The 72,089-nt window shown below is 41.7% G+C and overlaps 1 protein-coding gene and 1 long non-coding RNA gene across 2 annotated transcripts; one reads left to right on the forward strand and one right to left on the reverse strand.

Moving 5' to 3' along the window:
- Positions 1–12,455: 12,455 nt before the first annotated feature.
- On the reverse strand, positions 12,456–41,682 carry 1700110I07Rik (RIKEN cDNA 1700110I07 gene). The gene is made up of 4 exons (NR_131068.1): positions 41,378–41,682; positions 39,801–39,838; positions 35,664–35,872; positions 12,456–12,629 (listed from the first exon to the last, which is right to left on the reverse strand). It is a non-coding gene; the product is annotated as an RIKEN cDNA 1700110I07 gene (long non-coding RNA).
- A 1-nt stretch (position 41,683) lies between these two features.
- Gm9239 (predicted gene 9239) lies at positions 41,684–51,475 on the forward strand. The gene is made up of 3 exons (XM_030243161.1): positions 41,684–41,938; positions 47,514–48,269; positions 49,500–51,475. The coding sequence occupies exons 1-3, from the start codon at positions 41,932–41,934 to the stop codon at positions 50,450–50,452; spliced, it is 1,716 nt and encodes a 571-aa protein (XP_030099021.1). The 5' UTR covers positions 41,684–41,931; the 3' UTR covers positions 50,453–51,475.
- The last annotated feature ends 20,614 nt before the right edge of the window (positions 51,476–72,089 follow it).

Raw genomic sequence — 72,089 nt, forward strand, 5'->3', positions numbered from 1 at the left:
AGAGGTCAACTCTCTGAAGTTAGTTCTTCTGTGTCACAGTTAAATTTGGTGATGGAATACAAGAGGTAAGATTTGGGTGGCAAACAGCTTTACCTGCTGAGACATCTTGCCAGTCCTCTTTCAAGTTTTCTGTAACAAGTTGCCAATGGCAGGTGGAGTCACCACTGTGTCACTGAACTTTAAATTCTGAAACAACTTTCATAGATTCACTCATGGAAAAATGCATTTCCAAGTTGTGAAGTTTACTGTAGATTGCTATAACAAGGAAAAAATTAAGATGTCATTTTCATCAAATAATTTTTGAAGTAAGCCAAAAGATGTTTCCCCATCCATTTGTAAAAACTTTCAATATATTTGCATGTTTTCTGTATATACTTGGTTTTTTTTTTTTACTAATACTTCTATAACCATCTTAAAAACCAAGATTATCTAATCTATAAGTGGACCCCACTTATGTAAGAACACCTCACCTGAAAACATCTCTTAAGAATACAGGTTCTGACAACATTTTCTGCAGGAGTTTTCCTCTTCTGTGGTTATCCAGGCCCACCTTCCTTATTATGGAATAAAGCAGCTTCGGATACATGGTAATTATCTGCACAAGGAGGGGATTCCAGCATGAGATAATCAGCGATATATTCTGTTTTCAAGCAGACCATGTTATTGGCAGTAGCCTCAACAAGGAATTGACTTTAGTGTGCTCACCTAAAATGCATAGATTTCAAGCCCCAGCAGTGCACTGGAAAATTTTCAGCTACAACCTGAACATTGCTGCGATGCATTTGTGTAGCAGTTTAAAGGCATACATCTGAACTTTTCTTCAGATTCTAATGATCCTGTAAACTGGATGTCTTTAAGCTGAATTTGAATCACTGGATATTAACTCTTCCTAATAAAAACTTAACTAGTTTGTCAATCCACAGAGTACATAAGGACTTTTCTTGCAAGGATATGAGGCTGTAGTAGCTTTAACAAGGAGATTTGCTTCAAAAAATGTTGTTCATAAAAGCAAAAGTTATATATTAAGGTTATTTCATTTTTCCCTGATTTTTATATATGTATTCCTGTATTAAACCTCTTTTTAACAGAGAGTTTAACAATGAAGCTTGAGCTCTAAACATAAAAGATGTATATATGTGAATGTTTGTATGTATAAACTTCTATCATTTGCCAAATTTGGACATGAAAACTTTAAGAGAGATAAAGAATGAAAAATAAAAACAAACAAAAAAAATACAGGTTCTGGGGTTTAGGGAGAGGTTTCAGGGATCAGAGCACTGGTTGCTTTTTCAGAGTTTCCAGCTCCCACACTGGGTGGCTCCAAACCTGTAACTTCAGATCCAATGGAGTTCTCTTCTGCCCTCTATGGATACTTACACACACACACACACACACACATGCACGCACGCACGCACGCACGCACGCACGCACACACGCACGCACGCACGCGCACACACACACACACACACACACACACACACACAAACACTTTTAAAATCTTTTTATTTATTTTTTATTTATTTTATTTTATTTTTTTAATTAGGTATTTTCCTTGTTTACATTTTCAATGCTATCCCAAAGGTCCCCCATACCCACCCCCCAATCCCCTACCCACCCACTCCCCCTTTTTGGCCCTGGCGTTCCCCTGTACTGGGGCATATAAAGTTTGCAAGTCCAATGGGCCTCTCTTTGCAGTGATGGCCGACTAGGCCATCTTTTGATACATATGCAGCTAAAGACAAGAGCTCCCGGGTACTGGTTAGTTCATATTGTTGTTCCACCTATAGGGTTGCAGTTCCCTTTAGCTCCTTGGGTAATTTCTCTAGCTCCTCCATTAGGGGCCGTGTGACCCATCCAATAGCTGACTGTGATCATCCACTTCTGTGTTTGCTAGGCCCAGGCATAGTCTCACAAGAGAGAGCTGTATCTGGGTCCTTTCAGCGAAATCTTGCTAGTGTGTGCAATGGTGTCAGCATTTGGAAGCTGATTATGGGATGGATCCCTGCATATGGCAATCACTAGATGGTCCATCCTTTCGTCATGTAGATTCCTGGAACTGGAGATATGAGTCAGTGGTTAAAGACATCTGGCTCCTTTTTCTGAGAACCAAAGTTAATTTCCCAGCACCTACATGACAATTCACATCTATCTGTAAATCAAGGGCTAGGGCTTGTGACATCTTACACATGCATCACAAATAAAGCCAGAACATCAATGAACATGAAAATAAATTAAAATATGTAGATTCTGGGGAACCTTCTCCAAGATAACTCTCTTACCAGATGCCAAGAATCAAAAAATTTTGAACCTTTTCTTTGTTAGCTTTTTCAGATAGGGTCTTGATGTGTATGCTAAGAGGGCCTCAGACTTTCTATCCTCCTGATTGCTGAGGTTATATTATGCATTCTATTGTCCATGTGATAAACAATTTACCAAATGCAACAACATATACTTCATTTGCTAAGTCCCTCTGTGTCAAATATTGTTCTCAGTACTTTTCTAGCAAACAAGAATCACAATTCATACACTGCTTTCTGAAGCTGACAATGTGAGTGTATCCTCCGTAAAAGCAAAATTTCAGTTATCAGGCAACTGACGTATCACTGTTGCTCTGAGGAACCCACCATCATACTGTAATCTGAGAATCACAGGAAACACTGGCAGATAACCAAGGTCATGCTACATATTTGAAGACAGACAATTAAGAGACTCCTAATAAGTGAAATAGACTTAGCTTCTGACTGGGCTGGGCCTTTCTCTCCCAGACCTTCAGGCACAGGAATCATTTTTGTCTTTTATCACAGTGATAGAACCCAATGTTCCAAATGCCTAGAGTTCTTTCTGGATTGGATGCAATAAGAGAGACTATAAATGCCAGTGCTCCAGAAGCTCAGACAGGAATGTTACACTTTCAAGCTCACCCTAGACTTCATAGCAAGTATCTGGGAGACATAGGGAGACTGTCTTCAGAGAGAAAAAATAAATCAAAAATCAAAAAACAAAAAACAAAACAACAAACAAACAAACAAACAAACAACCAAAGGCTCCAAGACCATCAGAGTCAGCTGTAATGAACACAGTTTAAAAAAATTTACATCTGATAATCAGAACCCAGAAACATCACTGGAGATGACCAGACACATCCTAGAACTCCAAGATGCCCACTGGACAGTTTATAAATGGAGACCAAAATGTGCTCTTCCCTGCAAAGCTGGAAAGATATGCCACCTTGATCTGCACTGCATCTGAAGTGTCTTCCCCCAAGGTTTCAACCCTTCTACTAGAGACTGGACCTGACCTTCAGCTAAGATAAATCACATGAGTTAGGATCCTTCAGGAGGTACAACTAGTACCTTCAACTAAGATAAATCACATGGGTTAGGATGCTTCAGGAAGTACAACTAGTACTCCAGTTAGGAATTTAGGGTAGGAACCTTGTGTAATGACATTCAGCATAATAAAATACAACTTTTAAAAATTACTATACTAATTACACAGACCTACCTCCTTGCTTCAACACCAGCTAAACCTACATATTTTTTTACTCATAAGAAAGAAATCGCTGACACCATTGCATACACTAGCAAGATTTTGCTGAAAGGACCCAGATATAACTGTCTCTTCTGAGACTATGCTGGGGCCTAGCAAACACAGAAGTGGATGATCACAGTCAGCTATTGGATGGGTCACACGGCCCCCAATGGAGGAGCTAGAGAAAGTACCCAAGGAGCTAAAGGGAACTGCAACCCTATATGCGGAACAACAATATGAACTAACCAATACCCTGGAGCTCTTGTCTCTAGCTGCATATGTATCAAAAGATGGCCTAGTCGGCCATCACTGCAAAGAGAGGCCCATTGGACTTGCAAACTTTATATGCCCCAGTACAGGGGAACGCCAGGGCCAAAAAGGGGGAGTGGGTGGGTAGGGGACTGGGGGGTGGGTATGGGGGACTTTTGGGATAGCATTGGAAATGTAAACAAGGAAATACCTAATTAAAATAAATAAATAAAATAAAATACCCTAAACAGAAAAAAAAAATAAAGAAAGCCTTAAATGAGGTTTTAAAGTACTTAGTAGCAGACATAGAAGTAAATCCTGGTCCATCATAAAGGATTTGACTAATAATCTCGGGAATGAATTCTAGGCCACTAGGCCACCCAGAGCTACCCAGTGAGCCACTTATGGAAAATAAAAAACACAACAAACAAAAATATACAAACTCAGAATGCAAAAGGAATCCTACAGCCATTACTGCCAATATCACGGGCCCACTTGTGCCCTCCCTAGTCCCCAATCTCCCTCTTGTCCTCTCTATGCCAGCTTGCCTCCTCCCTATACTTCATTAATCCTGACCTGCAAAGTAAAGGGGCCTCAGAAAACAGTTGCCACTCAACAGAGTGCGGGCCTGCATAACCTGCCCTCCTTCAGGTCTGAAGCTAACCCTAAGGTGCATGTGCTGTCAGAAACACACACATCGACAGTGTCTGGATAGCATGACTCCCAGGTACCATATTTGAAATCTGGTTGTGTTCCATTGAGGCTCGCTAGAGTAAGTCTATGTACTGTGTTTATGTTGTTTCTTGAGCATAAGAGATTTTCCCCCAGTGGAAATTCAAATAAGAAAAAGTTCTTGTGGGTGAAAGCTGCCAAACAAGGCTAAGAAAGGAAAAAGAATGAGTGAGTCCTGGAGGAGACATCGTCAGAGCTCTCAAGAAGCTGGCCAGCAATGAAGGGTAACTGGGATGAGAGATGCCAGAATTAAGCCAAAATGAAAGTACAGAGGAAACGGGCCTGGAAGCTGGTTTGTGAAATGAATCAGGGATCCCAAGACAACTTTCAGAAAACTGACTCAGTACACAAAAGAAATCAAGGCCCAGAGTCTGAATTGGCCAACTCAGTGTCTTAGCTAGAAAGAGATGCCAGGATCAAATCTCTGTGTCTTCCTCAGGGACCTCTCACAGAGGCACTAGAAGAGGTGGGACCATATCCTTGATTGGAATTATCTACTACCTGCCCTGATAACTGCTGTTAATTAAGGACCTATTTCCCTCTGCTACCTGGATTTTCACCTTCTCCCCATGTAAAAAGCTGCTGAGATGCAGAATAACAAATCTAAAGCATTAGTATTTGAGAAGAAAAGACCTGTGCCTGGAAGGACAATCAAGAACTAGAGCAGTATTAGAGGTGAGAGGAAATACAGTAAAGATTAAGCCTTTGATCTGGTGGTCCACACCCCTGCCATGCCCTTTTATCAGAGAACAAGTGCCTTTGCATATCTTAGCTTCAACTCTATTAAATACATAACTAGGAATAACTACTGTTTAAAATAGCTTAAAAAGATTAATCACACACACACACACACACAAACACACACACACACACACACACACATATACATACACATATGAATGCGTGTATGTGTTATTTTAAATCAACTGCTTGGCAAGTAATGAGTAGCCACTGCATGTGTATTGTTGCAGAAAGATCTTCAACTTTGATGCTAATCATGTGGGGCTGTTTTCTAAATAAATAAAATACAGATTCAATCTGCAGTTCAAGGAAGAAATAGATTGTGCATATAAAAATGGTAACTACCTTGGTTTGTTTCTTGGTCAAACATGTACTCAGGGAAGCACAAGAAAACAGGGATTTGTTTTTTTGTTTGTTTGTTTGTTTGTTTTGTTCTTGTTGCTGTTAGGATAAGGTCAGCTATGTACTCCAGACTGGCCTTGAAATCACAATGTATACCAGTCTGGCTTCTGCCTCTCAACTGATGGGATCAACAAATCTTCCCTATGAGTACATGTAACTTGGCATTGCTTTGACCTGCAGTTGAGATTGAGTAGTGTCCAAGATACTCTTCATACTTTTTGCCTACAAGTCAGGCTTTGACAGACCTTTTTAAGAACAGCCAAACAGATGATATGATAATATACATAAGTGACCCCAATAATTCTACCAGAGAATTTCTATAGCTGACAAACAACGTCATCAAAGTGACTGGATATAAAATTAATTCAAACAAATCAGTAGCCTTCTTTTATACAAATGAAAAATGGGTGAAGAAAGAAAATAGGGAAACAACACTCTTCACAATAGTCACAAATAACATATAAAACATCTTGGGGTAACTCTAACAATACAAGTGAAAGATTTTTATGACAAGAACGTCAAGTCTCTCAAGAAAGAAATTGAAGAGTCCTTGGAAGATGGAGAGATCTCCCATGCTCATGGGTTGGTAGAATTAACATAGTAAAAATGAACTTACTACCAAAAGCAATCTACAGATTCTACACAATCCCTATCAAAATCCCAACACGACTCTTCAAAGGCATGGAAAGACCAATTCTCAATTTCATATGGAAAAAATAAAAAAAAAATCATGATTGTGAGAACAATAAAAGAACTTCTAAGGTAAATCACCCTTCCTGACCTCAAGATGTGCTACAGAGAAATAGTGATAAAAATTGCATGGTATTGGTACAGAGACAGGCAGGTTGATCAAGAAAATAGAATTGAAAGACTCAGAAATAAAATTACACACATATGGACACTTGATCTTTGACAAAGAAGCCAAAAAATACAATGGTAGAAAGAAAACATCTTCAATAAATGGTGCTCGTATAACTGGCAGTTGGTATGTAGAAAAATAAAAATAGATCCATATTTGTCACCTTGTACAAAGCTGAAGTCCAAGGATCAAGGACCTCAACATAAAACCAGATACACTGAATCTCATAGAAGAGGAAGTGGGAAAGAAGCTTAAAGTCATTGGCACAGGGGGAAATTTCATAAACAGAACTCCAATGGCTCGTGCTCTAAGATCAAGAATTGATACATGGGAAATCATGATACTGAAAAGCTTCTGTGAGGCAAAGGACATAGTTAATAGGACAAATTGGCAACTTATACATTGGGGGGAAAATCTTCACTACTCTCATATCTGATAGAGGGTTAATATTCAAAATATATAAAGAATTCAAGAATCTAATCCCTCCAAAAAAACCAAACAACCCAATCAAAAAAAATGGGGTATAGAACTAAACAGGGAATTCACAAGAGGAATCTCAAATGGCTGAGAGATACTTAAAGAAATGTTTAAAGCCCTTAGCAATCAGAGAAATGCAAATCAAAACAACCCTGAGATTCCACCTCACACCAGTCAAAATGGCTAAGATAAAAAACTCAAGTGACAGCAGATGCTGGTGAGGATGTGGAGAAAGAAAACTCCTGTATTGCTGGTGGGATTGCAAGCTGGTACAACCACTCTGGAAATCAGTCTGGTGGTTCCTCATAAAACTGGACCTGAGGACCCAACTATACCACTCCTAGGCATACACCCAGAAGATGCTGCAATGTGTAATAAGGACACATGCTCCACTATGTTCATAGCAGCCTTATTTATAATAGCCAGAAGCTGGAAAGAACCCAGATGCCTCTCAACAGAGGAATGGATACAGAAAATATGGTACATTTACACAATGGAGTTCTACTCAGCTATTAAAAACAACCAATTGATGAAGTTCTCAGGCAAGTGAATGGAACTAGAAAACATCATCCTAAGTGAGGTAACTCAATCACAAAAGAACACAAATAGTGTGCACTCACTGATAAGTGGATATTAGCCCAGAACCTCGGAATACCCAAGATGCAATTTACAGACAACATGAAGCTCAAGAAGAAGAAAGACCAAAATGTGGGTACTTCAGTCCTTCTTAGAAGAGGTGAACAAAATATCCATGGGAAGAGATAAAGAGACAAAGTGTAGAGCAGAAACTGAAGGAAAGACCATCCATGGACTGCCCCACCTGGGGATCCATCCCATAAACAGTCACCAAACTCAGACAGTATTGTGGATGCCAACAAGTGCTTGCAGAAAGGAGCCTAATATAGCTGTCTCCTGAGAGGCTCTGCCAGTACCTGACAAATATAGAGGTGGATGCACTCAGCCAACCATTGGACTGAGCACAGGGTCCCCAATGGAGGAGCTAGAGAAAGGACCCAAGGACCTGAAGGCTTTTGCAGCCCCATAGGAGGAACAACAATATGAACCAACCAGTACCCACAGAGCTCCCAGGGACTAAACCACCAACCAAAGAGTACACACAGAGGGACTCATGGCTCCAGTCACAAATTTAGCAGAGGATGGCCTTTTTGGTCATCAATGAGAAGAGAAGCCCTTGGTCCTGTTAAGGCTCGATGCCCCAGTATAGGGGAATGCCAGGACAGGGAAGCAGGAGTGGGTGGGTTAGTGATCAGGGGAAGTAGGGATGGAATAGGGGGCTTTTGGAAGGGGAAACCATGAAAGGGCCAACATTTGAAATGTAAATAAAGAAAATATCTAATAAAAATAGACTACACAATTAAAAAGAAAGAAAATCCTCAGTGACGAAACCCAGACACCCACCCCCCGCAAAAAAAAAAAAAAAAAAAAAGAAAAGAAAAATCAAAACAATAAAAAAACATGTATGGTATGTACTTACTGTTAAGTGGACATTATTCATATATTACAGGACAACCATGCTCCAATGCACAGAACTGAAGAAACTAAGTAATACCGTCCAAAGAAAAATTCCCATGAATCTCACTCAGAAGGGGAACAAAATAATCATCAAAGATGGATGGATGGGTGACTGGGTAGAAGAGAGGGTGAGGTGGGAATGTGGACAGGAATCAGCTGTGAGTAGAGAGGGTGTGGGGGAGGGCTATGTGTGAGAACTGCAATTGATGGACATCTGTGGTAGCAGCTGGAGACCTGGGATGGAGGAGGTTCAGGGAGTCTATGGAGGTGATCCTAGGTGAGACTCTTACCAACAGGGGATATGGGGACTGAAGTGACCACCTCCTGTAGCCTGGCAGGAAATCCAGTGCAGGTATTGGGACATTAAAACTACCCACAAAAGCTTCATCCCAAAATTTCCCCTGCATACAAATATATAGGAATTAAATTGGAGCAGAAATTAAAGGAATTGATGAGTATTACTGACTCAAATTGAGACCCATCCCATAAAAAAAAAAGCCAATCAGTTACACTATGAATGACACTCTAATATGGTTGCAGGCAAGAGCATATCACAACTGTGTCTTGAGAGGCTTCATCCAGCACTGTAGCAGAATCTGAGAACAAATCCAAATATAAGAAGGTGCTCCAGGAGTCTTTTGGAAGAGTGGAGGATAGAATTGAGTGAACCAGAGTAGTCAAAACCACCACAAGAATACCTACAGAATTAAATAACCTGGACCCATGGTGGCTCAAAGCATCTAAACATTTAAAAAACAAAAAAAGATAATGCAGGAGCTAGACTTAGGCTACATACACATTTGTAGCAGATGTACAGATTGGTCTGTATGTAGATCCCCTAACAATTGGAGCAGAGCCTGTTTGTGACTCTCTTGCCTGCCGATGAATATCCTTCCCCTAGTTAGACTGCCTACTCAGGTCTCAGTGAGAGAGGATGCTCTTTGTCCTATTGGGACTAGATGCCCCAGGATGGGGTGGTACCCAGGAGGAGCATTCCCTTCTCTGAGTCTCAGTTCTGTTCAAGAGTGAGCGTGAGGTAAGCATGCAACTAGCGTGAGGCAAGAGTGAGGTATGTGTGAGGTGAGCTTGAAGTGAGCATGAGGCAAGCATGAGGTGAGCATGAGGCGAGTGTGAAGTGAACGTGCAGTAAGCTTTGCAGTGGCCATCTTTTTTATTTTCTTCATTTTTGAGTGAGCATGTTGTGGCAAGCATGTAGCCAGCATGCAGTGAGTGTGCAGTGGCCATTTTTGTCCTTCTTTGTCTTTGGGTGGCCTTACTGCGGTGCCATCTTTTTTGTCTTCGTTGTCTTTGAATGTTTTTCACTTTTGGTCTGGATTTGTCCTGGTATCTGACATAGGGACTGGTTTTCCATGTTTTAGTACCAGGGATTGGCTCCCAAATGCCTTTTCCTTCCTTGGGTATACCATCCAGGCATAAGGCCTGTGAGCTACACCTGAGGGAGGCCCCTGCTTAGTACACCATGGCTTTCATCACTTCTTCTGTCATATTTGTCACATATGTTCATCATTTGTTTCTTTTGTGCTTGTCATCATGGATTCTCCCCCTCTACCACCAAGGAACCCCAGATTGGGGCTCTGAAAACTCTTCTGGTTACTTGTGGTCTCAAGGTTAAGACTCACAACCTGGACCAATTTTTGGGAGGAGGCTGCTATATTGGCCCCTTGGATTTCTCTGCAGAACATGTGGGTCCCTGGCTTCCTGGATTCGGGTTCTCTTCCTTGCCCATAAGCATGGGGTACAGTCTGGGATTATCCCTCCTTCGTTCTTTGTCCCCATCCTTCTTACAGTCATCACCAGTCTTAAGAATTCTTCCCAGAGGAAGCGATGGCTGCCTATAGCAAACACTACCAGTATCAGGATAATATTACCTTTTCATTACTGATCCCATCCCACTTCCTCGAGCAAACAGGTTGATTTTAGCAACAAGGATGACGGCACCTCTGCTCCAGCTCTCCAGCTGTCAGGATTCAAACCATTCCCTAGCGCTACTGTCCAAGGTCCCTCACTCACTAGTCCTTCCACTCTGGTCCCATTAGAAGTACCCCCAGCTTACCCCTGGCGTGATTTATGGGGACTTTCATGGTGATCAAATTATGGTACCATGTTAGGCATGGAACTTCACGTTCCCCTTACTGATTACAAATCCCCAAATGACCACCCCCCCCAAGCATATCACATCCACCCCTGCCTTGTTGTTCAAGAGTCCCTCAAATGCCCACTTTCAGGGGACTCCTATCCCTTGGGAGCACTGCCAGCCTGAACTAGGTATAAAATTTGCTGGGGACTATGCAATATTGTCATCTAACCTCACACTTGGTATGTGGAGGTTTACCTTACATGATGCTTCCAATATTACTCCCTATATTAATAGGGATCCCACTAAATTCTGATATGGTCCCATTATGAGCAATTGGGATTCATGTAGCCCCTTTAATTGTCTTGATTTATGCTTCCTTACTCTCCTAAAAGGTTTCTTTAATAGGACATATTTTCACATAAACTGGTTTGTGAAAATGTGGACTGGGGCATCCCTAGTGAATGTTACCATTGGCAACGAGGTTGGCTGGAAAGACACCCCAGTCTGTGTCTGACCCCCCCTTTACATTCTGGCCATTAATACTTCCATTGTCAGAGACAGCCTTGACTACATTAATGAGAAATATCTCCTGACTGCCTGTTGGATGGGGTATTCAACAATAACTATCCTGATGAGGGAACAAGCCACTATTTGGATGCATGTTGTAAATACCACCCACTTTCATGCCATCACTCTGATGACACAGACTCACTTATAACTGCTATACCAGGGAAAGCAGGATTTTGGTATTAAAGCTGCCATCATTGCAGCCATCATTGCAGGCATTTCTGGGGCAACAACAGCTGCTGTTGTTTTGACCCAGACATTCACTATAGCAGAGACTATCAATGCTGTAGTCTCTAAATCTGCTGAGGCACTGCAGGCATAGGAAGTACTAAATCAACATCTTTATCAAGCCGTCCACATTTTACAACAACATATTGACTTACTGGCAGAAGAGTTGGCCCTTGTAAGAGACATGTCTCTATTGGCATGTGACCCCAGGTTTCACACAATCTGCCTAACCCCTTACCAGGTACATAATAACACTGAAGTCCTAAAACAGTTGGGTCAATATCTTAAAGATACTTGGTCAAATAAATTCCTTAACTATTCTGTGCTATTAAGGGAGAACATAGCCAATTTCAATATGACCAGGGTATCTGTGCTTTCACTTGATGCCGGATTCTTGGGAAAAGTGTGAGACAATAGCTGTTTGACCCCTCATGGATAGCCACTTATGCCATGGTGGGAGGAATGGTGTAATAATAATTATTTTAAGTGTTTCACACAGCATATCTCCAGACAGCATTCAATAAATAAGGTGACCCTCCACCAGGTGGTGATGGCTCCCAAAAATCCTGATTGCACACCCCTCCCCCTCAAGGAAGTGATCAAAGCATGAATGGCAGAGATCCATGGGACCATCATGTAGGCTGTTCCTCATATGCCCCTTGTGTGACATGCCTCTGGAGTGATATCTCTTTGAGGAATGCAAGTCAATACTGGAAAACAGAACAACCTAAGACAAATCCAGTCCAGTATACTTGGGAATCCTCTGAGGTAGGGTCAGTAATGTCAAGACAGTGGCACCCTGGCTCCCAATAAGCTGTCAAAATCTTAAAACAAAAGGGTGATATGTATCAGGAATGGCAAGACTACCTCTATGTAAATGCTGGGGTCCATGTAGCTGCAAAAGCCATCTCCTGCAGGAGGACCTAATTGAGGATGCCTGTGGCACCAGCATTCCTGCAGAAGGACCCAATTGAGGACTACCTGAGAGAGTAAAGACTGATAGTGCAAATCATGCCAGGCAATCAGGTACTGCTCTTTGGAATAGATACTTTATTGGGACCAAAGGGGGCATGTGTGGAGGGTATTAAAGGAGCTTGCAGCAGTGTTCAGATGAGCTTGCTGCAGCATTTCTCATCTTCTGCTGGAGTCTACATTGTTGACTCTGTGCCAATTGCCCCCAAACCCCAAGAGCAGTTAGGCTTGAATGGAGAGCTGTCCAGGGCACAGGCAACAAAGAAAGACATTAAAGGGTTACTAGAATTCAAGGAAGAAAAAAAAATGAAGACATAGCATCCCCAAACTTGTGGTAGACAATTCATACCAGTAAAACCAAAAGAGGAGAATCTCTCTCTCTCTCTCTCTCTCTCTCTCTCTCTCTCTCTCTCACACACACACACACATGCACACACAGAGAGAGAGAGAGAGAGAGAGAGAGAGAGAGAGAGAGAGAGAGGGGGGGAGAGAGAGAGAGAGAGAGAGAGAGAGAGAGAGAGAGAGAGAGAGAGAGACTATGACAACCAGCACCAAAATAACATGAGGAAGCAATCATTGGTTATTAATATCCCAAAACATCAATGGAGATGATTCCCATGTAGAAAGAAACAGGCTAACAGAGTGGATGCATAGACAGGATCCACCATTCTGTTGTCTAAAAGAAACAGGCCTTAGCAACAAAGATGGACATTAACTCAGTGTAAAGGGTTGAAAACAATTTTTCAATCAGACAGACAGAAATGAGCTGGAGAGCCATTCTAGCATTTGATAAAGTAAAATTTCAATCAAAATTAATCAAAAGATACAGGGAAGGATGTTTCATACTCATTGAAAAAAATCCAATTCTGAAAATACATGCCCCAATGTAAGGGCATTTACAGTCAAAAAAGAAACATTGCTAAAGCTTAAATCACACCACCACACATTAATAGTGAGGGACTTCAACACCCCACTCTTAACAATTAACATGTTATTATAAAAACAAAGTCAACAGAAAATAATGAAGCTAACAGGTTATGAATCACATGGACCTAACAGATATTTATAGAACATTTTACCCCAGTACAAAACAATGTACTTTATTCTCAGCACCTCATGGATCCTTCTCCAAAACTGACAACATACTTAGTCATGAAGTAAGTCTTTGTCATATTAGTCATAAAGCAAAACATTGTCAACAGATAAAGAAGATTGAAATAATCCCTTATATCATATAAGATCACCATAGATTAAAGCTGGACTTCAACAAGAAAAGAAACAACAGAAAGCCTACAATGGAAACTGAACAACTTTCTACTCAGTGACCACTGGGACAGAAAGAAGTAAAGAGTTCCTAAAATTCAATGAATATGAAGGCACAACATAACCAAGAGGAAAGCTCATAGCACCAAGTGCTCTCAAAATGAAAGAGACTTGTAGCAGGGAGGACTACCTGTGAAAGGACAATCATACCAACCCACTGACAAAACATCTGTCCCAAAATTTGTCCTGCATACAAAAAGTACAGGGACAAAGATGGAGCAGAGAGTGGAGGAATGGGCAGTCTATGATTGGCGCAACTTGCAATCCATGCTATGAGGAACATCCAGTACCCAATGGAGAGAGAGAGAAGGGACTGAAGGAGTTGAAGACTTTTGCAACCCCATGGGAAGAACAACAATACCAACCAACCAGACCCCTCAGAATTCCCAGGGACTAAGCTATCAACAAAGGAGTACACATGGGTCCAGCTGAATATGTAGCAGAGGATGGCCTTGTCATGCATAAATGGAAAGAGAGGTTCTTTGTCCTATGAAGGCCTGATAGATGCCCCAGTGCAAAGGAATCGAGGGTGAGGAGGTAGGTGGGTGGAGGAACACCCTCAGAGAAGCAGGGGAAGGGACGATGTGATAGGGTGTTTCCAGGAGAAAGGGAAACCAGGAAAGGGGATGACATTTGAAATGTAAATAAAGAAAATTTCCAATAAAAATAAATTTAGCATTTAAAATATAAAATAAAGAAATAAAAATGCAAAAAAAAAAACCTTGTGCTATGCTTGCAGAGAATAACCTAGCATAACTGCCTTCTGAGAGACTCCACTCATCAGATGTTACAGACACAAAACCCAACATCCAAACATTAGAGGGAGCATGGGAAATCTTGTTAAATGAAATGGACAATTTTCTGGGATGATTCTACTTACCAAAGTTAAATTAAGACCAGGTAAACAATCTGAACAGTCTTATAATCCCTACAATAATAGAAGCAGCCAATAAAAGTCTCCTAATCAAAAAAAGTCGAGACCCTGATGGTTTTGGTGCAGAATTACCCCAGACTTTCAAGAAAGACCTAACATTAATACTCATCACCTATTCCAGAAAATAGAAACAGAAGAAACATTGCAAAACCCTTTCTATGGGGCCACAGTCAGCCTGATACTAAATCACACAAGGATTCAACAAAGAAAAATAATTTCAGGTCAATTTCTCTTATGAGCATTAATGCAAATATACTTAATAAAATACGAGCAAACCAAATCCGAGCACACACAAAAACATCATCCAACATGTTCAAGTTGGCTTCATCTCAGGAATACAGGGATTGTTCAATATACATAAGACCATCAATATAACCTACTATATAAACAAACAGAAAGAAATACAAGTGTTTGAGCACCTTAGTGATGCTGACACAACCTTTGATTTATGACTCCTTTCCTGTCATCAGTTAAGCATGTTCAACTTGGAAATATCAGATTTGCTTCATCTCAGTATATTTTAATTCATTGTATTTGGTTCCTGTCTATTGGAAGCTTGTTGTTTTCTACTGAAAGACGGAAAGGAAATAGATACTGATGATTGGATGGCCAAGAAAGAGTAGGACAAGGGAAACTAAACTCAGGATATAGGCTATGAAAAAAGAAGTTATTTTCTTTTTTATAAAACATTAATTTACTTATATACATAAGTACACTGACACTATCTTCAGACACACCAGAAAAAGGCATTGGATCCCATTACAGATAGTTGTGAACCACCTTGTGGTTGCTGGGAATTGAACTCAGGACGTCTGCTTGAACACTGAGCCACTCTCCAGCCCAACAAGCCTTTTTCAACAAAAGGAAAAGTAAATAAACAAATGTGCAAAAATTTAAAACAATGCACAAAAGGTATAAGATGACAAAATAAAATGCAAATCACATCCTAATATCTTTCCCTTTTCCCCTCTCTTTCTGTCTCCTTTTTCCTTTTCCCATACTTCTCTCTATCCTTCTCATCTCAGACTGGTCCATCCAGTCCTGGTGATGGTCTACTCATTTTGGTTGCTGCAATAGGACTGTACTGGCTAGTTTTGTGTCAACTTGACATAGCTGGAGTTATCACAGGGAAAGGAGCTTCAGTTGAGGAAATACCTCCATGAGATCCAACTGTAAGGCATTTTCTCAACTAGTGATCAAGGGTGAAAAGCTCCCTGTGGGTGGAACCATCTCTGGGCTGTTAGTCTTGGTTCTATAAGAGAGCAGGCTGAGCAAGCCAGGGGAAGCAAGCCAGTAAGTAACATGCCTCCATGGCCTCTACATCAGCTCCTGCTTTCTGACCTGCTTGAGTTCCAGTCCTAACTTTCTTGGTGATGAACAGCAGTATGGAAGTATAAGCAGAATAAACCCTTTCCTCCCCAACTTGCTTCTTGGTCATGATGGTTGTGCAGGAATAGAAACCCTGACTAAGACAAGGACAGTGTTAGTTTCTGAAATATAAACAACTGGGAGCCTACATTCAAGCAGGCATGCTCTTGGCAAATGTGGCACATTATCTGACAAATGATGTGTCAGGAAGGAATCTCATTTCTGGTGACATATGATAATGGAAACTTAGTACTGAGATTTCTCCAAAAACTACAAGACATTATACTATCTCCATAGATGGGCATTTCTACTGAGCTGGTCATATAGCTACATGCAACAGCGCTAGCTCAGTGTGAAAGCTCCGGAGAAAAAGTTCTCATGTAATTGCTGTAGGACATCTTAAGTGGCTCTAGTGTCATTTTAATAATCACTAATGGACACTGCCATGTGAGTTAGTGCTTTATGACTTAGTAGGAATATGAAGTATATGTGAACGCATAATAGACCCATTCTGTGAACCATAGTCTAAGAACACACAGGGGAGTCATAGAAATTAGAGATATAACACAAAACAAAATGAGGAAAAATAGAATTCCATACATTTCCTCAAAGTGCTAAACACATTCCTACCTGTGAAAATACACTGAGATAGGGAAAGAGTTTTTCTTTTACTCACAAATATGCTAAAATACCCACATTGCTTTTTTCATATAAGACAGCATCCTGTACCAGCTAATACATTCTTTGTTTTTCCAGCTGTTCCACTCACTCTCTCCTTAGATGGGTCTCAGAAACAAGCATGGCACAGAATGCTCAAAGCCCAAAATACTACATAACCTGTTGCAAGGAGGAGGAAGTTACAATAACTGCCACACTCCTTTCACACGGGGACAAAGACAGAAGGCAGCCAGACTAGGTAGTGTACAATCATGATACTAAAAACAAGGAGCTGGAGACAAAAAGAATCTCTGTGAGTTTGAAGCCCGAGAAGCATTCACAGTAAATTCCAGAACAACTTGAGCTACAGAGGCAAACATATCTCAGGTAAATGAAAGAGGAGAGTAAAATTACAGAGGTAATAGAATATTGACAGGAGAACAGCAAGAAATGCTGAAAGAGGGGATGCATGCAGACCTTCTGTTGTTTACTTATAAGGGCAAAACACACTTTACACACATGTGCTTAATGAAATGAAGACTACTATTTCTGAATGTTCACAGTGATATCACTCACTAGTGTAAGGATGCAGGGTCATGTTGGTTCAAGGATCAAAGACTAGAAAGAGTGGATAAAAATAAGAGAGATGGACAGTCCAATATGGACCAGAACAGTGGAAAAAAAGGACCTCTGGAGAAGAAACAAGAAAAGAAGAGAGAGCATTCATAATTTCTGACAAGGTGCATTTAATGTCCTCAGCCCTATATTTCAACACAGTCACAATGTTGGTCCTTTATCCCTTCCTTTGGGTGTCGTTTGTATTCACAGCAGTAAAACTGTAAGACAGTGAGCACTGATGTGGTGCAATCTGTTGGAATGTGATACATGATACACACATCATAAATAGCCTCATCAATGACCCTTATAAGAGTCACTGCCATGATCTCCTGGGCTAAAGGTCCTGGAAAGGGGGTCAGATATGCCAAGATTACTTTTCTTCATTAACACATACATGGATTTTCATGGCTGCTGTTGGTATTCTGGTATCTTGTCCACCCACTCTTATCAGATTCTTACGTAGCGCATAATCTGACCTTAAAATTGGCTATTGCTTGATTAATTACATTACTCTTCCAACAACCCTATCACCACCTGAGAATCCTGGGGTTTCCATGGTGCTGCCAGAAGACAAATTTGTATCATCATTGGTTACCTGTGACCAGTGACCAGTGAGCATTGTCTGATATTGAACACACGGCATGGTTTGGTCAGCAGATCACACAAAGGAGACCATCTACCTGCTCCATTTTCCTGTGGATTGTTACTCCCACAACCACCAACTGTGCCAGATAGGAACCAAACTTTAAAATATTTGTTTTGATCACATCTTTCCTTAGTTTTAGTATATGTTTAAATCTTGGCTATCTGTGGAACACAGCTTCTTTGTGTTCTCAGAAAATACTTCCCAGAAGATTTTACCTCAATGATGCTGGTCTTTCCTTAATCACTGCTAATTTCATAGCTCCAGCTAACCAGAATCAATTGTCCCAGTACTCTCCTTTCTCCCCAGAGCTGCCAGAAATGACCAAAGCTGCTGATTTCTTCTGCTTCCTGGGGCTGGAGCTTGCCCCCCCCAACAATGTGATATTACATTATCACCAGCTTTCTATTTTCAGACTCTTTCTGTCCAAGAACTTACACTGTAGACTTTCTTTGAAATCAGAGATCTGCATGCCTGTCTCATGGAATTAAAGGTGTGTGCCACCACACCTGGATATAAACTTAGCTGAGCTTACTGCAAAGTCCCACTCTCTTAATCTGCTATCTCCTAGAACACAGGATAAGGCTCAATCTCACTTCCTTGTGCCCTTTAATACTTGAACCATATATTTTTTATTTTTCCTTCCTCGGCTGGCTACACTTGTTTAAAATGCACTTCATAGGACTTAACCAGAGAACAAAGTCTATGATGGGCAGGCATTTCTGAGACTTGCTTTGTCAATGAAATTAATCTGAGTCTTTTCACCTTTGCCTTAGGCACACTTTTCAGACAAGTTACAAAAAGTAGCCACATTCTTTACCAAAATATCACAGAGCAGTCTCTAGACCACATACTGAAATTCTCCACTCTAACCTCTTGGGCCAGATCTAAAAACTTCAAGTCATTCACAGTAACAAAGTCTTCCATATTCCTACTAGGATAGCCCACTAAACCCAATTTAAAACTTTCCACTGCTTTCCAAATCCAGGTCCCAAAATCCATAGTCTTCCAAACAAAAGCATGGTGAAGCCTATAAAAGCAATATACCACTCCTGGTACCAACTTCTGGCTTAGTTAGGGTTCTACTGCTGTGAACAGACACCATGACTAAGGCAACTCTTCTAAAGACAACATTTAATTGCAGCTGGCTTACAAGTTCAGAAGTTCAGTCTATTATTATCAAGGTGGGAGCAGAACAGCATCTAGGCAGGCATGATGAAGGTAGAGCCAAGAGTTCTACATCTTCACCTGAAGGCTCCTAGTGGAATACACACTTCCAAGCAGCTAGGGTGAGGGTATTAAGCCCAAACCCACAGTGACACACCTACACCAACATGGCCATACCTCCTAATAATGCCACTCCCTTGGCCAATCATATATAAACAATCACAAGCGGCTAGAAAACTGAAAAATAAAGTCTTAGACAATCCCAGACAGTACAAACTGGAGATAGCACTACTCCCCACAGGAAGCTAGAAAGCATCAATCTCACCATTTCCTACTGCCCTCTTCCTCCCTATAGAGAATTTCCAAAGCACACCTTTCTTTGGAATAGAAAGTGCCATGCAGTTCCCCATGCCTGTGCTGAGCAACTCCATGGACAAGGCAGGAAAGTGTGAATCTTCACCAGGGTCTCCATCCCAGTCATGAGTTCAGCATGGCTCCTACCATCAGCCACAAGCACTCCTCTCCCACTGCTCACTAACAGTGCCTACCTCATTCTACATGTTGGCACAGCCATTAAACAATGCTGACTGACTATGGACAGAACTGCATCTTAGAACTCTCCTATGCAGGCACTCTCAAGTGGGATCTCACAAGAAGCACAGACATGAGAAAACACACTTCTGGAATTCAATGTGACTATCATTGACCAGTACAATGCACTCTCCTCCCTGTCTGTGACAGCCCAGTGTGATAAAATGTTAGATCACGATACCATATCCCCTTTCTATCAAATGCTGTCAGCCAGCTTCATCCAGGCCACACCATGACAGGTGCAAAGGACACTGACTGGCACCTTCCTATCAGGAAGGAAGCCAGGTTTATTATTATAAGCACAACGTTCTGGGCCCTCTGATAGCTGCAGAACTCAGACAGTGACAGTGCCTGCAGGTCTGTGGCTCTGTCCCCTAGCTTCTGTGTCAGACTTCTGCTCCCCAACCAGAGATGGTGATGGTCCTAAAGGTGTTTAAGCCAAGGAATATCCAAATGCCACTCTCCACATCTGTCTTCTCCTATTCTGCATCTGCTTAAGCTATGTCAGATACCAGTCTTCCCAGTAAGTACGGAACAATGAAAGGAGTAGGATAAGCATTTTAAGGAGACTGAAGTCTTTCAATAGTGGACACAAGGGTAGAATGAGAGTCTTGACAGGTTAGGTCCAGCTCTGGCTCTCCATCACTACCGTCAGACTCTGCCACGAGAAAGGTCAATGAGAGAGGTATCTATCCTGAAATAAATGATATCCATGGAGCACACAACATACAAGCATGTAATTAATTACCCAAGATAATCAGTTCTGTGCAACTAAACACTGGAATCAACTCCTTCCTGATTTTTTGCTCTTGGGTATAATGACTTTTTGTTTTAGTTAACATTGGATTTTCCAAGAGGTTAAAATCTTTCTCCAGAGGAATGCAACTCTGAATCTGTCCTGAAAGAAGTACTTTTCCCAGATTCCCAGTGACTGTTCTAGAATTTTCTTAATATTAAAATTTTACAAGGGGAGTCTGGTGCAGTCCAGGTACCATTGTTAAGTTGGCTAAAGCTGCTCATCTTATTTTATTCTTTCATTTGTTTTGGTACTTCAGAGATAACCAAGGACATAAGATCATATAGACATGGTTTTTACTACTGATTCACACCTGAGTCAAAATATTTTGATTTCTTAAATCAGTTTTCATATCACTTATAAGGAATCTGTGAAACATGGGCTAGAGAAAAACCTCAGTTGTTGAAAAGCCTGCCTTGCAGGAGTACCAAACTGTGGATGCCTAAACTCACATAAAAAGTCAGGCATTCAAACCTTGTGAGTAATGCTTTAACCGAAAGAAGTTGGCAGTGGGAGGTAAGCTCCTGGAAATTATGGACCAGACAACCTGCCTAAGAGTAAACTTTCTAGGAAATGAGAGGTACTGTATCAAAGACAAACAGTAAGGCAATGAAGAGAAGATATTGAGAAAATTCTGTAACCTAACCATGGAGGCCATGCTCCCATGCACCACACAAACCCAAAGAACACAAAAGTATCTGAGAAAACATCACATAGCATGGCCAGCAGAAATAGAGTAGTCACCATCTGTCTGCCAACAGAGGTGCTTCCGTGTTGCTCAAGCCGGGCTCATACGAATGCCCTCTCACTGATGTAGGTGCTGACTTCTGTGGTGCTATAAGAATTGTGGTAGGGCCCTTCCAGGAGGTGCCAGTACCGATGCACCTTGGGCTCGGAGTCTGCGGACACCCCCAAGGTCCCCACAGGACTCTCCACAGGATCTTAGGACCTCTGGTAAGTGGAACACAACTGATGATCCAATCCAATCGCACGGGACCTGAGACAGCATTAATTAGGGAAGAAGGAAACCCAGCCTGACCAGGGTCACAAGGCCTTTCCAGTCAGCACCAGCACCAGCAGTGGGGCACCTTGGATTCAGAGTCTGCGGACACCCCCAAGGTCCCCAGAGGACACTCCACGGGATCTTAGGACCTCTGGTGAGTGGAACACAACTTCTGCCAGGAGGCATGATTGAACACCAGGTATCTGGGCACCTTCCCTGCAAGAGGAGAGCTTGCCTGCAGAGTGTACTCTGAACACTGAAACTCAAGAGAGATCTAGTCTCCCAGGTTTGCTGATAGAGGCTAACAGAATCACCTGAGGAACAAGCTCTCACCAGACACAATTATAACAACTAACTGCAAAGATTACCAGATGGCGAAAGGCAAACATAAGAATCTTACTAACAGAAACCAAGACCACTCACCATCATCAGAACACAGTACTCCCACCCCACACACTCCAGGGCACCCAAACACACCCGAAAAGATAGACCCGGATTTAAAAGCATATCTCATGATGATGGTAGAGGACATCAACAAGGATTTTAATAACTCACTTAAAGAAATACAGGAGAACACTGCTAAAAAGGTAGAAGATCTTAAAGAGGAAGCACAAAAATCCCTTAAAAATTGCAGGAAAACACGACCAAACAGGTGATGGAACTGAATAAAACCATCCAAGACCTAAAAAGGGAAGTAGACACAATAAAGAAAACCCAAAGTGAGGCAACGCTGGAGATAGAAACCCTAGGAATGAAATCTGGTACCATAAATGTGAGCATCAGCAACAGAATACAAGAGATGGAAGAGAGAATCTCAGGTGCAGAAGATTCCATAGAGAACATCGGCAAAACAATCAAAGAAAATACAAAATGCTAAAAGATCCTAACTCAAAAAATGCAGGAAATCCAGGACACAATGAAAAGACCAAACCTACAGATAATAGGAGTAGATGAGAATGAAGATTTTCAACTTAAAGGGCCAGCAAATATCTTCAACAAAATTATAGTAGAAAACTTCCCAAACCTAAAGAAAGAGATGCCCATGAACATACAAGAAGCCTACAGAACTCCAAATAGATTGGAACAGAAAAGAAATTCCTCCTGACACATAATAATCAGAACAACAAATGCACTAAATAAAAATAGAATATTAAAAGCAGTAAGGGAAAAAGGTCAAGTAACATATAGAGGCAGGCCTATCAGAAATACACCAGACTTTTCACCAGAGACTATGAAAGCCTGGACAGATGTGATACAGACACTAAGAGAATACAAATGCCAGCCCAGGTTACTATATCCAGTCAAACTCTCAATTACCATAGATGTAAAAACCAAAGTATATCATGACAAAACCAAATTCACACATTATCTTTCCACGAATCCAGCCCTTCAAAGGATAATAACAGAAAGAAAAAAAAAAAAACAATACAAGGACGGAAACCACGCCCTAGAAAAAGCAAGAAAGTAATCCTTCAACAAACCAAAAAGAAGACAGCCACAAGAACAGAATGCCAACTTTAACAACAAAAATAATAGGAAGAAACAATTACTTTTCCTTAATGTCTCTCAATATTAATGGACTCAATTCCCCAATAAAAAGACATAGACTAACAGACTGGCTACACAAATAGAACCGAATATTTGCTGCTTACAAGAAACCCATCTCAGGGAAAAAGACAGACACTACCTCAGAGTGAAAGGCTGGAAAACAATTTTGCTATGAACATAGTGGCCACATGCTCCACTATGTTCATAGCAGCCTTATTTATAATAGCCAGAAGCTGGAAAGAACCCAGATGTCCCTCATCAGAGGAATGGATACAGAAAATGTGGTACATTTACACAATGGAGTACTACTCAGCTATTAAAAAGAATGAATTTATGAAATTCCTAGGCAAATGGATGGACCTGGAGGGCATCATCCTGAGTGAGGTAACCCAATCACAAAGGAACTCACACAATATGTACTCACTGATAAGTGGATATTAGCCCAGAAACTTAGGATACCCAAGATATAAGATACAATTTGCTAAACTCATGAAACTCAAGAAGAACAAAGACCAAAGTGTGGACACTTTGCCCCTTCTTAGAAATGGGAACAAAACACCCATGGAAGGAGTTACAGAGACAAAATTTGGAGCTGTGACGAAAGGATGGACCATCTAGTGATTGCCATATCCAGGGATCCATCCCATAATCAGCTTCCAAACGCTGACACCATTGCATACACTAGCAAGATTTTATTGAAAGGACCCAGATATAGCTGTCTCTTGTGAGACTATGCCAGGGCCTAGCAAACACAGAAGTGGATGCTCACAGTCAGCTATTGGATGGGTCACACCGCCTCAAATGAAGGAGCTAGAGAAGGTACCCAAGGAGCTAAAGGGAACTGCAACCCTATAGATGGAACAACAATATGAACTAACCAGTACCCCGGAGCTCTTATCTCTAGCTGCATATGTATCAAAAGATGGCCTAGTCGGCCATCACTGGAAAGAGAGGCCCATTGGACTTGCAAACTTTATATGCCCCAGTACAGGGGAACACCAGGGCCAAAAAGTGGGAGTGGGTGGGTAGGGGATTGTGGGGGTTGGTATGGGGGACTTTTGGGATAGAATTGGAAATGTAAATGAGGAAAATACCTAATAATAATAATAATAAAATAAAACCCAGGAAAAATAACAAACAAAACTTGGAATGAATTCCTGAAATCACAAACAAATACCGGAAGGTGACAAATAAAACTGCTCAAGTCCTAACACAGGAAAGAGAACAAATGAAGAACAGGCAACCTGACTGTCTAACTGGCCTCCATCAGGACTGCTGAGCAAGGAACATCTTAGGCTTTAGCTTTCCATCTAGGTGTTGTGTTGGCTCATTTTCTCTGTCAACTTGATACAGGCTGGAGTTTTCACAGTGAAATGAAGCTTTCTTGAGGAAATGCCTCCATGAGATCCAGCTGTAAGGCATTTTCTCAATTATTGATCAAAGGTTGGAGGGCCAACTGTAGGCGGTGCCATCCCTGAGCTGGTAGTCCTGGGTTCTATAAGAAAGCAGGCCGAGCAAGCCAGTAAATAACATCCCTCCATGGCCTCTGCATCAGATTCTTCTTCCTGACTTGCTTGAGTTCCAGTCCTGACTTCCATTGGTGATGATCAGCAGTGTGGAAGTATAAGCTGAATAAACCCTTTCCTCCCCAACTTGATTCTTGGTCATGATGTTTGTGCAGGAATAGAAACCTTAACTAAGGGGCTGGAGATATGGCTCAGTGGTTAAACACACTGACTGTTCTTCTGAAGGTCCTGAGTTCAAATCCCAGCAACCACATGATGGCTCACAACCATCCGTAACGAGATCTAGCACCCTCTTCTGGAGTGTCTGAAGACAGCTACAGTGTACTTAAATATAATAAGTAAATAAATTTAAAAAAATAAAGAAACCTTAACTAAGACAGGCCTTAATATTTTACCTAGGCTTAACACTAGTTAAGACTACCACATCTCTTATCAAAAAGAGACAGCTTTGCCTTGCTAGCAGGCTTCTTGATAAAAGATCCACAAGTTTCAGCGGTAACCTTTTGAAGATGTAACCTTTTTCTACTCTCTTACCAAAAAATCAGTTTTCAATGACTGTTCTCCAATGATCAACCACCTATGTCCCAAGGTAAATGATTAAATAAAAAAGGTAGAAACTTCAGGCAAGGTCTGAGGATATAAGCTCAAGTTGTGAATATATAAAAAAAATTATTTGAGTATCTTGAAAGTTTTGAGATCGGTAATCATAATATATAAAGCTTGGAGGGCATACACATTTGGATGATGATAGAAAATAATTTAAGATAAAAATGCTTCAGACTTCTTCCCCTCAATTTGCAACTTTTATATAAAAACTTGAAGAGTTCAGATTATTAACAGTAATCATTGTAATTTTGATAATTTAGCTTAACTCTAATAAATATACCACTATACAATCCACTTTCCTAATCACAAGTTCAAAATTTGGGTTTCCTTTGGTTGTCTTTTAACTATAGACTTAAGGTATTCTCATGCTAAATCTATATGGTCAACTATCATATTCACAAATTCAAATATGTGAGTTTCCTTTAATTGTCCTTTAAATATAAACATAAAAATGTTTCTCATTATACTATTATTATGTCCATTATATCATTCAGTCTTCTTGATAGATAAGAAAAAGCCCCTCTTGCCCCTTCTGCTCTACAAAAGGGTTTGTGTCTTCCATAAACTCACCTTAAAGACTTCATGCTGTTAAAAAAAATTATCTCTTTTGTAAACTTAAAAAGATTCTTATAAGCTCCAGAAAACCCACTCAAATGTACCTCATGGACCAAATAGATCCCAAGAGAATAACTGTCCCTGCCACCCATTTGCTGCCTATTCCAGAGTGTGGGATTCCTCTCCCATTCCCTGGTTTGGGAACTCTCCTCTCCCTAACCACAAAGATCTAAGGGTTTCAAATGTATACCAGAAAAAGTTTTTCTCCAAAGTCTACTTAACTGCCTATAGTGTGTGTGTGTGTGTGTGTGTGTGTGTGTGTGTGTGTGTGTGTGTGTTTCAGCCTCTTGCCAAGTCCAGGTGTTTACTCAAACCTATATCCAGGACAGCTCCGGTCTACTCTCACAGATGCTTCTACTGGACCAGCACTTTCCTACCAGCAGATGGTTCCACAGACCCAGAACAGCAATGAAAGAGCCAGCTTTCCCAGAACTTGACCAGCATCCCCATCCCAATCTTCTTAGGTTCCACAAAGATAAAACCATCTCCCCAAAGTCAGCAAAAAGGAGCTTAAAGAAGAGAAGACTTCATTCCTGCCTCACCAGCACCTCTTTATAGTCTCTCTCTCTCTCAATCCTTCCCTCTCTTTCTCTCTCCCTCTCCTCTCTCTCTTCCCTCCTGCTCTCTGTCTTTGACTTCGATTTTTTTAAAACATAGTCTTAATAAGAGTTCTCAAACAAGTCAAACCCCCTGTTAACCAACCTTGCAAATGTAGGGGAGAAAAGATGGTAGATAGGATGAGGGATGTGCAACTGTTAGTAGTTCTTCCAAATATGTGTGTGTGTGTGTGTGTGTGTGTGTGTGTACCCACAAACATACATAGCCGGGCATGGAGGTGCACGATTTTAATCCCAGCAATGAGGAGGCAGAGGCAAGCGGATTTCTGAGCCTGGTCTACAAAGTGCATTCCAGGACAGCCAGGCAACACAGAGAAACCCTGCTTCAAAAAACCATTAAAAAAAAAAGTAGTTCTTTGGGGTGATTCCAATCTCTCTTTGTCAGGAAACTGAGAGTCCAGTTCAGCAGTGTCAGGATAACAAAAAACAAATCAGCAGTGGTGCCCTGATCCAGCAGAAACAGCCTCCACTGAGGTGACATGAGTAAGCAGAAGCAGCCAGGACCAGCCTGGACACCAGGACAAGTTCTCTTCCATGCTTCTCTCAATGAGGAGAAGATCAGTGAAGATGAAGACTTGAGACAAAGCATTGCAAAGCTAGCTATGCAAGCATCCATCACTGTCCTTTGAGTTCAGTTATGCTCTGTCCGAACATCACATGACCTCCCATAGGTCAACAAAACAACATGTGAGTTTGCCTTAGCAATACTATGTGAGTCTGTGTCACATGTTATATCTGCCTCTATTCCCTTACCCAGAGCCCCTCCAATGTCCTTACAAATAAACTTTATTTCATAATAGACCTGTCCTACGGCTGATACCTCAGAAAGGATGCCTCTGCATGGGCCTCGTAAGGCATCCCCTCCCCCTGCATCCCTCTGCCATTTTATAAAACATATCCCTTTGTGACTCCAGAAAAGAGTGTGTGCATCTTCAGGGAAGGGAGGGTGAAAAGACAGTGTTTGGAACAGAGAACTCAGCCAAGAGCAGACAGAACTCAGCAGGCCTGCCTCAGCCTGGCAAGTGAAAGAGGCCATTTCAGGGAGGTGGTAAGCCGAAGTGAGCTCCCCACACTGTGTCCCCCCACACACTGCCTTCCTGCAGCTCTTTAAGGACACCCTTGGTGGGCAAAGTCCAGTCCACTGGCACCAGTGCCAAAATGAAAGGAAACAAACAATTTGTCCCTAGTTAGATCCAGCTGAGCTAAGTCAAGCCCCCATGTACTGACCTAGTCAGAGGGGATGCTAACTCATCTACAGTTCAGAGGGAAGAAGTGGGAGCAGCATATGGAGTTAGTATAGTTGTTGACCAGTTTGCATCTTTACCAACTCCCTTATTCCCCTTCACATTCAGACTCTTTCACTGACACAGACTACAGATTTGCCTGGTGATATGGCAGGGTTTATTTATTACCCTCTCCAGATACATTTGCTTTTCAGAATAGAGTCCTGAGGAAAGCCTGGTAATTCTCCTGAGGAAGGAATCTCCTCCGTGCTGTTGGAATCTTGAATCCTGCAATTCCCTGACACCATAGCTTACTTGTCAACACACTGATAAAGACATGGAATCTAGCACTGTATGTTGTTCCCTGGAAGTGCACCACTTAGGAAGCTACCTGAGCTTGGACCAGCTGCTCAGTCATTGTATGAACACAGCCCCCTGCATCAGCACTGAGGGCCCAGACATCCCTCCTGCCTTAATACCCACTTACACGAACTTGTCACCCATATTGAGGACAAGGGAAGAGTGCAATCACAGCCTAGATGGCACCAGGAAATGTCATCACATGGGCATTAAGTGCCAAAATAGATAAATCATCTCAGTTTGGTATCAATGTCCCTAAATGACTGCAGCTCCCTCTGTCTAATCTGTCTGCCTGTTATAGGATAATGACACTTGCTGTTTAAATTCATGAACTCATGGTCATATATAGTACTCAATGGTAAACACACATACTGTTCAATGCAAAGATGCTGCAGATATGAATGTCTCTCCATGGTAACAACAAAGTCACTGTGCAGAAAATTCTATTATAGAAAATGGGGGAAGGTTCCCTTCAAAAATAAGACAAATAATTAAGACTAAGACAGAGTGACAAGCCAAACCCCTTACATTCATAGGAGCAGTCCCGTGTTGGAAATATACCTGCCCTCCTGTCCTCTAGGAGGGGTAAACTCCTGCCTTTCTATCCTCTTGACCAGCCACCACTTCATGAATATCATCTGCAACCATGCCTCTTATCCTTTCTCTCTTCTCTTAACCTCTGTCTCCTTGAAGCTACCTGGCTCTGTTGAGGTGGTAAATCCCAATCCAGCTTCATTGTTTACAGAGAAATAACTGATCCTGACTGCTCCAGGTTCCTACTCACAAGGACCAGCTGGGATCCTCAGTCATACTTGGGAAAGCTGATTTTTACCAGGCAGGGAGGGAAATCACTCCCTGACTCTGGAAGACCCAGCTCTATTTCATTCCTGAAGCTCACTGACATCTAGTGGACACCTAACTGCAGAAGACTCCTGCAATATTGATTGCTGGTACTTTTCCAAGCTGACCACTTCCATGTCCAAGCTCTCCAGGGAGAGATCTCCGAGCATGCAGAATTGTTGCTAGGCCTGATGGTGCAAACCTGTTGTCCCACTACAGAAGCTAAGCCAGGGTGATCACAGCTTCAAAGCTAGCCTAGGCAAGGGGCCCTGGGCTCAAAATAAAACACACACACATTAAAAAAAAAAAGGTATGATCTGGGTGTGGTGGCATGCACCTTTAATCCTAGCAATTGGAGGCAGAGGCAGGCCGATTTCTGAGTTCCAGGCCAGCCTGGTCTATAGAGTGAGTTTCAGGGGAGCCAGTGCTACACAGAGAAACCCTGTCTTGAAAAACCAAAAAAAAAAAAAAAAAAAAAGAAAGTACAGATTGATCACAGTTGCAGAACAGTTGCCTAGCACGTGGCACGTGTAAGCTGTAGTGTGTCTGTGACCTTGAGGTGGATTTATGCTTGCTAATTATTACTGTGTTAACTTTACACACTAAGCCACTTTCATGAACAATGGGCAGTCTTTAGCATTTTTGTGTATCAGTTGCTCATTTATTCAATCCATCTTTTCCTCTAATCTACTTTATGTATTTGTCATAGTATCTTATAGTTCTTTCTTGCAGTTCAGGTGTCTGGTCTACAGAGTGAGTTCCAGGAGAGCCAGGGCTACATAGAGAAACCCTGTCTCGAACAAAACAAAACAAAACAAAACAAAACAACCAACCAAACAAAAAAAGGAATGTCCGGATTGATCTCAGTTGCAGAACAGTTGCCTAGCAGGTGTTCACACACGTGAGGACATCCACAGTTCTGCCCTCTCCTAGCCTCACATGCAGTTTCCTGTGTCTGATGGGTCTATTCTCTCCTGGTCTCACCTGCAGCTTCATGCTTCTGCATATTTTCCTTCTATATTTCTTTTGTACATACTCCTCTATACTGTGTTTAAAATTTTAAGCTGCATGTTGCACATTAAAGGACAAATGAGGAAGGAGAAGCTAAAAGTATTTCCCCCTCTCAGAAAACATATGCCTTTTACACTGTTGGAAGCAGCTATGCTGGAGGGGGCTCTCTTCTTCACAGGACTAGGCTTAAGTAGCCCCAGGTCCATGGTGGCTGGAAAGGAAGCCTCTTCTCTTCCTCTAACCAGGGCTTAGGACACCATCAACACAGCCAAACTCTACGTTTTGCTTTCACTTCTCTCTCACTTCCCAGCGTTATTAATCAGGATGGAAGCTGCACAGGGAAATCTGAGACCTGAAGCCAGCAGCTACTTCTCTGAGACTGGATTTCTCAGAAAGGGGAGTGCAAGTGTGAACTGAGTGAGTGCCCATGCAGCCTACACAGAGGGCCCAGGAAACCCCTCCAGGGTCTCGAATCCCTCCCAATCCAAACAAGCTCAAATTGCTGTGAACCTATAATAGGTAGGTAGATAGATAGATAGATAGATAGATAGATAGATAGATAGATAGATAGATAGATAAATAAATAGATAGATTTACTCTGTTGTGGATTGTCCTGGTGCTGTTTGTATTTTGATGCTAATTCTGCATCCCCAAGAGAGGCTGCCTCCGAAGAGAAGTGAATCTCACACTCAGTGACTTCATGTGAACCTTCTCCCCATTTTAACTTGTAAGATAAAGACTAGAGCCAGTGATTGGGTAGTGGAAGGGAAAGGTGAAGCAAAAAGTTTTAGAGAGAGAGGGTGAGAAAGGAGGAGGGGGAGAAAAGGAGAGGAAAACTGAAGAAGAGAAGATGGAAGGGAAATGGAGCAAAAGCATGTGGTCTGGGGAACGTCAAGTTATAAGGGATCTCATAGCTGGGGAACAGTGCAGTGGTAAATCTGCCCAATCTAGGTGCCCAGCTTATATTCATATTAATTGAGTTGTGTTTTCATTGCATGGGTTTATTGGACTTAGCGCTTACCGCAACAAATTGGCGCCCATCGTGTATTGATTAGAACTCAACTAATGTGAGATAAAAGATCACTGCCCCCCAACCCCACCCCTGAATACACAGCTGGAGCAACGATCTAGGATGCAGCACTGTGTGGATTGAAAGCAGACTGGGTCTGTCTGAGGGGCCTACAAAGAACTGCAGACAGGCTCTTTCCCTTAACCCCCAGGCAGAGAGCTAGGGCCAGGGGCAGCACCGCAGGCTGGAGCTAGACTTAGGCACTTCCCTGTAAGAATCGCAGGGAGGGGCAGGAGACCCTTGAGCTTAACTGCCTGGGAGGTAATTTTGGGAACTGATTGAGGCATCTATGCCCGGGAGAGTCTTTTTGTGTTCAATTCCCCTACCCACCCACCTACCCGAGTCTACACAGGAAATGGACAGCCAGACTGGATCTCCCGACTGCTTGTTTGAGCTGCAGACTTCCTGAGATCCACACACAAGCACACACTGCCAGCTGCAACCCAAAAAGAAGCACAGAAGCCTCAGTCTTACTACAGTCAGCCCCTCCTGGTGAATAAAGAATTAGACAGAACTGCACTGTTCCAAATTGAACAGCAGAGGAAGACACTGGTACAAAGCGCTAAAGATCAGGTAATATATTGATAATAAAGAGAGAAATATAACTTTTTCGATACTTAAAGATGAGAAACACAATAAATAACTTTTATGGGATGATATTTCGAATGATTTAACATGGACCAATTTAAAGGAAATAGCTATCTTGTCATTTACTGGTATTACAATATATATTCTCTTGATTTACTATGTCTTCTCAAAAGACAGAGCCCTAGATAAGAAATTGTCTGCCTTGGAAAAGAGATTACAGGTAACACTAGAACTAAAGGTTCAGGATTTTATAGGTCAAAGTAAGCAAAGCCTAGAGGATAATTTGCTAACCTAGCAAATCAAACTAAGGCAGATGCTGCGATATCAGAATGACAGCATAAAGAGGAGTAAGATTATGGAATCAGGGCCTAGAACAGAAAATACAGGAAATTATAGAGAAGCATGAACAACAGAAAAAGAAATTTAAGACTTGGCAACATGGCCTAGAGGAAACACTAGAGTTGAAGACACAGGAAATTATGGATCAGAATAAGAGACAGAAAGATGAAGATGAAGATGGGAGACAGGAGCTGGAAAAGATGCTAGAACAAAAGATTCAACAGCTCGAAGATCAGACTGAGAAGCAAAGGGAAGATAATGAGGTTTGGAGGCAAGACTTAGAGAACAACCTTTTAAAATTAATCAATCAAAATAAAATAGACAGCAGAGTATCAGAATTGCAATATAAAGACAAAATCAAACTATGGAGGCAGAACCTTGAACAGAGAATACAGGAGCTCAAGGAAGAGGAGTAGACAAAAGGAGAGCTATGAAACATGGGCATAGACCTTGAGGGAGGAATTTAAATTTTCAATTAAGGAAAATACTCAGGTAGAAACAGAAGATAAAATTAGAGAAAGCCAACCAAAGGCTGTTAGAAAGCAAGCTTTAGTCTATCCAGTTAATGTACAACAACGACCTCCAGACAATGATCAGCCACAGGGTTATCAGGAATTTGAATGGCAACTTGTGGGTCTGTTAGATCTGAGGACATTTAAGGAAAGTGTCACTAATTTTGGAATGCATTTTCCATCTGTAAAACAAATCCTGACTTCTTGGACTATTAAAAATAAACTAATCTCCCAAGACTGGAAAGATATGGCAAGGACAATACTACAACCTGCCACACATTTTCAATGGTTCTCATGGTGGAGAGAAGAAGTGATGAAGATAGCATGACAAAATAGAGAGATTTCCACAGACCAGCTACTCGGTGAAGGTTGCTTTGCTGAGGTAGAGGTGCAGGCTGTATATGATGAAGAAACCCTGGCATTGTGTGTGTTGTCAGCCTTAAAGGCCTGGGACAAAGTCAAAGAATCTGGGAAAAGACTTGATTCATTTACTCAAGTCATGCAAGGTCCAAAAGAAACCTTCCCTGATTTTTTATAAGGACTAGCCTCAGCTGTGGAAAGGAATGTATCTGATTCAGCAGCAAGAAAGGCAATAACCGTGTCTATAGTCTCTGAGGATGCAAATGCTGAATGCAAGGAAGTAATCAGACCACTGAGGGCAAGGTCAGCATCAATAGATGAGTGGGCTAGACATACAGCTGATACTGAATCTTGCTCTCCTGATATGACTGTAATAGGAGAAGCTGCCACTAGACACCTAAAGATGACCCAAGATTTCAAATGTTTTACTTGTGGTGAGCAGGGTCATCTCAGAAATAACTGCAGGAAAAACCAAAGTAATCCCAAAAGGGGGCCATGCCTTCTGGAATGTGTCAAACATATGGTAAAGGCCAATGTCTGACTAGGGAATGTAGAGAAACAACAGGCAAATGGGGACAACAAAAACCCCCAAAGGTAGATTACATAGTGCTTTCATAACCTTAAAAATTTTAAATGCTAATGAACAAAACCACAGCTTCTGACATTGGATTGTGGAAAAAACCCGAACTCAAACAGCCTGTTTAAATTAAGGATATTATGTTATCAGAATGGAAAATGGGAAATTGTTACACTAGGGGGTGGTTTATTCCTATGTTTCCACAGGAAAAGAAAAGCTATGAGTTCCTTCCAAGTTAATAAAAACCAGACATGACAAAGAGAGACCTCCTGAAGACCTCAGTGATGGAGAAGAAAAGGGAGACCAAGACAACCAACAATCAACAAAATCACAACAATATGTGTGGTGATATTTATGTCTCTGTATACAGAGACAGCTCTGGAACTGGCTAAGACTAAAATGTCTATACACAGACATTAACGCTTATTGGGTACAAATTTCTCATGACTTCTTATTACATACCATCCTTTGAGATAGCATATATACAAAGTTATATTGCAGTTTATATTATGTGATCAAACTAACCTGAAGAAAGGCAGTCATCTTTATTGATCATCATTAACCAATCTGTGCACCCTGCACACTCCATGTGAATGTTTTTACAGAACTATATGTTGCTTGTAAGTTTTGTGTACTGCAGGATGAAAGAAGAGAAAGACAGCCCTGTAAAGATTCACTCTCTGGGATGCTGAGATTCTGGGACCTTCCATTCCAACTTTGTGTTTGATTCTGTCTCAACTACATTGAAGCTGCTTCCAGAACTTTTCTAAAACAGCTAGCTTGCCTATCCAGCCTTTCAAAATGTCATAGTCAGGATGCCCCCTAAGCAATGAACTTTCTCTGCACAGAGCAACTAGAAGACAAACGATGCCAGCTAGCTGTCCTTGGAGAAAGCCAACTTTCCCATTTCCCTTTGAGCCCCCAGAAAAACATTCTTCTTCGCAATTCAGCTGGAAGAAGACAAAAGAAGATTGAAGTCCCAGTTACTTATGTTGGGGTGCATGGTTCTGCTTATTTTATAAATTATAGATATGTTGTCCATTAAAGGGGTACTTTATAAATGTAGATTTGGACAGGGAGGGAACTAGAGAGCTTAAAGTCAGGGATTTCTACCTTTCCTTTCCTCTTCTCTATCTTTCCTTCTCAGGTAATAGGGAAGAGGATAGAAGAGAAAAGGGGAATAGAGTAATGTCATAGAAGTTACATAAATAGACAAATAGGGATATGTTATCAAATTTACTCTTAAAACATTACATACCTATATCTTACATTGGTAGAAATCTTTATAATTGATAAAAAGTTGAAGTTTATAATCTCTTTCCATTGGTATAGAATTCATTTGACACAAATGTAAGGTTTTCAATGGTATGAATTTATTGACATAAAAACTGGGATTAATATTGTTACTCTCATATAGGCATTGTGCTGTTCAACGCATAGCTTGGTAATATAGTAGTAGAGTGATAGATCTGCCCAATCTATGTGTACAGCTTGGACTCATAGTAATTGAGTAGTGTTTTATTGCACTGGCTTATTGGGGTTGAAGCTTTACCAAAACATTCCTCAATGAGGTCAGCTCACAGCAAGACCCTTCAGTTATCCTAAAGAACCTACTAAAAACCTGGATTGTGGTTCACATCTTTAATCCCAGCACTCAAAAGTTAGAGGCAGATGTAACTCTAGGAGGTCAAGTCCAGCCTGTTCTACATAATGAGTTCCAGGACAGCCAGAGGTACAGAACCCCTGTCCTGGAAAAGAAAATTTAATAAAGTGTTACTGTATAGAGCACAGGGTGAAGATAGCCTTCAAGGGTAATTTTCATAGGTTGAAAGGTTCAGGTTGCAATTGAAAAACTGATGTTGGGCTATACATGTATGTGTCAAGGTCTTTACTGTTGATAAGTCCAAGTATTAACCTATGGTGCCACCTCTGGAGCATGGGTGGGCATGTGACTGGGCCTGCAATTTCTATTGCCAATATATCTGCTTATTTGATATGGGAAAGGGTTTACCTATGAGTAACAGCCCAGTTGTGAGCTGAGGCAAGTTCCACAGTGGAACTGTTGAATAGTAAGTGGGAAACCTGGGATCTATCCCCACCACTGTGGAACATAACACCAGAAAGGGAGGGACTTAAGGTCGCGTGATAGTCTCTTGATTTTCTTGTGGCTTCGGGAGACACTGTTAAGTCGAAGAATGGGGCCAGCAAAATGGATCAGTGAGTCAAGGAGCTGGCTCACAAGCCTGACAGCCTGAGCTCAGTGTTCTAAACTCACATAATGGAAGGAACGACATAACTATTGTTGTCTTCTGACCTCCACATACACGGCATGGTGAACACACACACAGTGCATACACACAAACACAACAAATAACCAACCAACCTGAGGAATGGTGGCACCACCGAGTCCATGTTCTCCTCTATCTGAGACATCCAGCTCCACTTGCCAGACCTCTCTTATGAGGCCAGGATTGCATCAAGTGCAAAGCAGCTCCAGGGAGTTCACACTCTTGGGCCTTTTGCTTTTGAGGGCATTAGGAAAGCAGGGTATCTTCTGTCAAGCAGTCTTGCCTCCAAGTACTCCAAGCCAACCTATGGAGCAAGCACAGAATACCCAGTCCAACATACAAAGTAGCCCAGAATCTAAAACATCTTGAAAATCCTTTGTATTTCAGATCAATTTCCAGCTTTAAGTTTTCAGATTAGGATTGTCCAATCAGCAAATCTATGCTGATATTTGAAGCATCTAGAAAACTGCAAAGTGTGAGAAACTTCTTGTTCCATACATTTTGAATGAGAAATACTTACATGCTGTTGTTCTCAATCTGTTACACACAAGGCTTTCTTGAATGAAGACAAAAAAGGCCTCTCTCTCTCTCTCTCTCTCTCTGACACACACACACACACACACACACAGAGACACACAGAAGCACACACACACACACACACACACACACACACACACACACATACATACATACAACCTTTCAAAACAAACAGAATGGGGTATGGTGGTGATGATCTATTGCCTGTCACTGGCAGGCTGAGGCAGGAGTATGCACATGTGTATATCCATATTTCATACAACAAATGAAATAAAAAGAGGAGTAAAACTTAGTAGATTACAATTCTCATGATAACAAGGCATTCTGATTATTATTGCATGCCTGAAGATAATTTCTTTTAAATCCTGAATTTTTTAAAAGTCTTTACTAGGAATCCAGTAGAAATGGATTTTTCTTGTCCAAAAGTGAAAAGTGGGCTACTGAAAGTAACGTACACTGACAATAGTGGCATTAGGTGTCATTAGATAAATGGACCTCATTCATTTATGGAACCCATGCTTGGAATCTGCAAAGTCTCCCAGAGGCTGCTGTTTTGAACAATTGTTCCCTAGATGGTGGTGCTATTTGAGAATACTATGGACACTTTAGGAAGTGTCCTCCCTGACAGAAGTGGATAGTTAGGAGTGGCCTTTTAGGTTATAGTCCAGACATGGTTCTCCCCATTCTGTTTTTCCTGGTCAGCCATGATATGAGTACCCATTGCCACACACCAAGCTACCACCAACTCAACTCAGTGGTGCCTGCCTGCTGCTATACACTGCAGATCTCTGAACACCAACCAAAATATTCCTTTCCTCACTTGTCTCTGCCAGGTATGGTGTCTCAGCAGCAAGAGAAAAAATAAGGGGCTGGCAAAATGGTTCAGTGGCTGTGCGTGCTAGTTTTATATCAACTTGAAACAAGCTGAAGTTATCTGAGAGCAGGGAGTCTCAATTGAGTAAATGCCTCCAGAAGATCCAACTGAAGGAAAACCTGCAGGGCATTTTCTTAATTAATGATTGATATGGGAGGGCCTAGTCCATTTTAGATGGTCCAGTCCCTTGGCAGGTAGACCTAGGGTCTATAAGAAAACAGGCTGAACTTGGCTGGAGAGATGGCTCAGTAGTTAAGAGCACTGGCTGCTCTTCCAGAGGTCCTGAGCTAAGATCTCAGCCAGATGGTGGGTCACAACAATCTGTAATGAGATCTGATGCCCTCTTCTGGTGTGTCTGAAGAGACTGACAGTGTACCTCATATATATAAAATAAACAAATCTTTTTTTTTAAAGCTCTCAAATATAAAAAATATATAAATAAACCTTTATAAGAATAGAAAGTAGGCTAAAAAAGCAGTGGTCTCTGCATCAGCTCTTGCCTCCAGATTCCTTCCCAGTTTGAGTCCTTGCATTGGCTTCCTTGCATAAAGTGTGACTCAGGATACTTAAGAGTAATAAATTCCTTTCTCCCTATGTCATGTTTGGTCATGGTGTTTCATCACAGCACAGAAACCTTAACTAAAACAGTGGGTATATGGGCTTGCCCCCAGGCCTGATGACAAAGGTTCAGTATCAAGGACACACATGGTAAAGGGAGAGAACTTACACAAATGTAGCAACATGTTAGAACTACAATCATACCAGTACTGACTGCAGTAGGTATGCGTGTGTGAATGCTGGCACACACATGCTACAGCATGAGTCTGGAGGTCTGAGGTCAACTCTCGGAAGTCAGTCCTTCTCTGTCACGGTGGAACTTGGTGATGAAATTCAGGTGGTCAGATTTGGGTGGCAAACACCATTACCTGCTGAGCCATCTCACCAAATGCTATTTCAAGTTTTCCATAGATAAGTTGCTAGACATAGGTAGAGTCACCTCTGTGTCACTGTTCTTCAAATTATCAAAGAACTTTCAGATTCACTCAGAAAAATACATGTATTTCATGATGTGAAGTTTATTGTTGATTGCTATAAAAAATTAAGGTGACTTTGTCCTCAAAAAGTTTTTTTTTACATAAGCAAAACAAAATTATTTCCCCACCCATTTGTAAAAGCTTTCAATGTATTTGCATATTTTTCTATTCAAATTTGAGTTCCCTTACTAATATTTTTATAATCATCCTATAAAATGTGACTACCTAACCAGTAAGGAGACCCCACACTTACATAAAAACACCTCACCTGAGAATATTCTTTAAAACATTGTTACCTTATTTGCCTGATTTTATAATTGGTTTGCTTGGTTTGTAGTGTCTAATTTCTTGAGTTCTTTACATACTTTAGATATATATAAAGGATATACATACATATATATATATATATATATTCCTCTCTAGTATATTGGGTTGGTAAAGATCTTTTCCCATTCTGTAGGCTTCTCAACAAAGAAATCTCTAATGGCCAAGAAGCACTTAAAGAAACTTTCAATGTCCTTAGTCATCAGCTGCAAATCAAAACCACTCTGACTCAAGTGACAACACATGCTGTCGAGGGTGTAGAACAAGGGGAACACTCATTCTTTGCTGGTGAGAGTGGATACTAGTACAAACACTTGGGAAAACAATTTGGTGGTTTCTCAGTAAATTGGGAATAGTTCTAACCTCAAGACCCAGCTATACTACTCCTGGGCACATACCCAAAAGATGCTCTACTGTATAACACAGACACTTGCTCACCTATGCTCATAGCAACTTTACTTATACTATCTAGACACTGGGAATGACCTAGATGTCCCTCAAGTGAAGAATGAATAGAGAAAATGTGGTACAATTACACAATGAAATACTACTTAGCTATTAAAAACAAAGACATCATGAAAGTTGCAGGTAAATGGATAGAACTAGGAACTACCATCCTGAATGAGGTAACCCAGAGCCACAAAGATACACATGGTATCTACTCACTTCTAAGTAAATATTAGCCACAAAGTACAGGATAATCATGCTAAAATCCACAGAACCAGAGAAGCTTAGAAATAAGAAGGACCCAAGGGAGGATGTGGAATCTCACTCAAAAGTGGAATTAAAATAGAATTCAGATGTGGATGGAGGGAGGATATTGGGTAGGAGGGGAGTGTGGAGGGGAATAGGGATGGGGATAAGATATGGGAATGGGGCAGGAGAGGGCCAGGAGAGAGAACAGATATACATGGGGGACATCTGTGGGACTATCTGGAGACATGTGAAAAGGGAGACTCCAGGGAGTCTATGAGGTTGACTTTAGCTGAGACTCCTACAAGTGAGGTATATAGAGACTGAAGTGGCCACTTCCTGTAGACAGGCATGACTTCCAGTGGAGAGACGGGGACTCCATTACAATCACAAAACTTTGAACCCAAAATTTGTACTACCTACAAGATGTGCAGGGATAAAGATGGAGCAGAGTATGAGGGAATGGCCAAGTACGTTCTTTTCTAATGAAAGACAGACAGGGAATGGATACTGATGACAGAGGGACTGGGGATGGGCAAGACAGAATAGAGGGAGGGGAAAATAACATCATGATATATTATATGAGAACATAATCTATTTTCAATAAAAAGTAAATAAATTAATTGAAAAATACTAAAACAATATAAAGAAATTATGGGATTACAAAAGAAAATACAAATAACAGTCTATTTCTTCTCCCCCCTCTCTCCCCCCCCTCTCTCCCCCACACAGAGTGAGCCTCCTCTCAGTCCTGATGACTGTCTACTCACCTTGGGTCTATAGTGCCACAGTAGGAGAGTGTTGGTTTCTGAAACATCCACAAGTAGGAGTTTACTTTCAGGCATAGCCTTGGCAAATGTATGCCAGTATCTGACAAGTGATATGTCAGGAGGGCTCCCATTTTGGTTGCCATGTGAAAAAGGACATTCTTCCAGCAGACATTTGCCCAGAACTACACAACACTGTACTGTCTGCGTGGAGGGACATTTCTATGGAGCCAGACATATGGCTGCAAGCTACAGCACTAGTTCAGTGTGAAAGCTCCGCAGTGATTGTTGTAATACCTCCTAGGGTTGCTGGAGGACAGCTTAAGTGGCTCTAGTATCATTTTTAGTGAAGACTTCTTGATACAGTCAGAATGAGTTAGTGCTTTAAGGAATACTTAGACTACAGATGGCATATGAACATGTACAAGACCCATGCCATGATCCATATATAGTCTATGAATCTACCAGGGAGACACAGAAATTGGAGATACAATACAAAAAAAAGAGAAGAAAGAAGCAAAGGAAGAAAGAGAGAGAGAGAGAGAGGGGGGGGGGAGGGAGGGAGGGAGGGAGGAAGGAAGGAAGGAAGGAAGGAAGGAAGAAAGAAAGAAAGAAAGAAAGAAAGAAAGACAGACACGAGACTTGCATATATGTCTAAAAGAGGTCAAAAAAAAAAAAACATTCAGGTTTGTGAGGATACACCAAAAAGGGGAAAAGATTAGCACTTTAATCACAAATGAACAAAAATACCTGTGGAATCTCACTCAAAAGTGGAATTAAAATTGGTGTTTTTTTTTTTTCATGTAACCCAACAACCTGTACCAATTAAGGACTTCTTTCTTTTTCCACCTCTTTCTTTCTCCTCTCCCCCTCTATTTATGTGGGTTTCAGACTCAAGCTTGGCAGAAACCCAGAATTCTACAGAGGAATTCTACAAGAAGGAAGAAGGTACAGGAACTGTCACACTCCTTTCAGGTGGGGATAAAGAGAGAAGGCAGCCAGCCTGGGTAGCTCACAACCTTGATACTAAAAACAGGGAGACAAACACAACAAGAATGTCCATTGAGTCTGAGGGCAGACAGTGATATACAGAGAGATCCAGAACATGAGCTAGATAGGAAATCCTAACACAGGAAAACAAAAGAAGAGGAGAGAAAAATACTCAGAAATAGCAGAATATGGGCAGAAGAGCACGAAAGTCTGAATAAGGGAACACATGCAGCCAGCCTTTCCTTTGGCTCCTCTGTTCTTTACTTATAAGGGCAGAACCCACTTTACAAGCATTTGCCAGATGAAATGAAGACCACTGCTTCTGGAAGTTCAGTGCTATCACCCACTAATGTAAGAATGCAGGATCAAGCTGGTCCAAGGATCAAAGCCTACAGAGGAGAGAAGAGAGGTTTGAGGTTAACCAGGGTCAGAACAACTGAAGAAAGGACTCCTGGAGAAGAAACTGAAGCATTCATAATCTCCAAAACCGTGCCCTTCAACACAGTTAAAATGGTGCTCTTGATCTCTTCCTTTGGTCATAGACAGATGCTAACAGCTCACAACTCAGATCAACTGAAAAGGTTTCTCACCTAATTGCCCCAACCTATATGCTCCTCTCCTTGCTGCTGTAGGGTTCTGTCTGAGTATACAATGGGCACTGAAGGGATATAATCTTTTGGAATATTTTACATCATATGTCCATTAGAAAGATCTTCATCAATGAACCTTATCAAAAGCACTGCCATAAACTCAGAGGCTAAAAGTCATGTCAAGAGGGGCTGCCATGCCAAGATTAACTCTTTGATCAGCACACAACTCAGGCTTCATGGATGAAGCTGGTCTTCTGGCATGCATCTTCTCCACCCAATCCTGTCTTGGAGCTCAGAACATGACCTTCCAATTGGCTACTGCTTGATTTATGACATCATTCTCCCTCCCAGCCTACCAGCACCTAGTAGAATCCTGGGGTTTCCATGGAGCTGCCTGTAAACAAATTTGGATCATCACAGGCAACCTATGACCAGTGACCAGTGAGCTGTCTGATACTGAACACACTCTCTGGTTTGGTCAGCAGATCAGACAAAGACAACCATTTTTTCAGATTGTTTCGCGTGTGGATTACTGTTATTCTCCCTCATACATCATGTCAGGTAAGTAACAAAATTTTAAAATTTGTTTTGATCCAACTTTCGTGATTTTTTAAATATATGTTTAAAATCCATACAGGACTAGTGAGGGATACCATAGGTATTGATATTCATTCAAATTGAATGTCAATTTTTATGAATATCTCGAATGTTTAGCTTTGGTTTTTACTAAGAATGTGACTCTGGATACAACAGTTTACTTTCAAGTGCTTCTTCATCCATCTCAGGGGGATTAGAGTGTCACTATGCTCTGGGCTCTGAACTGTTGAGTCTTTTTTTTTTTTTTTTTTTTTTTTTTTTTAAATTTATTTGTTTGTTTTTATTTATTTATTATATGTAAATACACTGTAGCTGTCTTCAGACACTCCAGAAGAGGGAGTCAGATCTCATTACAGATGGTTGTGAGCCACCATGTGGTTACTGGGATTTGAACTCAGGACCTTTGGAAGAGCAGTCGGGTGCTCTTACCCACTGAGCCATCTCACCAGCCCTGAACTGTTGAGTCTTAAGAGGAAAGTGAATGTGGTAGAGACTAAGAGGGGACTTGACTCTGAGGAAGCAGTTACTGTAGAAATATTGAGGCTGTTACATGAAAGACAGAAGCATGGAAACTGGGAAGAGGAAAAAAATCCAAAGTATAAAGATGAGGGGCTAGATAATAAAGAAATAAAAGAAGTCAAAAGTGTACAGTTGATCCTAAAGGAACACACAGGTAGTTTAGGACCGAATGCTGCAGAGAGGCACAGGTTTCAAACCAAACGGCCTAAGGATTTGTCCTTTCCTGAGCCTTATTTTGGCAAGTACACTGTTGATATTTGTCTGGGCACAGGTTCCCTGTCATAAACAGGGGGCACTACCACAGTCTGAACCCTGATTCTTACCATCTGTCACATTCGTCTTGTGCAGAGTTCTTCGATTCTTTATTTTTTTTAACAATAGCTTTCAAATATCTTTTTATTCCTAATTATAAAGTCACATGAATTAAAAATAGCTTTTGCTATTTTTATACATTTTAATATTTATACCAAGTCACTAGATATGTTGAGAGCATCTTGAGGCCAAGTCTTTGAAGTAGCACTTTAATGTCTCCTTTCAGTTTAGAGTGGCTTGGCTGAGACTGCCCGGTCAGAGCTGTGAGTCATAGATGGTTATCCATGTGTATAGACATTGCTGGACCTCTCCAGTCAATGTAATGCATGAGAAAGAAATCTCAGATGCATACTGGTAGCTGGCAGTTCATAATCCAGAAACAAAAATCACTACTAACTTAAATGATTACAAGAGACATTTCGCCCTTGAAAACCTAGCTCTAAAGCACTCATGGGCACATCTAGCACACATATGTTACTACCTTGCCTGTTTTGTGCGGAGGGCGGTGTTCATCCAGGTCCTCAAGAAGATCAAACCAAGGGCTGTATTCATTGATCAGCACTTGAAAGTCTTGCATATCATTTTGTTGTTTCTGTTGGTATTTAAGACCAGCCTTAGTCCACGGTGATCTGATAGGGTGCGTGGGATTATTTCAATCTTCTTGTATTTGTTGAGGCCTGTATTGTGACCCATTATATGGTCAATTTTGGAGAAGGTAACATGAGGTCCTGAGAAGAAGGTATATCCTTTTGTTTTAGGATGAAATGTTTTATGGATATCTGTTAAATCCATCTTGTTTCATAACTTCTGTTAGTTTCACTGTATCTTTTTATTTTCTGTTTTCAGGATCTGTCCATTGATGAGAGTGGGCTGTTGAAGTATCCCACTATTATTTTGTGAGGTACAATGTGTGCTTTGAGCTTTAGTAAAGTTTCTTTTATGAATGTGGTTTGCCTTGCACTTGGAGCATTGATGTTGATAGTTGAGAGTTCATCTTAGTAGATTTTTCCTATGACCAATATAAAGTGTCCTTCCTTATCTTTTTTTTTTTTTTGAGAACTTTAGGTTGAAACTCAATTTTATTGGATATTAGAATGACTACTCCAGCTTTTTTCTTGGGACCATTTGATTGGAAAATTGTTGTCCAACCTTTCACTCTGAGGTAGTGTCTGTCTTTGTCACTGAGGTGCATTTCCTATATGCAGCAAAATGCTGTGTCCATTCTGTTAGTCTATGTCTTTTGGGAATTGAATCCACTAATGTTAAAGGATATTAAGGAAAAGTGATTGTTTTCTGTTATTTTGGTTGTTAAGAGGAGGAATTGGGTTTGTGTGGCTATCTTCTTTTAGGTTTGTTGACAGATTACTTTCTTTATTTTTCTGAAGTATAGTTTCCCTCCCTGTGATGGTCTTTTCCATCTATTATCCTTTGTAGGGCTGGATTTTATGGAAATATATTGTGTAAACTTGGCTTTGTCATGGAATATCTTGCTTTCTCCATCTATGGTAATTGAGAGTTTTGCTATGTATAATTGCCTAGACTGGCATTTGTTTTCTCTTAAGGTCTGTATGACATCTGGCTAGAATCTTCTAACTTTCATAGGCTCTGGTGACAAGTCTGGTGTAATTCTGATAGGTCTGCTTTTATTTGTTACTTGACATTTTTCCCTTCCTGCTTTTAATATTCTTTCTTCGTTTAGTGCATTTGTTGTTTTGATTATTAAGTGAAAGGAGTAATTTTGGTTCTGGTCCAGCCTATTTGGAGTTCTGTAGGCTTCTTGTATGCTCATGGGCATCTCTTTCTTTAGGTTAGGAGAGTTTTCTTCTATAATTTTGTTGAAGATATTTACTGGCCCTTTAAGTTGAAAATCTTCATTCTCATCTATACCTATTTCCCTTAGGTTTGTTTTTTTCATTTTGGCCTAGATTTCCTGGATGTTTTGAGTTAGGATCTTTTTGCATTTTGCTTTACTTTGACTGTTGTGTCAGTTTACTATGGTATCTTCTGCACCTCAGATTCTCTCTTCTATCTCTTGTATTCTGTTGGTGATGCTTGACTCCTGATCTCTTTCCTAGGTTTTCTAACTCCAGGGCTGTCTCCCTTTGTGATTTCTTTACTGTTTCTATTTCCATTTTTTGATCTTGGATGCTTTTGCTCATTTCCTTCTCCTGTTTGATTGTGTTTTCCTGTAATTCTTCAAGGGAGTTTTTTGTTTCCTTTTTAAGGGCTTCTAGATGTTTACTTGTGTTTTCCTGTATTTTCTTAAGGGAGTTATTTATGTCCTTCTCAAAGTCCTCTATCACCATTATGAGAAGTGATTTTAGATCCAAATCTTGCTTTTTTTTCCAGTGTGATGGTATATCCAGGACTTGCTATATGAATATGTAATTTGTTTGTTTTTAGAGACAGGGTTTCTCTGTGTCTCCCTGGCTGTCCTGGAACTTACTTTGTAGACCAGGCTGGCCTCAAACTCAGAAACCCCACTGTCTCTGCCTCCAAAGTGCTGGGATTAAAGGCATGAGCCCACCACCTCCCGGCTTGTTGCTTATATTCTTTTTGTTTGTTTTTGTTTTTGATTTTGTTTTTTGAGACAGGGTTTCTCTGTATAGCCCTGGCTGTCCTGGAACTCACTTTGTAGACCAAGCTGGCCTTGAACTCAGAAATCATCCTGCCTCTGCCTCCTGAGGGCTAGGATTGCCTCCCACTATCTGGTTATCTCTATTCCTACCTGCCCTTGCTATATCTGACTGGAACCTGTCCTTCCTGTGTTCCTGGTTGTGTCACAACTCCTCAGGTTTCAGCTGTCTCTGTGGTCCTGACATTCTGTGATCCTGTGATCCTAAGATCCTGTGTGTGTCAGAGCTCCTGGGAGTCAAGCTGCCTCTGGGACGCTGAGATCCTGTTGTGACCAAGCTCCTAGGATCCTGGGATCTTGTGGTCCTGGGTGTGTTAGAGCACCTGGGAGTCGAGCTTATTTTGGGCGTTGTGGAACTGGCTGCAGAGCTCACACCCAAGGTCTGCTCAGGTCACTGGCCCAGACAGGAAAGAGTTCCTTGGCTCTTGTATAGACTGGCTATGTTGGATATTATCAAGACTACCACTCTATAAGAGTTACAATTAAAAAGGGAACAAGGGAAGAAACAATCTTATTCATGGAAAAACAAGGCTCCCATTCTGTAAGAATTACAATTAACAAACGTAACAAAGATAGAAACAATCTTATTCATGAAAATGCCTTCTAATAAGTATGCAAATCCTAATAATTCGGGCCTAAATATGTACAAGCTAAACAAAAATTTATCACCAGGTAGTATTTATAAAGTGATATACACATAGAATTTAAGACTTATACTTAAATCATAGAAGTCTTCAATTACAAAAGAAATGGGAGGGACACAGGAGGATCTAGAAGGGGAAAGAATTAGATAAATACAGTATTCATACACAAAATCCTGTATGCATCATTTTTATTTGATATTTTATTTATTTACATTTCAAATGTTATCTCCTTTCCCAATTTCCCCAAAAAAACTCCCTATCCCACCCCTTTCCTCCTGCTTCTATAATGGTGCACTCCCAACCAGCCACACATTCCTGCCTCTGTGCCCATGCAGTCCCCTTTACTGGGGCACTGAGCTTTCAAGGGACCAAGGGCCTCTTCTCCCATTGATGCCTGACAAGGCCATCCTCTGCTAAATATGAGGCTGGAGCCATAGATCTCTCCATGTGTACTTCTTGGTTGGTAATTTAGACCCTGGGAGACCTGGTTGTTTGGGGCTGCAAAGCCCTTCAGCTACTTCATTCCTTTCTCTAACTCCTCCATTGGGGACCCCGTGATCAGTGCAACGGTTGGCTGTGAGCATCTATATCTATCTATCTATCTTTCTTTCTTTCTTTCTTTCTTTCTTTCTTTTTCTTTCTTCCTCCCTCCCTCCCTCCCTCCCTCCCTCCCTCCCTCCATCCCTCTTTCTTTCTTTCTTTCTTTCTTTCTTTCTTTCTTTCTTTCTTTCTTTCATATTTTTCAAGACAGGGTTTCGCTGTGTAGATCTGGCTGTTCTGGAACTCACTCTGTAGGACAGGCTGACCTCAAACTTAGAAATCCTCCTGCTTCTGCCTCCCAAATGCTGGGATTAAAGGCATGTGCCAACACTGCCCAGCCATTATTTTTTTTTCATCATAGAATATAGACAATCCTGGTGGAGCTGGGACTCACTTAAGACAGCAGCACTCCAGAGGCAGGGGCAGGTCCATCGTTATATAGTAGAGAGACCCTGTCTCTCTACAGAGAGTGAGATGTGCATAGGACAGGGCAAAGCAAGAGGCCTAAGCTGTCTATGGCTCTCTTGCCTCTAAACATTTCTGCTCTGGGACACAGTAATGATATAGTATCATAGGTATGGGAGCAAGACAAACCAGGGCAAAGAAGAACTGTGCCTAGATTGGAGCAAAAGTTGAATGAGATCAATTAGGAATTCTCTGACCACCGAGAAAGAACAGGCAGAGAATTCATCAAATGAGTGTCATCCTGAAGAGTACCAAGAGTACCAATCAATCAAGTACTATTGATTCATTTGCAACTTGGGATGTTGGAGAGAACTTAAGTCTTAGACAATCCCAGCCAGTACAAACTGGAGATAGCACTCCTCCCCACAGAAACCTAGAAAGCATCAACCTCACTATTTTCCTGCTTTCCTCTTCCTCCCTACAGAAAACTTCCAAAGTTCACCTTTCTTTGGGACAGAAAGTGGTCTTCAGCCCTCTCTGCCTATGATGAGCAACTCTACAAACTCAGGAAGGGTGTGCAACACCTCCAGTGTTTTCACCCCAGCTGTGAGTTTAGCATGGCTCCTGCCACCAAGCACCAACACTTCTCTCCAGCTGATCACAGGCAGAGCCTACCTTAACCCACATGCTGGCATGACCATGCTGGTGGAGCTGACTGACCAGAGCCAGATCTCAACCTCTGCACTCTTCTATCCAGGTGTTCTCAAGTGGGAACTAACAGAAAGCAAAGATAGTGCAGATGCACTCCAGGAATTCAATATGACCATCACTGACCAAGACACTACACTCTCCTCCCTGTCTGTGACATCCCAGTGTGATAAAATTTTAGATCCCAATATCATAGCCCCTTTCCATCCATCACTTTTAACCAGTTTTGTCCAAGTTACACCACCACAGGTACCACATCAAGGATACAGCCTGGCACCTTCCTACCAGGATGGCATCCAGGTGTATTACTACAACCACAACCGCATGGACCATCTGATACCCGGAGAACTGGGACAGTGTCTGCAGCCCTACAGCTCTGTGTCCTGCCCTGTGAACAAGGATTCTGCACCTCAACCAGAGATGCTGATGGTGGGAAAGGAGATTCAGCCAAGGGATGCCCTAATACCAATCTCCACCTCTGGCTTCTCCTATTCCACATCTGGTCAAAATATGCCAGACATCAGTCTTCCAGGTAATTACAAACTCAGGCGGTAAAGGCACATGATCAAGAGACCAAGGATGCTCAAGTCTACTTTTCATAGTGGATATTCCACACAGCCAGAGATTATGAGTCCTTACAAGTTAAATAGAGCTCTGCTTTTCATCCCCATCTTCAGACTGAATAATGATAGAGAATGCAAGGCCACAGTGAGTGGTATCGATCTTGCATTCAGTGTTGTCAGGAACACACCACACTCACACATGTGACAGCACAAGTTAATCACTATCACATCCCTGCACACTGTTACTGAATCCTTCAACTACTGCTCTGGGGTATAGATGACAATGAGGACTTTTTGTTTTGGCACCTTTGGATTTTTCTCTCAGTTGAAATCTCTCTCCAGAGCAATGCAACTCAAAATCTGTCCTGGAGGAAGAATTCCTCCCAGATCCCAGCACCTGTCCTGGCATTTTCTTAATTTAAAATTATAGAGTAGGGTGAAGACCATGTACCATTGGTAAGGTAGCCAAGGCTACTTTCCTTCTTTTTCCATCTGATGTAGTACTTCAGAGGTGACCCATTGACAACAATATAAGATTTTGTAGATGTTTTCTCTAATCCAGAATCATAACCAAGCCCAAATATTTCATTTCCTTATGTCAATTTGCATATCATTTACAGGAAGTCTGTGAGATACAGTGCTGGAAGAAAGCTCCTTTGTTCAAATGATTGTCTCAAAGGAGGGCCAGCTAGGTCTGGATACCTAAACCCTAGCTAGGGCCCAGCTAGGTCTGGATACCTAAACCCACATAAAAAGCCAGGCTTCTGGGGTTTTGAATAATGCCTTAAACTGAAAGAAGTTGTCAGAGTCAGGTAGTTTCTTAAAAATTATGGCCCAGACAACCTACCTAATAACAAAGCCCTAAGGATGGAAATCACTGTATCATTGGAAAAGGGAAGGCAAGTCAGGAGCATATATCAAGAAAATTTTGTAGCCTAACCATAGACTCTAAGCCTCAAGAACCACACAAACCTAAAGGAAAACAAAAGTATCTGAGAAAAGATGACATGGCATAGGCAGCAAAAACAGAGCAGTCACCATCTGTCTGTCAAAAGAGCTGCTGTCTGGGATGCTCAAGCACAGATCATAGGAATAGCCTGCCCTCCTGCAGAGGCTGCGTGCTGTAGTGCTACGAAATGGGGGTTGGGTGGGGAGCACATCACTCATCAGCACTGACTTCTTCCTTGACTCTTTTCCAGTGGTAGACATGGAGATGTCCCAAGGATTGCTACCCTCGGGCCAGACAGTCAGTCTGTTGCAGAGTCCAGAACTCTGCAATATTTCCACTGAGGTTTTCCAGATGAGGACACCACCTGTCAATGGGGACAGGTTATTAACAGCCCCCGTGTACAGTACTTCAGAATTCCTGACCTTGCCTCTAGCTCCAAGCCTGGAAGAAAGAGAGAATGAAAACATGCTTGAGATGAAAGCTGAGCTGTCAATGCCTGGGGATGCCTATGAGGACACTAAAGAAAACCAAGGACCATCACACCTTCCTTTACTGCACCCTGACTTCCCTAATAGAAGTCTAAGACCAAAGTCTGCTTCTGACAATGCCAGCATGGAAGGCATCAGTGTAGGTCTGGAAGAGCAAGAGAAGCTGGAGAATGAGACTGGATCCAGAAACAACTTTGACGACATCACTACACTGGGAGCAGGTGATCACCTTCCCCAGTTCTTCAAAAACCTCAAAGACATAGACTGGGGCCCTCCCCTTCAGAGCTGGAGAGTCATGAGCAGCTCCTCTGAAAAGGTGACAAAGAATGACCTAAAAGCCTCTGACCTGCTCGATGGAGCTCCTCAGGCTAAAATCCAGCACCAGGACCTGGTCAGGGGAGAGAGCAGTGGGGGCTGTGCAAAAGACAAGGAAAGAGCTATTGACAACATCTCAAAGCATCTGGAGGGCAAAGCTCCCAAAGAGGCACCCAGCAAGCACAGCAGACCTAGAAAACAGTGGCAAGAAAGACCAAGTGGGCCAGAGAACAACTCCAAGAAAACAGAGGAGCTTAAGCAGTCAAGGAACAGAGTCAAAGCAGAAGAGAAGCCCACCATCCCCAAGACCAAGAGGAAGAGGAACCCACCTAAGCTCAGTCAAAACAGCTTCAAGAAGCCTCGAACCCAACTTGGCATGCACATGCTGGAGTCCGTGTAGGTCTTCCACCCACTCGGGAAGAAGATTGAGAAGAAAACTGGCATCTCTTCCTTCGGGGGTCTGAGTACCTCCAACAACAACAAAGATCAAGGCCCAGGCCCAGCCACCTCTGCACTGCTAGATATGCCACCTGAGGGCCGGGGTCCTGACAGAATCCCAGGCAAAGCTCAGAGAGCAAAGATCAGTGCTCACAAGGAGTGTACATCTACATCCCAGTATGAGCTGCCCTTGCCTGGGAAGGTCAAGTTAGTACCTTTGCCTTTCCCAACACTGGACCAACCTCAAGCCAGACCTGCTTCTAGAAAGCCTCTCCCCCTGGCTTCACACAGGCCCACTGCAGCTTACCCTGTGAGGCTTCATCCCCACTCAGCTCATCCATCCAAACCAGCTCCTGTAAGCACATCTCTGATGGCCTCTGCCAATTCAGCTCCTCCAATTTCCTTCAGTGCTACACAACCTAATATAGCCAACACCAGTCAGTCTAGTGCTATGCCTCAGTTGGCCTACATGAGGCTTGTACCCTACAGAGCATCCTCTCACACTTCATTCCAGAGAGAGCTTATTTCTTCTGCCAGGAATAAGGCACCATCACCACCCAAACCTCAAACCCAACATCGACTGCAAGACTTCAGCTGCCAATCAATTCCATGGAGGAAAGTCGACATTCTGGGACCAGTCATCTCACAGCCCATCACAAAAGAGCAGAGGCCAGAGAGGGAAGCCATGAAGAGGCGTGCTCAACAGGAGCGTGAGAATGCTGCCAAGTGTAGCTCTCCTGGGAAACTACAGCTTTTCCTTCACAGGGAAACTGATATGGAAATTTCTCAATATTATGGCTATGCAATGTAGGAGCTGGCCAGAACTTGTAACATAGTACTTGTGATGTGTAAAATGACAACTACAGACACAGATACAGATATATACATAGAACTCCAAGGTTCATATAAGAGTGTAGATGCATAATTAAATATGTAGCTATGTAGATGAATATGTAGATGTTTGTGTTTATATAAATGAACAGACAAATTTTCTATAATAATTTTAAATATTTGAAGTCAGCAAAACTAACTGGAGTAATTTTAGTCAGTTCTTTAATCCATAGTACATAAGGAGGCCTTTGTTGTTTATGTCAGTTCTTTAATCCATAGTATATATGGGAGAGGTCTTTGTTATTGTTCTCATAACTTTAATATTGCTAATTTTGATTGACAAAGTAGTGTATGTTACATAACTACATCATATTACATAAACTCTCGTAATATATATTTACTATTAAAGAAATTCATCATATCTCTGGTCTTAATTAAATTATTCTCCTTGGCTTTTATTTTCAATGTACTGGTCACTGATTATGGGCTGTTTCCTAAAGGTTTTCCTGTCAACTTAACATACTCCCGCTCTTACCATGGTTCTTCCCATTTCAAACCTCTCACCTCAACCCTTAATTATAATTTGCATGGGACAGAGCACTTCCTAATGCTTCATGAATTGAAAAACAGGCTTTCATGTACACATGTATACATACATGATCTAGAACCCAGATATGAGAGAAAACATATCAGGATGACTCACTTTCTGAGATGGGTTTAATTGGATTAGTATGCCTATCTCCCTTTGGATCCATTTCAGAAAACATCCATGTAATATTTATTTTGCATGTATGTCTCCCCTGTATACATTCTGGAACAACACGTGTGTGCAGTGCCCACAGAGGCCAGAGGATGACATCAGATGTGTGGGTCTAGAGTTGAGGAAGGTTGACAGGCTGCTAGGAACTCAGCCTGAGGACTCTGTAAGAACAAGTGTTCTCTATAGAGCTATCTCACCTGGCCCAGGTTGAGTGCGGGTCCTGTAACAGCATAGCTTCACTTTCTTTATGACTTAATGTTTTCCTCCCTATGTCTATCACGTTTTTCTCACCCATGACAATGATGTTGGATACCACCTTGGTTCCTTAATGTGCTGGAGACACTGCTATCATCAACACTGATGGCAAGGGTCTTTCTAATATGTCCAGTTTTGGAATGGTTTGCTTGAGCCATGTGGTAGGCCAGGTTTTGGTTTTAGGAGGTCCCATTATTGGCATACCCAAACAGGCAGAAACATGTCAAACCCCACCAGAAGAGCACAGCATTCCTTCTTGTGCAATCCCACAGAGGTGTTTGTCATTCCTTCTCTGATTGACCTTGCTGGCATCTCCTGAAATTTCACTACGCATTGCTCTAACTCCTGGATCTACATGCTTTTTTCATGCATTCATGCTCTGTATTAAAACTTTGAGGACTGCCATTTTATTTATCATTTACAAACCGGGTTGTCTTGTTTCACATGACTTAGATATTTTGTTTAGTTTCAAGTAATCTACATATTAATCCATCTGCAGTAATAATAGCAAAGACTGCCTCTTGTTCTCTAAGCCATACCCTCAAGTAACTGCTGGTAAGAACACTTTGCTTACCTGAGGAACCATTTGTCAACATCTGCCAGGATGCCTTGGGTGGCTCTATATCCTTGCCTATCCCTGTATCTTGAACTGTGTGTGTTGATCTGTTCTGACAGTTTCAAGTTTGTCACACCTAGGTCCCTAAGTGGATATATGGCATAGGTAAACTAAAATATGCATTGATTTGTTTGCTTGATTGTGTGTGTGTGTGTGTGTGTGTGTGTGTACCCTTTAGTGTCTTGACACAGGGTCTCATTACATAGCCCTGGTTGTCCTAGATCTAACACCATAGACTGAGATATCCTTGAACTCACAGGGATCTGCCTCCATCTGCCCCTGCCTCTCCCTCTGTGCCTCTCTTCATCTCTATCTCTACCTTTCTGCCTCTCTGCCCCTCTGAGCCTCTGTCCCACTGCTCTTCTTTCTCTGCTCTCTGTTTCTGCCTGTGATCATACTTCTGTCCCCACACCACCACCCCCCCCAGCCACCACCACCACCTCTGCCTCCCAGCGGCCCAGCCCTCATCCTACCCTCTGTATTAGTCAGGGTTTTACTGCCTTGAACTGACACCTTGACCAATCCAAGTCTTATGAAAACAACATTTAATTGGGACCGGCTTACAGGTTCAGAGGTTCAGTCCTCTATCATTAATGTGGGAGCATGGCAGCATCCAGGCAGGCATGGTGTAGGAGGAGCTGAGAGTTCTATGTCTTCATCCAAAGGCTGCTAGTGGAAGATTCACTCATAGTCAACTAGGGTGAGGATCTTAAGCCCACACCCACAGAGGCACACCTACTCCAACTTGGTCACACCTCCAAATGTTGCCACTCCCTGGCCAAAGAATATACAAACCATCACATTCCACTCCCTGGCCCCCATAGACTTGTTCAAGCACATGAGTCTATGGGGGATATACTTAAACATAGCATAATGAAAAATGCATTTAGTCAAACTTTTAAAGTCTTCATAGTCTATAGCAGTCTCAACAATGTTAAAAATCCAAAGTTTAAGGTCTCTTCTGAGATTACTGTAATCCCCAAAGCAAGGCAGGAAACCAACTGGGCAAATTCCAAACTCTGTATCCCCATGGCCGATGCCAAAGTGGTCTCCATTTATTTTCATCTTTGTTGACTGCAACAAACTGCTTTCTCCTGGGCTAGTTCCACTTCCTGTTAGCAGCTTTCCTCAGCATGTATGCCATGGCTCTGGCATCTTTAATGTCTTTGAGTCTCCAAGACAATTTCAGTGTTACAACTTCTTGTTTCAGTGTCTGGGATTCCACTTGATCTTTTGGACACTTCCAAAGGCTGGCATCACTTCTCCATCTCTGGACTCTGTAGAACTCCATGCTCTGTAGAATTCCACTATGGCTGCTGTTCTTGTGATCATCCCATGGTACTGACATCTCCAATACACTGATGTATTCCACTCAAACTAGGCTTCACCAATAGCCTCTCATACCTGCTCTTCATGGTGCCAAACTGCAAATCCTTTGCATGACCCCTTCAGTCCTGGGACATCAACTACAGCTGAGGCTATACCTTCTCCAATGGACTTCCATGGCCCCTCACAGTGCGAAGCTCAGCTGTTCTTCATGACAACTTCATGCGTTCAAAACCAGTACCACCTGGGTGATTTTTACACATTACCAAGTCCAGCTGCAGCAGGAGGTACAACCTTGGCTATCTCTGGAACACAGTTTGTTTGTGCTCCCAGAAAACACTTCCCAGAAGATTTCACCTCAGTGATGCTGGTCTCTTCATAATCACTGCTAATTTCTTAGCTCCAGCTAACCAGCACCAATTGTTCCAGTAGTTCTTTCCATTCTTAACTCTAGAGCCAGAGTCCCATGGCTGAAGCTGCCGAGGAGTTCTGCTGTTGGCAGGAATTAGACCATGACCCCCTTCTACTATTACATTGTCACTGGCTTTCTGTTTTCCAAATACTTCTCTGCCTAAGCGTGGCTATCCTGGGTCTTGCACTGTAGATTGGCCTTGAATGTAGAGATCAGCATGCCTGTCTCCTGGGACTAAAGGTGTGTAACACCATGCCTGGATCTAAATTTAGCTGGGTAGGATCTTGCCCCAAGTTCCCACTCCCTTAATCCTTTACCTCTTAGAACACAGGATTTTGCTCCATTTCACTTCCTGGTACCCCTTTAATATTCAAACAATATATTTTATATTTTTCCTTTCTAAGCTTGCTATGCTTGTTCAAACATCTCCTGCCTGAATTTTGGGAGTACAAGCATACTCTGCTACCCCAGGTGGAATTAAGTTTCTTTCTTTACATAAAGATATCCAGGTTTCCCCACATCATCTGATGAATAGGCCATGTTTTAGTGAGGGTACATTCTTAATCTTTCTAAAAGCCAGTGGGACTTAACTGCATATATCTTTTTAACTGGAACTCAATTCAGATTCAATTATCTAAAAGTCTGATTAGTGATAGAAGTAGGCTATACTAGACTATAGTAGGTAATATGGCTGTGAATCTCTAACCTCATATGAGGTGTGTTTAAGCTTTCCAGAATATTTTGTGCTTCCTTAGTAATGTTAAGATGCATTTCTACTTTTGAAAGGAATGAAAACCCATTTTGAAAGGAATGAAAACTCCAGCCTGCAGATAGATATTCATGGTATAGACCAACATCTAGCAAGAGTCAATAATTTCCACCCTCACACGGGCTATTTGCTGCCCAGGGTCACCCATCTAGACAAAGCTAACAAGGCCAGCATGAAACATCCCTACCCCTGTATCAAATGAACCACACAAGGACGAGCTAGTACGAGGAAATGCCATGAAGGAGTAGCTGATGGAGCTCTCTGGTCCTAGCACTTCCCATGGGCTGCATTAACTCCACAAAGAAGCATGGAGATGGGACCATTGCCGACACTTTCTATCCTAGGAGTGACATGAAAGAGTTAGATGCATATCTCTTAATTTTGATATTATTAATTGAATTTTTATGTTTCCAAATGAAGAACCACGGACTAATGTAACATAAAATGAAGTTTAGGAAAAGAATTTTCAGTACTAAAGCGATTAACAAAATTTAATTCTTGTATTACAATTATTTTCATTGATTTTAATTCCCATTGAACTATAATGAATACTGAGCACACTAACTCTGTTACCAAGACCTGTCCATTTCTCAAATCTCAACACAACCCTGAGTCATCTTTCTTCTACAAAATGTTGCCTACAATTCATAAACAGCTCTATATGTATTATTGAGGATCAACATATGGCAGAAAACATAAGATTTTTTTCCTGGGCCTATATAAATTTGGCCACAATATTATTGTCTGCAGTAACACACAATCCCCTGCAAACAATGTGACTTTACTCACCCTTTTAGCTGAAAATAGTTCCCATGTTATAGATACCACATATTTCTCATCCCCTCTTTCTTCTCTTGTTGGACATCAACATCTAGCCCTAACACAGATATTGCTGAGAGTGCTACAGTCTACACTGATGTGCAAATCACTAATTCATTCACTCACGGGATATGTAATAGTCATGGTTTTCTTATTTAAAGAAACTCCATATGAGGGCTGGAGAGATTGCTCAGTTGTTAAGAGCACTGACTGCTCTTCCAGGGGTCCTGAGTTCAATTCCCAGCCTCTATATGGTGGCTTACAATCATCTATAATGGGATCTGATTCCCTCTTCTGGTGTGTCTGAAGACAACTACAGTATACTCATATAAATAAAATAAATGAATCTTTAAAAAAAAACTCCACAGGAAGTGCAGTCAGGGAAGAGTACTTCACCACTTTATAAAAGTGGTACATGGGAGTCCCCTACTTTCAGTTAAAGCTCCACTTCTTATATTCTCTAGCATCTAGAAACATCACGTGCTATGAGGTTCTGAAGTGAGAAAAGGCTGGGATGCAAAGTCAAAGTTTCAGGACTCTCCATGGCTCCTTTGACTCTGGACTGTTATGTCCACTGCCATAGACCTAGCCATTACTGCACAGACCTGTTCAATTAATTCTTACAGTCTCCATTAATCCAAGGTATCTGCTGCTAAAATATGTCAGAGATATGTCCATTGTATTATGGAGTACAAATGCTAGGCTATAGTACTGTATGCCTTTGCTCCCATTCTCACCATCTTTGGCACTCTGGATTGCCTGACCATCCCTGAGTCTTGCAAGGACTGATTTGTGCATAGTTCATTCCTGGGTAATAGGCTGCCCTCTCACCACAACAACAGCCACTGAGTCTTAGCAGCCTGAACAATTGCAACTCTCTCCATCAGCAAAGAACACCACTGGAAGGACGTGTCCACCCAATAGGCAGACTGAAGCAGTTACAGCACCACTACCATCTGGACTAATATGGGCATAAACACAAGTGTTTAGAAGGGAATGGAGAGGCCCATTCCTTTTGTTCCAAGCAGCTTGTTCTATGACATCCATGTCTGAGGTATCCATTCCCCAACAGGACTGCCTTTTCTGGCCTCAGTGGGAGAGGATGCACTTAATTTGGCAGAGACAAGACAGGGTTTCTCTGTGTATCCCTGGCTGTCCTGGAACTCACTCTGTAAACCAGGCTAGCCTCAAAGTCTTTAATCTGCCTGCCTCTGCCTCCCAAGCACTGGGATTAAAGGCATGCACAACCACTGCCCAACGCATAGCTTAAACATAAACACCAGGATAATATAGAATAATATATTAAACATACAAAGATACCAAGAGCTAACCTAGATGAGTATACAGAGCAAAGATAACCTTTGTTGTTGAAGAAAGGAGAAGAACTTTCCTTGTAGACACAAACTACAGAAATCAATACTCTCTGCTTCAGTAATTAGGAAGATGACATGACAATAACCTCTAGGCTGAGGAGAGAGATGAATACGCCTATGAGGACATACAGAGGATTTAACAATACAACAAAAGTAAAGAACCGGGGGCTAGAGAGAAGTAAAGAACCGGGGGCTCAGCAGTTAAGAGCACTGACTGCTCTTCTGAAGGTCCTGAGTTCAAATCCCATCAACCACATAGTGGCTCACAACCCCATAGTTGCTCACAACCATCCGTAATCAGATCTGATGCCCACTTCTGGAGTGTCTGAAGACAGCTACAGTGTACTTACATATAACAATAAAAAAAACTAAAGAACCAAATAACTGCTAGGTACCTGACAAACACTACAACATTGACAATAATTGATGCCCACCCATCATTCTGCCCAGAATATTAATCAAACACTGCAACATTGACAACAATTGATACCCAGGCATCAGAATACCAATGAACTCCGCTTTCTATGAAAATCCATAAGGACATGCCTACCAGAAAACCATGTAGGCTGCCTGATCCCGCAGATCCTATGCACGGGCTCATCCACAGCTGTGCAGCAAAACATCATTGGTTACCTTCCCTACCCACACTGCTCCCACCCCCTGTAGAGCACACTGGTTTTCTAACCTGCACCCCAAGGTGTTACTTTGTCCCAGACCCCAACACCAGTAGGCACCCCATGCTAACTCAAAAGCTGGTCCTTACCTCTTCAGGAGTATACTGAAGGCAAACCCTCACCTCTCCTACTGCTCCTAGGATCCCCTTCATCTCCATCTAAGTTAAAGAAAACCTGATAAGAGTGATCTCCCATTTTTCTCTGACCTATCCATGAGGGACACAATGACTTCCTCCAACCTTCTTTCCTGGATTTTCTCAGTATCACAGCATTCAAAGATAGCATGCATTCCCTATGCACACACAGGCTGAGCAGGCCTGAAAAACAGTCAACACACGCTCCAAAACTTCAGATAGAAGACAGAAACCAATAAAGAAAAGCACATACCCAACAAAGGAAAACCCAGGAATTAGTGCCAAGATCTATTATCATCCCAGACACAGATACCTACCAATCAGAGTAAACTCAGGGTCAATAAGAGCCAGGGTGATATGTCCACTAGAGCTGAACGATAATACCACAGCAGGCACAGAATATTCTAACATACCTAAAACACACAGGCAACCTTAAAACCAAATATATAAAGATGACAAGAGGTACTCAAATAAGTCCTTAATAAAACCCAGGGAAAGTAATATCCAATGTATACAAAGAACTCAAGAAGCTGGACTCCAGAAAATGAAACAACACCATTAATAAATAGGGTACAGAGCTAAACAAAGAATTCTCAACTGAGGAATACCGAATGGCTGAGAAGCACCTGAAAAAATGTTCAGCATCCTTAATCATCAGAGAAATGCAAATCAAAACAACCCTGAGATTCGACCTCACACCAGTCAGAATGGCTAAGATCAAAAATTCAGGTGATAGCAGATGCTGCAGAGGATGTGGTGAAAGAGGACCACTCCTCCATTGCTGATGGGATTGCAAGCTGGTACAACCATTCTGAACATCAGATTAGTGGTAAAAGATCAACAAGTTTCAGTGGTAACCTTTTGAAGATGTAACCTTTTTCTACTCCCTTACCAAAAAATCAGTTTTCACTGACTGTTCTCCAATTATCAACCACCTATGTCCCATGGTAAATAATTAAATAAAAATGACAGAAACTTCAGGCAAGGTCTGAGGATATAAGCTCAAGTTGTGAATATATAAAAAATTTATTTGAGAGTCTAGAAAGATGTTTTGATATCGGTAATCATATGATATAAAGCTTGGAGGGCATACACATTTGGATGATGATAAAAAATAATGTAATATTAAAATGCTTCTGATTTCTTCCTCCTCAATACGCTACTGTTATATTAAAACTTCAAGAGTTCAGATTATTAACAGTAATTCTGACAAATTAGCCTAACTCTAATAAAAGATACCAATGTACAATCCACTTTCCTAATCACAAGTTCAAAATTTGAGTTTCCTTTGGTTGTCTTTTAACTATAGACTTAAGGTATTCTCGTGTTAAATCTATATGGTCAACTATCATATTCACAAATTCAAATATTTGAGTTTCCATTGATTGTCCTTTAAATATAAACATAAAAATGTTTCTCATTATACTATAATTATGTACATTATATAATTCAGTCTTCTGGATAGAAAAAAAAGCCCCTCCTGCCCCTTCTGCTCTACAAAAGGGTTTGTGTCTTTCATAAACTCACCTTAAAGACTTCATGCTGTTAAAACAATTATCTCTTTTGTAAACTTAAAAAGATTCTTATAAGCTCCAGAAAACCCACTCAAATCTACCTCATGGACCAAATAGATTCCAAGAGAATAACTATCCCTGCCACCCATTTGCTGCCTATTCCAGAGGGTGGGATTCCTCACCCGTTCCCTGGTTTGGGGACTCCCCTCCCCCCAACCACAAAGACGTAAGGGTTTCAAATGTACACCAGACAAAATTTTTCTCCAAAGTCTACTTAACTGCCTCTAATGTGTGTGTGTGTGTGTGTGTGTGTGTGTGTGTGTGTGTGTTTCAGCATCTTGCTAAGTCTTGGTGTTTACTCAAACCTATATCCAGGACAGCTCCGGTCTACTCTCACAGATGCTTCTACTGGACCAGCACTTTCCTACCAGTAGATGGTTCCACAAACCCAGGACAGCAATGAAAGAGCCAGCTCTCCCAGAACTTGACCAGCATCCTCATCCCAATCTTCTTAGGTTCCTCAAAGATAAAACCATCTCCCCAAAGTCAGCAGGAAGGAGCTTAAAGAAGAGAAGACTTCATTCCTGCCTCACCAGCACCTCTTTATAGTCTCTCTCTCTCTCTCTCTCTCTCTCTCTCTCTCTCTCTCTCTCTCTCTCTCTCTCTCTCCCTTTCTCACCCTCTCCCTTTCTCTCTCTCCCGCTCCTCTCTCCTGTCTCTGCTCTCTGTCTTTGACTTTGAATTTTTTAAAACATACTTATAATAAGAGTTCTCAAACGTGTCAAACTCCCTGTTAACCCACTGTGGAAACGTAGGGGAGAAAGGATGGCAGATAGGATGAGGGATGTGCAACTGTTAGAAGTAGTTCTTCCAAAATATATATACATACAGATAGATATGTGTGTGTGTATATATATATATATATATATATATATATATATATATATATATATATATTTGTGTGTGTGTATGTGTGAGTGTGTGTGTGTGTGTGTGTGTGTGTGTGTGTATAGCCGGGTATGGTGGTGCACGCATTTAATCCCATCACTAGGGAGGCAGAGGAAGGCTAATTTCTGAGTTGAGACCAGCCTAGTCTACAAAGTGAGTTCCAGGACAGCCAGGCTACACAGAGAAATCCTGTTTCGAAAAAAACATTTAAACAAAAAAAAAGTAGTTCTTCGGGGCGATTCCAATCTCTCTTTGTCAGGAAACTGAGAGGCAGTTCAGCAGTGTCAGGATAACAAAAAACAAATCAGCAGTGGTGCCCTGATCCAGCAGAAACAGCCTCCACTGAGGTGACATGAGTAAGCAGAAGCAGCCAGGACCAGCCTGGACATCAGGAGAAGATCCCTTCCATGCTTCTACCAATGAAGTGAAGTTCAGTGAAGACGAAGACTTGAGACAAAGCATTGCAAAGCTAGCTGTGCAAGCATCTATCACTGTCCTTGGAGTTCAGTTATGCTCTGTTCAAACATCACATGTCCTTCCAGAGGTCAACAAAACAACATGTGAGTTTGCCTTAGCAATACTATGTGAGTCTGTGTCACATGTTATATCTGCCTCTATTCCCTTACCCAGAGCCACTCCAATGTCCCAAATAAACTTTATTTCATAATAGACCTGTCCTATGGCTGATACCTCGGAGAGGATGCCTCTGCATGGGCCTTCTAAGGCATCCCCTGCCCCTGCAACACTCTGCTATTTTATAAATCATATCCCTTTGTGACTCCAGAAGAGAGTGTGTGCATCACCAGGGAAGAGAGGGAAACACTCTGAAAAGTACAGTGTTTGGAACAGAGAACTCAGCCAAGAACAGACAGAACTCAGCATGCCTGCCTCAGCCTGGCAAGTGCAAGAGGCCATTTCAGGGAGGTGGTAAGCAGGAGTGAGCTCCCCACACAGTGCCCCCCCACTGCGATCCTGCAGCCCTTTAAGGAGACCCTTGGTGGTCACAGTCCAGTCCACTTGCACCATTGCCAAAATGAAAGGAAACAAACAACTTGTCCCTGGTTAGATCCAGCTGAGATAATTCAAGCTCCCATGTACTGACCTAGTCAGAGGGGATGCTAACTCATCTACAGTTAAGAGGGAAGAAGTGGGAGCAGCATATGGAGTTAGTCTAGTTGTTGACCAATTTGCATCTTTACCAACTCCCTTATTCCCCTTCACATTCAGACTCTTTCACTGACACAGACTACAGATTTCCCTGGTGATATGGCAGGGTATATTTATTACCCTCTCCAGATACATTTGCTTTTCAGAATACAGCCCTGAAGAAAGCCTGGCAATTCTCCTGATGGAAGGAAGCTCCTCCGTGCTGTTGGAATCTTGGATCCTGCAATTCCCTGACACCATAGCTTACTTGTCAACACACTGATAAAGACATGGAATCTAGCATTGTATGTTGTTCCCTGGAAGTACACCAATTAGGAAGCTACCTGAGCTTGGACCAGCTGCTCAGTCATTGTATGAACACAGCCCCTGAACCAGCACTGAGGGGCCCAGACATCCCTCCTGCCTTAATGCTCTCTTACACAAACTTGTCTCCCATGTTGAGGAGGAGGGAAGACTGCAATTGCAGCCTAAATAGCACCAGGAAATGTCATCATATGGGCATTAAGTGCCAAAATAGATAAATCATCTCAGTTTTGTATCAATGTCCCTACATGACTTCAGCTCCCTCTGTCTAATCTGTCTGCCTGTTACAGGATAATGACACTTGCTGTTTAAATTCATGAACTCATGGTCATATAGAGTGCTCATTGGTAAACACATGTACTGTTCAATGCAAAGATGCTACAGATATGAATGTGTCTCCATGGCAACAACAAAGTTACTGGGCAGAAAATTCTATTATAGAAAAGGGGGGGAAGGTTCCCTTCAAAAATAAGAAAAATAAACAAGACAAAGACAGAGTGACAAGCCAAACCCCTTACATTCATAGGAGCAGCCCCATGTTGGAAATATACCTGCCATCCTGTCCTCGAGGAGGGGTAAACTCCTGCCTTTCTAACCCCTTGAGCAGCCACCAGTTCATGAGTATCATCTGCACCCATGCCTCTTCTCCTACTTTCTCTCTTCTCTTAACCTCTGTCTCCTTGAAGCTACCTGGCTCTGTTGAGGTGGTAAATCCCAATCCAGCTTCATTGTTTACAGAGAAATAACTGATCCTGACTGCTCTGGGTTCCTACTCACAAGGACCAGCTGGGATCCTCAGACATACTGGGGAAACCTGATTTTTACCAGGCAGAGAGGGAAATCACTCCCTGACTCTGGAAGACCCAGCTCTATTTCATTCCTGAAGCTCACTGACATCTAGTGGACACCTAACTGCAGAAGACTCCTGCAGTATTGATTGCTGGTATTTTTCCAAGCTGACCACTTCCATGTCCAAGCTCTCCAGGGAGAGATCACAGAGCATGCCGAATTGTTGCTAGGCGTGATGTTGCAAACCTATTGTCCCACTAGAGAAGTGGGTGATCACAGCTTCATAGCTAGCCTTGGCAATGGGCCCTGGGCTCAAAATAAAACACACACACATAAAAAAGGAAGGTACAAGCCAGGCGTGGTTGCACAGGCCTTTAATCCCAGCACTTGGGAGGAAGAGGCAGGTGGATTTCTGAGTTTGAGGCCAACCTGGTCTACAAAGTGAGTTCCAGGACAGCCAGGGTTACAGAGAAACCCTGGTATGGATTGATCTCAGTTGCAGAACACTTGCCTAGCAGGTGTAAGCTATAGTGTGTCTTTGATCTTGAGGTGGATTTAGGCTTGCTATTTACTACTGTGTTAACTTTACACACTCAGCCACCATCATGAACAATGAGCAGTCTTTAGCATTTTGGTGTATCAGTTGTTCATTTATTCAATTCATCTTTTCCTCTAATCTACTTTATGTATTTGTCATAGTATCTGATGGCTCTTTCTTCCAGTTCAGGTGTCTGGGACATCCACAGCTCTGTCCCCTCCTGGCCTCACATGCGGTTTCCTGTGTCTGATGGGTCTATTCTCTCCTGCTCTCCCCCGCAGTTTCTTGCTTCTGCATATTTTCCTTCTACATATCTTTTGCATATATTCCTGTATACTGTTTTGAAATTTTGAGCTGCATGCTGCACATTAAAGGAAAAATGAGGTAGGGGAAGCTAAAAGTATTTCCACCTTTCAGAAGTTTCGTGCCTTTTAATAAACTGTTGTAAGCAGCTATTCGGGGGGGGGGGCTCTCTTCTTCACAGAACTAGACTTAAGTAGCCCCATGTCCATGGTGGCTTGAATGGAAGGTTGGTCTCATCCTTCCAACCAGGGCTTAGGACACCATGAACACAGCCAAACTCTACGTTTTGCTTTCACTTCTCTCTCACTTCCCAGCATTATAAACCAGCATGGAAGCTACACAGGGAAATCTGAGACCTGCAGCCATCAGTTACTTCTCTGAGACTGGATTTCTAAGAAAGGGGAGTACAAGTGTGAACTGAGTGAGTGCCCATGCAGCCTACAGAGAGGGCCTTGGAAACCCCTCCAGGGTCTAGAATCCCTCCCAATCCAAACAGGCTCAAATTCGTGTGACCCCCTACACACACACACACACACACACACACACACACACACACACACACAACCAAGCTTTACTCAAGGGGGTCAGCTCACAGCAAGTCAGTTCAGCTAACTTAAAGAACCTACTGACAACCTGGTATAGTGGTTCACATCTTTAATCACAGCACTTAAGAAAAGGCACGTGGATCTCTTTGTGTATAAGAGAAGTCTGGTCTACATGACTTTCAGGACAGTCAGACCTAAGTGAGATCCTGTCCTTGAAAAGAGAATGTATTGAAGCTCTACTGTATACAACATGGAGTCAAAATATCTTTCAAGAGTGACTTTCACAGGTTGAAAGACTAGGGAATTGCACTTAAAAAAACTGATATTGGGCTACATGTGACATGTGTCATAGCTTCTACTGATACTCAAAATATTATAGTACAGTGCCACCTCTTGAGTAGGAGGATGAATTTGATCAGACGTGAAATTTCTATTGCATATGTGTTTATTTATTCAATATGAGAAAGGGTTTGCCCAGCAGAAATGCCCAACATTGAACTTTGGGAGAGCTCAGTAGTAGAGTTGTTGCCTAGCAAGTAGTAAATCTGAGTTCTAACCTCAACATTGTGTAGAATAACCAAATATATAGAGAGAACTAAGGTCCAGTGTTAGTCTTTTGATTCTCTTGTGCCTTCAGGAGACACTATTAAGTGAAAGAATATAGCCATCAAAATGGATTAGTGAGTAACGGAGCTTGCTCTCAAGTCTGACAATGTGAGTTCAATATTCTAAACTCACATAATGGAAGTAACAATGTAACTACTGTTAAGTTGTCTTCTGACCTCCACAGACATGGCATGGTGAACACACACAAACACTATAAATAACCAATCAACCTGAGAAATGCTGGCACCACGGTGTCCATGGTCTCCTCTATCCAAGACCTCTACCTCCACTTGACAGACCTTTCTACAGAGGCCAGGATTGCATCAAGTGTAAAGCAGCTCCAGGAAGTTCATACTCTTGGGCCTTATACTTTTGAGGGCATTAGGAAAGCAGGGTATCTTCTGTCAAAACGTGCTGTCTCCAAGTACTCCAAGCCAACCTACGGAGCAAGCACAGAATACCCAGTCCAACATACAAAGCAAATCAGAGTCTAAAATATCTTGAAAAACCTTTAAATTTCAGATCAATTTCCAGCTTTAAGTTTTCAGACTAAGATTATCCTATCATCAAATTCATGCCTAAGTATCCTCAAAGTACAGGAAATGCCAAAGTATGCAACACTTCTGGTCCAAACTATTTTGGATAAGCAATGCTCACCTGTTGTTATTCTCAAGCTGTTACACACAAGGCTTTCTTGAGTGAAAGCACAAAAATGCATGTCTCTCTCACATACATACCACCATTTAAAAGAAACAGAATGCAGAATGGGGCATGCTGGTGAGGATCTGTTGCCTGTCATTGGGCAGGCTGAGGCACACATATGCATGTGTGTATACATATTTCATACAAAAAATGATATAATAAAGTAATGAAATGTAGAAGATTATAATTCTGATGATTAACAATGCATTCGGGTTATTATTGCATGCTTGGAGATAATTTCAAACACACACACATATACACACACATAAGTGTGTGCATGTTTGTGTATGTATGTGTAGGTATATGTATGTGTATATGTGTATGTGTATGTGTATGTGTATGTGTATGTGGATGTGGATGTGTATATGTATATGTATATGTATATGTATATGTATATGTATATGTATAGCAGTGACAAGGTATCCAGTAGAAATGTTTTCCTTATGCAAAAATGAAGGTAGAGGGTTACAGAAAGTTACTCCCACCATCACCAGGAGACATTAGATGAACGGATCTCATTCACTACTGGAACACATGGTTTGAATCTACAATATTTCCTAGAGGCTCCTGTATAGTGCACTTGTTCCCTAGTTAGTGGTGCTATTTAGGAAGGCTTGTGGAAACTTTATAAAGAAAGGCTTTCCTGATAAAAGTGGATAATTAGGAGTGGCCTTTAAGGTTCCAGATATGATTCCAGCCATTCCGGTTTTCCTGGTCAGTCATGACATGAGCAATCACTCTCACATACAACACTGACATTGAGTGAGCAGCTCCACCATGCCTGCTGTGCTATGATACACTGCAGATCTCTGAACATGAGTCAAAATAAACCTTTGCTCCATTTTTTTCTGCCAGACATTGAGTCACAGGAGCAAGAAAAAAAAACTAAGGGGCTGGCAAGATGTTTCAGTGAGCTTTCTGGCTACATTTGTGTCAACTTGAGACAAGCTGAAAGTCTTCTGAGATCAGGGAATCTCAACTGAGAGAATACCTCAATGAGACTGGGCTGAAGGCAAACTTGCAAGGTTTTTTCTTAATTAGTGATGGATGTGGTGGCCCAGTCCATTGTTGGTGGTGCCACTCCTGAGCTGATGGACCCAGGGTCTGTAATCAAACAGGCTGAGTTTGGCTGGTGACATGGCTCCATGGTTAAGAGGACTTCCACAGGTCCTAGGTTCAGATCCCAGGACATATAGTGGCTCATAACTATCTGTAATGGGATATGATTCCTTCTTCTCATGTGCATTAAGGAAGAACACTCACACATATAAAATATATAACTAAAACTTTAAAAAGAAAAGAGGATGAAAAAAGCAATGGGCTCTGTATCCACTACTACCTCCAGATTCTTTTCCAGTTTGAGTCCCTGCCTTGGCTTCCCTCAAAGGACTGTGACTCAGGATATGTGAGAGGGATACTTTTCTCCCCAGGTTGCTTTTGGTCGTGGTGCTTCATCACAGTACAGAAACCCTAGCTAAAGCAGTGGGCAAATGTGCTTGCTGGCAGGCCTAATGACAAAAGCTCAGGTTCAAGGGCATACATACTGAAGAGAGAATCGACTGCTATAGATGTCCTTAGACCTTCACACATGTGCTGTGATACACTCAGGTCTACAGACTCCCATAATAACTAGAGGAGCAATAAACTAATCCAAGTTATCTGTTACTCTGCCATACTTGCACACAGGCACCTGGCATAACTGTCTCCTGAGAGGCTTCATTCAGCAGCTGACAGAAACAGATGCAGAGACCACAGCCAAACATCAGGCAGAGTTCAAGGAGTCTTGTGGAAGTCAGGGATAGGACTGAGCAAGCTAGACATGTCAAGTATACCACAAGAACACCAACCTGAATCCATCAGGACTAACAGAGACTGAACCATCAACCAAAGAGTATATACAGGCTGGACCTAGCCCCTCCCCTACACATTTGTAGCAAATGTAAGCTTGGTCTTCATGTGGGTTCCCTAAGAATTGGAACAGGGCTGTTTCTGACACTGTTGCCTGCCATTGCATCCCTTCCCTCTACCTAGACTGCCTGATCAGACCTCGATGAGGAGGATCTACTTAGCACTGCTTGGACATGATGTTCCAGAGCAGGCTGATATGGCAGGGAGGCTTTGCCTTATCTGAGGAAAAGAGGAGGTTATAATGGTGGGAGGGATTTGTGAGGGTGGGGCTGGGAAGAGAGGAGAAAGGGGGCCTGAGAACAAGATGTAAAGTAAATAAATAAATAAATGAATAAACAAATAAAAAATATATAATTAAAAAATATGTGATTAAAAATTAGAGTTCCTGGGGGCTGAGGCAATGGTACAAGTGCCAAGTGAACTTGTTTATCCAGAGGTTCCAGCCCCTACACTGGGTGGTACCAAACCACCTGTAACTTCAGATCCAATTGAGTTCTCTTTTGACCTCTATGGATATTTACACACACATGTACACTCAAACACACACACACACACAGACACACACTTAAAAAAACCATTTCTGAGACTGGAAAGACTTGGAGTTTGAGAACGCTGGTTACTCTTCCACAGGACCCAGGTTCTATTTCCCAGAACTCACATGGCAGTTCACACTTGTGTAACCCCAGTTCCACTGATTCTGACTCCTTATAAATATATACATGCAGGCAAAACACCAAAGACATAAAATAAATTTTAAAAATATGTAGATTCTGGGGACTCTTATGGTAGGTAACTCTCCTAAGAGATGCCTAGGAATCAAAAATTTGAAACCTTTCATTTGACTGCCTTTTCAGACAGGGTCTTGATGTGGATGCTAAGAGGGTCTCAAACTGTCATCCTGTACAAGCCTCATGAATGCTGGTTTATAGGTGTGTACACTATCAGCCTCATGATAAATTTATCAAATAAAGCAGTTCATACTTCATTTGCTCAGTCTATCTCTGTCAAGTATTGTTCCCAGTACTTTGCTCTCATAAACAAGAATCACAAAAATTCTAATAGGTATATTTCTTCATACACTTATTTTTGGAAATGAGAAAGTGAGCCTGTATCCTTGTTTAAAAGCAAACATTTTAGCAAAGAGGCAACTGTGGTGTCACTATTGCTCTAAGAAATCCACCTGATAATCACAGAGAACACTGAGAGACACCCAAAGCTAAGCTAGATATTCTGAGAATCATGGAGAATACTGACAGATACCCAAAGCTAAGCTAGATATTTTAAAAGGGTCCATTAAGAGACTCTAATAACTGGGCTAGAGAAAAGGTTGGCCTTTGTGTCCCAGATCTATAGCTATTAGAATAACTTTTTTGCCATTTATCATGATAGAACTAGTGTCCTGAGTCTCAAGAATGCTTTCTGGGTTAGGTGCAGTAGGAAAGACTGTAAATTGTAAAGCTCAGACAGGAATATTACACTTTCAAGCTCAGGCTTGACTACACAGCAGGTGTTGGGGGTGACACAAAGAGACTTTGTCTTTAGAGTGAAAAAATAAATAAATTTAGAAGAGCTGGGACCATCAATGCCACCTGTAGTGAGCACAGTAAAACAAATGCCTTTTAGACATTTGAAAACAGTTTAGTCAAGGACTCCCACTGCACACAACTATGGCTGAAACTGTTAAACAGTACCCAGTTTCATCACTCACTCAAGATAACAAGAAATATTCCTAGAATCCCATGACACCCACTGGACAGTGTATAAGCAGAGACCAAGATATGCTCTGCTTTGCATATCTGGAGAGATGTCACCTTGATCTGCAGTGAAACTGGAGAATCTCCCTCAGGATCCTGACCCATGAGTCAAAGACTTCTACTAGAGTCTGGACCTGACCTTCAGCTAAGATAAATGATACAGGCAAATAGCCTTGGAGAGATGGGCTTAGGACTATAGCTAAGAATTTAGGGTGTAAACCTTGTGTAAAGACCCTCAGCATAATAAAATAAACTTTTACTAGCTACACTAACAATCCACATCTACCTTCTGGCTAGCAACACCAACTAAACCTACTCTTTCTTCTTACCATTGAAAAGTAAAATTTAAAGGAAGTCATAAAAAGTATTCAGTAGCAGAAATACAACTAAATCCCATGCCACCATAACAAAGTGTGAATAATAATTTCGGAGTAAATTCTAGGACACCCAGAGTCACACTCTTGCTCAGGGAAAAAAAAAAAAAAAGAATCCCAAGACCTCACTACAGCCGTTACTGCAGATATCGCAGGCCCACTTGTGCCCTCCCTCGTCCCCATCTCCCTTGCGTCCTCCCTATGCCAGCTCGCCTCACTATACTTAATTATTTCTGACCTGCAGCCCTTCTGCTCCAGCAATAGACAGTTGCAAACTGCCCACATAGAACAGCTGCCACTCGTCAAAGTGAAGGTCTCTATCAGCTCCGGAGGTAACCTCAAGGCGCATGTGCTGACAGAGACAGACACACATTGATGGCGTCATGTAAATGGCGTCAGTAAGGCGCCATATCTGAAACCCGGTAGCAATTCACTGATGCTGTCTGGAGCAAGTCAGTGTGCTGTGCGTACCTTGTTTCTTGGGCATATTGGATTTTTTCCAAAAGAAATGTAAACACGAAAGTTGCTGAACAAAGCAAAGAAAGGAGGAGGGGTACAAAAAAAAAGAAAATAAAATAAACGAGCCTTGAAAAAGACGGATGCCATCAGGGTACTCCAGAAGCTAGCCAATAATGAAGGATAAATGGGATGAGAGATGCAGAATGGGCCCAGATGAGAGTATAGAGCAATGGAAACTGGAAGCTGATCTGTGAAATGGATCAGAGATACCGGTCTCAACATAGTCCCAAGACAACTTCCACAGAACTTTTGGGATAGCATTTGAAATGTAAATGAAGAAAATACCTAATTTTTAAAAAATATATAAAAAAATAAATAACTAAAAATAAAAAATAAGTAAAAAATAAAAAGTAAAAAAAAAAAGTACACAAAAGAAATCAAGGATCAGAGTGTGTAGGGAATGACAGCCTATGCCCACCTAAACCAGGTCTTGATGCTGCTTCTCTGACCTTTTCACTACCATCCCATTTCATAAATGGATGTTACAAATTCTATTTGGATGTTTCAGCTATGCTTTGCCAGTTGGGAAGAGCCTTCACCTGTGGCTCGTAAAGACAACATATTCTTGAAATCTAAATTTTAAAGGCCACTTCATCTTTAACTTTACTTCCACATAAATGAGAGAACACGTATATATTTTTAAAAAAACAAATTGTCCTGATATCAGTGATGGTTCGTTCAGCCATCTGTGCTTTTAAACTACCACAATGATTGTGCTCTGTATTTGGATTCCCTTATATTATCACAGAGAAGATATCTGTCCACTATTGATACATTACCCTAAAGTTGGCAGTTAGCCTCAAGTAAGTTAGACTTGTCCTTACTATCTGGATAGTGCAAAAAGAACCCAGCAAATGGCCCAGGGAAGTGACTGGGCCTCAGGAAAGAGGGCTGCACCATATGAAGGCCAATTGAGGTACCTGTTGCCCAGTGAGGTACCTGCTCCTACTCAAGAGGAAGGGAAACTAGAGTGTTTTCAGGACAGGATGCAACTGTGAAGTGTTTTTGCCCAGTCTTCCCTAGAAATCCAGGTAACTTGACATTGCTGTGTCTGTTGCTGAAAGTGAGTAGCTCCCAAGATGAACTTCACACTTTTTGCCTACAAATGGTGTTGGGCAGACCTCTCCAAGAGCAGTCACACAGAGTCCACAGGGCTGAAAACCAAGAAAAGAGGACTTTGAAGCTCACTGCCAGAATTCCTCCTCAAAGGACTTGACTTTCCTGGAAACCCCTTTTTCTCTAGTTCTGGAGTGGCTCATTTCCCTAAGAACTCCAGCTCCCTTCCCCTTTAAGCTGGTTTTGACTGATTAAATAACCCATATCATCCATATCTCAAGCTTCCTTCCAATTAAGGCTTAGAAAATTCTTGCATTACAAATAATTTTGAATCCTCAGTAGAGGATCCTCAAAGAAGCAGGACGGGATGTCAGTGTTTGACCTGGCTGCAGTGTGGGACACTGTCACAATTAGCATGTCAGTGTTTCCTTTACATCTTTTTAAAAATATTTTATTATTATGTATTTTCCTCAATTACATTTCCAATGCTATCCCAAAAGTCCCCCATACCCTCCCCCCCACTCCCCTAACCACCCAATCTCACTTTTGGCCCTGGTGTTCCCCTCTACTGGGGCATATAATATTTGCAAGTCCAGTGGTCCTC

Source organism: Mus musculus, chromosome 7 (genome assembly GCF_000001635.26).
Source record: "Mus musculus strain C57BL/6J chromosome 7, GRCm38.p6 C57BL/6J".
Classification (NCBI taxonomy): Eukaryota; Metazoa; Chordata; class Mammalia; order Rodentia; family Muridae; genus Mus; species Mus musculus.

Coding starts and splice junctions, on each gene's coding strand:
- Gm9239 (XM_030243161.1), top strand. Junction 48,270..49,499: donor GCCAGACATCAGTCTTCCAG/GTAATTACAAAC, acceptor ACTCTTTTCCAG/TGGTAGACATGGAGATGTCC.